This window comes from Perna viridis, chromosome 15 (assembly GCF_037379345.1).
Source record: "Perna viridis isolate PV_CMFRI_1.1 ecotype Kerala chromosome 15, ASM3737934v1, whole genome shotgun sequence".
Lineage (NCBI taxonomy): Eukaryota > Metazoa > Mollusca > Bivalvia > Mytilida > Mytilidae > Perna > Perna viridis.
The window spans coordinates 6,404,672-6,460,328 of record NC_142459.1 but is presented as its reverse complement, the minus strand read 5'-3'; the positions used below and the strand labels follow the sequence as shown (position 1 = coordinate 6,460,328).

The following is a 55,657-nucleotide window of genomic DNA, read 5'->3' as shown; positions in this document are numbered from 1 at the left end:
CAAATAGGCTTCTGGAACAGGGTTATGTTGCTACAAGATTGAAGTCATCACTACAGAAGTTTTATGGTCGTCATCATGAACTCGTGGATCGTTATGGTGTATCGATCTGCACCATGAAAACTGATTTATTCAACGGGTCATAGTTTTCCTTTCCTCGTTTGTCTACCCCGGAACTTGACTTTTTATGAGCAACTCGGCGGGTGTTTCTAGAAAAGTAGAGGACGCTTACCCTACCGGTGCACCTGGTCCATGCTCCCAGTTTTTAGTGGAGTCCGAGTTGCTCATTTACTTTTGTTACTTTGTATGTATGATTTTAGTTACTTTATGTTCTTTTTTGCCTATGTCTGTTTTCCATGTCTGGTCTTTGTCCCCGGATTACATTCTTTTGATTAGCGCTATAACCTTGGTTCCCTTGATTACTCTTTCTGAAACACGAATGGCTCAAAATCGTTCTGTCTGAAGTGAAATATAACGGAAATGACACGTGCAGTTAGGATGTGAGGTCTTTTTGTAAGACTTAATGCAGACGCAGAGACTGTTTTAAATAGCAAGTCTCGCATTCAAACTTTGGCCGAGATGTCAGAGGTATATACACGTAGGAAAAAATGACTACAAAATAGCACAAAAAATAATTTTTTAAAAAGAACTCTGATCAGTTCTTATATAGTTTAACATGCTAGGGAACTTAGAATGAACAATTTATTATAAATCATAAGTGTCTTTTCAGTGCCTCGTTATAAGAATAATGTTCTGTCCAAGGATATGGACTGTTGTTAACAACAATTAATTCATTAATCGTATATACCAATACTAAGCCTGAACTCACTTAACACTCACAGGACTATAGGTTCTAAGAGAGAAATAAAACAATATTTACGACCTGTTGTTGTTCCTTTCTAGATAGATTATTTAAAAAATATATATTTGCCTTAACATCGTTTCTTTATATTTCAATGCCTGTAAACTTTGAACTATGATTAAGGAAGTAAATCAACCTTAAGATACACAACTCTTATAAATCATTGGACAGTTTGTACTCAGCATTTTAATACCAATCTCAAGTAAGCATCAAAGTAACTGGGATTGTTTTAATTCTATTTTCGGTCAGGTTTTCCTTATAACCTTAAAACACCAGTATATAGCCTGCGAGTGATACAATATTTAACCATCTGGAGAACACAAAAAAGTTACTCTGTGGGCAGAGCGCCATTGCCCCGGATTAGTGTTGAGCGCTATTTAGTCGCCTTTTACGACAAGCTTAGCACTGTTGTAGGCCTATTCTTTTGACATCCGTGCCTGCACGAGGCTTTACAGTATTGACAAGATTTCTGTATCTGATCGGATTTTATTCAACATGTGAGTAGGCTTTAAAAAAATCCACCTACATTTGTGCTAATGTACTTAAAATCTAAGGCTTGTATCTGATTTAAGTATATGAATAAATCTTATTTTTACATCTACATATTGTCAAGTATTATAATATCAGTTTTGATAGATCAAACAATTGTTTAAAATGATGAAATAGTGTGTCATTATAACGATGTGCATCATGTTGGGCACCAATGTCTATTGTGATATTTTGTAAAACTATTAAAAAGCATACTTATTAATGCCAACAAATTACATTATTGAAAGAATGGTCGGCATGACATATTTTGTATTCGCTATATAGACCGTGTTATATCATTATTTTACTTTCATATTTTCAATTTTTCTTCTAAATTACGTTCAGTTAAGAACACTACAGACGAAAAGTATGTCTCACAACTTGAAATTAATCTAAAAATAGAAATAAAGAGGAAATATACATCATAATTGGGAAACACTTTTACCCAGAGTGGCCAGATTTAAAAGGGGAGGGTGTTATCACGCCACAGTACCTAAAGCCTGCTGCATTGTTTCCGTCTGTCCCAAGTTAAGAATTTGTGGCCTCTGTACATATTTTTTTTTGTTTTCTCTGTCAGTTTACTTTTATATTGCTGGAGTATATGGTAGGCAAGTATTTCGCTGTACATGTGTATACTGTTGTTTTGGGACTAGTTGCATCCTACTATGTAGTGGCAGGAGTTTCTCTTCATTCATCGAAGACCCATGGGTGGCCTTGACATTGTTTTTATATATTCCTATGGGGTTGTTGTCTCATGTTTATTCTACTGATATTACGTTCTACCGTCTTCACTTCTCCGTCCTCGTATATTATGTATTGTTCATTTTACATTTCCAGATATAGATAGAGCCCAATGGTTTTCATAAAAAGCTACCTGTAGGTTTTCTTGTAACTTGGAAATGATCGTCACCATGACGATACCAATGGATATGAAATGTCCAGTTATAAAACGTTCTTCTTATACTTGGATACAACTTCCAAATCCAGGGTTTGGGCATTCTTGAAAATAAAATGCTCTTCGGATTTCTGGGCCCCTAAATTCACTACCGAGTTTATATGGATATTCTTACTCTACGTTCTAATTGGTCAATGCATTTTAAAAGGAATAATTTGTGTATGGCTCTTTTTAAAATGTTTTTGACTCGATCTTTGGAATTTCTACCCATGGTTTGTGCAATCAAAGTAACATGTAAGCTATTAATGTACTTGTCTTCAAGTTGGAAATTTATCATATAACTTTTTTAATGATCACGACATTTATTTGTCATCATTATCAGTTCATCGAACAACAATATTGATCTTAACAATTGTAAAATTTGACTATTCGTGTATGCAATTAAGATATTAACAAAGGATAATCTGTAAGATTGTGTATCTGCAATAACAAAGGGACAAGCCTGTGACCTTTTATCGTTCAGCTTGTTTAGTTTATACATGTTTAACAAAATGTACTATTGATGGATTGTGTCCAAACTTAGTTATTTTTATCAACGCTCTGAATTCATGTTTCTCCATTTTATATAAACCAGTCCATACCAACAGGGCGTTTTCGTCGCTAATGTTCGAAGAAGTTAACTTCGTGCAAATGGGAATTCTCACCAGTAGAGAGTAAGATTTAGTTTTCCATTCAGCTTTTACTTCAGTTCATTGTACCATCTTCCTTTTTGCCCGTACTTTATTATTTCATGAGTGTTGATAAATATGTCAAGGGTCAAACTTTAAGACTAAGACTAAGACTAGTTTTTTGTGAAATATCAAAACAAAATGAGGTCTGCCACTCATGTACTGAATCATTATATCGATGGTTTTTACGCCTCAAATAATTGTCGTATTGCAAAAATATGGAATCAACGGAAAGTACGGGAATCGAATTCAGACGAATCTTAACATAAGCTTATTGTTATAAGTGGTTAATATTAAACTCATCGTTTTATTTTTTTTAAATTCACCAATCTGATTACGAAGGACATATGAAAACATTGTCTATGGAAAGTTTCATTTTTATTTGCCATCTCCCAGCTTCCGATGTCATGTAGCGGTAACCATAATACAAATATATGATACTGTGTATGATACGTCACGATGGTTTTGATGGTTATGCTACCCTTTTGTAACAAACATGGTCAAAAGATGAGCGGCAAATAAAAGCCTGAAATCCCTTTCTTTATAATGTTTCTTGACTGGAACCACTGCCCCTATTAAAACCCAAGGCCTGCATAAGACAGTTTTCCCAATTAGAACTCAGCATTCCTTTTCATTATAATTCCTATTCCATGATTGTAGACTATTCACAATCTTGCAGGGATTTCATTTCTAGCTAATCTAAACATCAAATGGTTTATTATGCGTTTAAAAATGAATAGGTAACTTGAATATATTCGTATGTTGTTCCTTTTTTACCTTTAAATGTGGCTATTGTTAACTTATTCATTATTCTTATGTACGTTTAACAGAGCCACTTCACAACGTATATTATTTTCAAATAGTTTTTCCTTTCTATTCAATACACATGTAATTGTTTTGACGGAGCGTCAGCGACCTATATACATCTTTGTAGAATGTAAGACCAGAACTATGAATGGCTAAAATATTCCGACGGAAGTAGACGATTGCGCAAGTGCTCCGTCCATCATTTGCATAGCCTAAAATCCTATTAATTATAATGACTATTGGGACATGTTTCAATTTCTGTATTAAGATAATGGATCTGGTTTTGTGGGTTCTGTTATATTTCTTTTTTTTTAATTTTGTTTTTCGTTTCGTTTGATGTTATATTGAGTTCGTCTCGGACTTTACAGGTACTTCTGTTACTTTGTATTATAATTGAACCAGTAAGCTGTAACACTAACTGCAACAAGTAGCAATCGTATCGTGACTCAATGTCACATTGTTTTGCAAACTATATCAAAATGTTTCATACAGAAATTTATAGTTAAAGTTTTCTAGAACTCAAAATTTGAAGCTAACGTTTGGCCTCGTTAATTAATGACAAGAGGTGTCAAGTAGGGACAAGAGAGGTCAAGAAGTCGAGTAAAGCGACAAAATTTATTTCAATTAAAGGCAAAATAAAGTGACATAAAAAAAAATGAGATAATTATTGGAAAAAATGAGTTCATTATTTTTATGAAAATTTAGAAAAAAAGGAAGTTAACTGAAACAAATTTAAGATTTAAAAGCCATTTTTTTCTCAATTTGACCAATGAATAGTTTGAACAAATAAGATACTACAATTCATAAAGAAACTATATCTAAATATATATTAGATTTGATTTGATGTGTTTTCAAATTAATAAAAATATGGAAATGTGTTTTATGTGAAATAACAAAAAAGAAATTATTTGGAAACCATATTCAGTGGTATGATTGAAAGAAAAGGTGATTATTGTCTTTCATTGAAGAAAATATAGCAAAATTTTCTTCATAATATATAATTAATGAAAGAAGAAATGAGGCAACATACATTGTTATAGAAGAATTTAGTTCAAAATATATTATAAAATGGGTTACTATCTAGAAAGATATGAAAACTTGAAAAATTTAATACCAAGATGAGCATATGCCTTATTCTAATAAAATGGGAAAATAATTACATATCATTGGAGTTTTTGGGTTGCTGTTTTTTGTTTTGTTTTGTTTTTGTTTTGTTTTTGTTTGTTTTTTTTGTCAAGCCACTGATACAAGGCATATCAGGCGCGGATCCAATGACTGCCGCAACAAGCGTACGCTCACCCCTAGCTAAATCGATAAGAAAAAAATTCACCACAAGTTTCACCCCATAATATTTTTTGCCTTGCTTTGCACGGCATTTAATTCAATTAACGCCCCCCCCCTAAACTCTAATCCTGGATCCGCCCCTGCATATAGTTGTAATAAGTTTTACCGGTAACTTGACATTGTGTTAAATTTCAGACAACTTTGCTTTTTAAATATTTGCTTGTTAACATGTTAGCACTTAAATTTACACAAATAATTCCCTGTCATTGTTATCTACATTATGTCGTATTTTTATAATCAGTGAATCTTAATAACATATTTTGATGTCAGTTTTCTTGTAACTCTATTGGTTTCTTTCTTTCTTTTTTTTTTATTATTTTTCTTTAATGAAAAATTCTTCTGGATGCTATTATCATTTTGAAAATATTTCAAACAACCTATTAATTTCACCTTTTTACCTGAAAAATATTCTTTCCCAGGTTTTTAAAAACAATGTTTTCTTATTTTGTTTCTTTTTGCTTTAAATCAAACACACAAATAAACAACTGCACGTCTCTGTTTCAATGAAAACAAAACTTTGTGCTATTCCACTAGTTGTTTCTTGTCGCTTTTTATCACCTCTTGTCGCTAATTAGTAAGACCCGTAGACAAACGTGATCATTGAAACAGAAACTGCGCCTGTCTGAAAGGTCCAGGAGGCTAGAAACCACTAATTCCACTCCCCATAGGCTTCTATGCTAATTTGACAATATTCAATGGCTTCTCTGGACTTTACCTTAACTTTAACCTGCAGAGGACTATATATCAGCATGATTCTACATATGTCAGCTCACAATCCTCAGAATAGCATGTGGGGTTAGCAGACTTGCAGTGCAGTATTGGTCACCGGAAGTGAAGGGTCTATAAATAGCATGGGAAATCCCAGTGTTTTCACAAGATAGGGGTATATTTAGAAACCATTTTGGAGATTAGGCTTCACATCACAAGACGCAAAATGCACCTATAAAATGTACAGAAATGTTTTTCCTTTCAAAAACTGTTTAAATTTTTTAAATAAGATGAGAACTTTTTTCACAGCATTATGAGGAACAGGGGTAATTTCTGCGTAGGACTATTTTTGCGTACGTTCCAAATGCTCATTGGTTGAATTGGTGGTCTGTAACCAGGACCACCGCTAATTTAATCCCCTGACTGTGTTGCATCATGTCTGTAAGTCATACGAACATTTGTTCTTCAATAATTTGTTTGGTTACAGACTTTATATACACATGGCGGTTGTGCCAAATCAAGACATGTCATGAAAGTACTGAGATTCCAGAGAGGTTAAACTTGTGTCCCGTGTATACTGGGGTACCCCCATTCCGTTGGTCGAAATAACATTCTTCCGATCGAGTTACCGATTTGACTAGACGATGCTAATATTATTTATAAAAATAAAATTCGGACATACTACTTTCCACTTTTGTAAATTATGTTATGTGCATGTCTCTAATTATTACACCAGTGACTGAAAAATGAAATGTCAATATTGTTGTTGTACTCCAATCCGTGCACTTCCGGTTCAGAGATTAAACAAGTTTAAACAAGCCATACGGGGTTCAATACATTTCAAGTAAATAAATAGAAATATGCTAGTATTGGATTTATTGAAAAAAAAGTACTGGATAAAAATAACTTTAAAGAATCTTTTTTTTAGTCTATTTAAAGACAAATATTTATATGTGAGAATTTAAACACTTCATTTTTTAAAGTTGGAAATACTTTATGTTTAGCTTAAAACTTGCAAATTACCTGGAATACCGGCAATCTGATTCTGATTTTTGTTGTTTTCATGAAACAGGCCGGGTTCAGTGTCGGCAACCTCAGACCTCTGACCCAATCTCGTGCAATCAGTTCTGTACAAAAAGGGATATAAATAATACATCGGAACTAGTTGTACATTGGAAAGAGGGTACAGCAATATAATCACAACTAAGGATTAGCTTTTGTAACGAAGATTAGGGCCAGGGGTTTGATATACATGTACGTAACCAAGGCAAGGTCTAGAGGCTTAGTATTTTGACTACCGGTATGGGTAACTAGATACGATAATCTAACCCCCGACACTATGCTCCGCGACTGGCGTGAGGGTCAACACACTATATGGAAAGTCCAAACTCATTCAAAAGTCATTAATAAATTAAATAAAATTGGTAACAAGATTCTCTTTAGGGATTCGGTACTGGAGAAATTTTTTTTCTGCATTAACCACCAATGTCAAAACAAAAAATATCCCCAGTGCCAAATCCCAAAAGGGATTAATATGGGGTAGGCATTGCCTAAATCAGCAAGCACCGTGAGCTTTACCATATGTGTACCATCGTAAAAATAATAAAGGACATTACATATAGGGGGGAGGTCAACCCGGATGAAAAATTTTGCTTCGCAAGAGCAATATTTTTATTAATATTTAAGCAGCAAGCAAAATCAATATTTCTATTTGAAAATCTGTCTTGTTTATTAATCGGGGAGTTTTTTTTTAATAAATGAATAACATTAAACTGAACAATTTTTTCCCAAAAATTCCAACCCCCTACCTCCTTTCCGCTCTCAAAATAGTCAATAACTTTATAGTACTTTACAATACTGTACATTTTTATCTCTTAAGGGCATCTCTAGCAATATCCATTTCTGTTTTGGCCTGTCAGATCAATCTGTACAGATACCAAAAATATTACAGTTCTCCATGGATGGAAGGAATATTTTACACATATCATGTGCAGTGTGGGAAACCACCGCTCGCCAGCTCGCCAAATACAAGTAGATGTGTATTTTGGAAAGTTTTCATTTGCTTACACTCGTCAATTTGGCGACCGTCATTTGATTGTCAAGTTCCAAGGAAAGTTAACCAGCCAACAGGTCATTTAGTAAAACATCCCTTAACATCATACATTAAAATGTTCCCTACATTTTAGGAAGTTTAGCTTGAATATGTCAAGTGAATTTTGGCATGATATGCACAATTTTATTGACTTTTAAAGCATTGTTTACGATCTGCCATTTTAATTTCCGGTGAACGGGATGCGCCAAAACCTAGGCGACGATCCTGATCTTGTATTAGTATTCAAACAAAATCTTGGTAATTTAAAATTTGTTACCTTGCAAATTAGTTGTTTATTGTCAGAATAAAAATGAACAAATGAGAAAATGATTTTCTGGTTTCATAATGATGAATCTGTTGAAATTTAATTTTATTTTTAAAATATGAGTTCAGGAATGGAGTACTTATTTTGTTACTGTAACGTACACGAAAAATTTAAATGGGAGGGAGTATTCGAAAATGGATAAGTTTTTGATAAATTCAAAAACAAATGAAAAGATAGATGCAGAAAGAAAAAGAAAGGCAGAAGATAGTCAAATCCACGAGAAAACAGATCATAGTACAGAAAAAAAACCAAAATGTGTCTAGTTGAATTTATATTTGGCTAGCAAGATCAATATTCCACTAGCCAGAATGGCAAGTTAGGGAAAAATGGTTTCTCACACTGCATGTGGCGTCAACAAAATGCAGATGACAGCTGCAAATTCCAAACAAAAAATGATTGCCTTTCCTGTCTTAGAAAAGCTATGCTTCGATTTTGATAATACAATGATAGTTATATTTTTTTCCAAGGTGGGTTAGGTTCTTGATAACAGCATTAGTGGAACAACAGAGATACACGTAGGTACACATCAAAGTGTTACCCGAAGTTTTTATAAATATAACATTCACATCTTTAAATACGTAAAAAAAAATAGAAAAAAACTATCAGAAAAGATGAATTTATTTTTATTGAAACATAATCTTAACCTGTATTTTTTTTATTTGTTTGATTGAAGGAAATGATGAATTTTCTCTGTAAGCACAGTCATTTCTTGTTACTTCCGGGACATTACTTTTTTCCCTTAGTATATTTGGGAACCTTAGGGGAAATTTAGAAATATTGGGGAACCTTAAGGGAAATTTAGAAAGTACATAACAGTAGAGCTCACACCGCTTTGCGGTGCTCGCTATAATATGAAGGTCTAGAGGCCAGGCTTAACATTTTGACCACCAGTATGGGGTTAAACTTGATACGATAATATAATTCTAATCATGAGATTCTTCATGCATATAGCCATTTTTGATTGGTCAAGAACGTCATTTCCAGAAAGTTCATACATGCATGAACACCAGTCAACTTGAAACCACTATGGCGGCCATGTAGTTCGAAAGAGTGTGGCAACGAACTGAACGGCACAATATAGCCGTAAGAATAGTTCATTACATGCACATTGATTTTACTGGTCCAGTTTGTTTACAGAGAGTAATTTTCAGCTCGGGGAAAGAAACTAATGACTGAGTCTGACTGAACCCTTGAAAACACCTTATTGTAATTTTTCTTCTTCCTTGTTGTAATTCCTTAATTATTTTATTCCTGTTGAACTGTTTTCATCTCGTATTTTGAATGCCAACTATCACTTTGTCCATACCACCTTCACTGTTGTTGTGCAGCCGATTATGTGGAAATATTCGTCCGCGCTCCCATACGTGTGCAAAGGAATGTGTGTGTATTAAAGCATAAACATAAACACAGTATGTCAATATAGTCGACTGAGGCTCTCAGAGAGTAACTTTGACTGTCGGATAGTATTATAAGGGTTGAAAAGCTATTTTTGGTCGTTCATGCATGTATGATTGACGGAAAATAGCTGTTAAATCCTATAGTAATCCCCCTTTACACTAGGCACCGTGAGGGTTAACGCACTGTATGAAAGCTCTAAACTCATTCAAAAGTCAATAAAAAAAAAAACGTTTGGTAACAAGATTAATCTGATCTGGGATTCGGTGCTGGAGATATTTTTTTTGGCTTTGACCACCACCGTCAAAACAAAAAAAAATATGACCAATGCCAAATCTCAAAAGTAGGGAGGTCTGTCAAAATATGAAGTATATAGAAAGTGTACAAGTTTTATTTTATTGGTGAAAAAATTTTAAAATTGGACAAGATGTTCAAAAGTTATTGCAATTTAAAGTTGAACATTTCGATCATGATTTTCTTGTGAAGGCGAAAAAGTCACATTTTGGGCATTTTTGGGGCCCAAATAAGTTTAACATATAAAGAAATGCAGACATTGTGTCTTAATCAATTAAATAAAGCCATTGCATACTTTGATTTAAAGCTGCATTAGCTGCCAAATTTGTTCAGTTTTCATTCTACTGAATTTTGCTGATAAAATGAAATAAGTTTGTAGTAATGCAATTGAAGCAATGAATGTCGATAATACCTTCAGAATGTTGTGAAAACAACATTTTTAAAATCAAAGATCGATAGCTCAGATCTAATTATTTTTCGCCATTACTTCCGAAGATTGCCGACAGGACATTAACCTGGGTAAGAAATACTTTTACCTTTGGAAAAAAATAACAACGGATACACAGGTCAGCACCTAGGCGGATTAAGGTCACCAGAAGTCGCATGCATACGGATTTATCTAGGTCGATTTTTTGTCTTGCAAGACAATAAATATATAGACACCTATTTCATGTATTAAATACATTTTATTTGTGGATATCAAATGAAATTATACAGGAAAAGTATAATTTAGTAGAATTTCTAAGAAATAATTCAAAGTTAAGGTTTATTTCAACAGAGACAAAAATTTACGAAAATGATAGCTAATTATGCAGCTTTAAGCCATTCAGGAAACTTGTATCTTAGAAACAAAGAAAATTACAATTTTTTAAAATTGGCAAAAAAAAAAAAAAAAAACACTTTCGACTTCGAGTTTTTTTAGCTATGTGTCAACAGCATCGTGGATTAAATTGCCACTTTTGGATAGACATATTTGGAAATTGGAAGGTAGTAGTAATCTGATACTTTGCAGTTCTTTCAAGACTAATCCATTTAACAGAAATAAATAAACAAATATTATGTCCAAACCTCTGAATTGTTTTTTTCATTGGAATCAAAATAACCGTGGCAGACCCCCCTTTTTTTTAAAATGCATTTTTTTCAACAAGAAATACATTTTTACCTCAGATGTCAAAAGGCCATGTGAGCAATTGCCATCACTTGGCGTCTGTCGTCGTCGTTAACAATTGTACAAAACTCTTCTCCCCTGAAATTATTTTACTGATTAGAACCAAATTTGATATAAATGTTCCTTGGGGTATCCTGCATAGAACTGATGTCGGGATTTTTGCTTCGTTGAAAAATATGGGCACCGTTACTAAGAATAGAACATAGGAGTCAGACAGTAGTTTTTCATATATATCTCCAAAACCGTTAGGTTTATCTAAATTCTGACGAGGTAAAAGTGTTCAGCATGATGAGATCTATCTCTTGTCAAATTTTGGTTTTAATCTGTTGAGCCATGTTGGAGTTATTGCCCGTTTTCAATGAATTTTTAATGTTATTTCTTTCAAAAGTCTTCTCCTCTGACGACACTATTTGACCAATTGAAACCAAACTTGGTATGAATGTTCCTTGTGATATCCTACATAGAACTAATGTGGAGAGTTTTGATCCATCAAAAAACATGGTCCCCATTACTAAAAATAGAACATAGGGGTCAGACAGTAGTTTTTCGAATATATCTCAAAACCAAACTTTAGCCAAACTCATTCAATTGCTGAAATGATCCTTATTACAAGGTCTTCAAAGGTCTTCAGGGATCAAAGTTGTCAGGCGACTCCTTGTTAGAGTTATTGCCCTAGAAAGATGATTTTTTGTTACAGTTTTTACAGCTTGCCAGCACTCCACAGTATTGTAGAACTGCCTAATTTTGGTCTTTTAATCTGATGCTTTATAACATTTATCACTTTAAAAAAATTGTCAAGCATCTGTAAATCTATATATCTAGAAATACTCAAGCCAAGGTCTTCAGGATGCAGGAAAAATTTTCTGGAAAAAAATTACCCACAGCATATAAGGTTATGATAGAAACCATGCAGAAATTTGCAAAAAAGTTCATAAAAGCAGGTTTAAAAATATCAAATTTCCTGCAAAATATCTTAATTTTTTATTTCATCCCCTGAAACTGTCCAAACTTTTTCCTTCGAAAACCCCATCCTCATATGGACATTGCTGGTTAGATTTTGAGCTATTTCACTTTGTAATCCACTTATTAAATTTAGCATGGTAAAAAATTGACTTAATTTCACTTTCACAATGAAGTCAAATTGTTATTGAAAAAAAGCCCCTTCAACATTGAAAATATATAAGACATTGCAAAATACTTTGAAAAGTCCCCTTTTTCAGAAAATGTTTTATCAACAACAGATTCTTCATTTTTAATCACTATAGCAACCACCAGCTTCCATTAATGTCATTTTTCATCCCTAGCCAAAAGTGCGAAACTAAACTAAACTGTGGAGTGCTGGCGTAGACCTAGGGTAAGGGAAACCACTCACAAAAATCATTGGAACGTTTGTATTCAGCATTTTACAGCAATCTTATGTAAGCAGCTAATTAACTTGAAGTCATTTTATTCTGCTTCAAACGGAAGCTTGGAAGGCTTTGGTGAAATTGAGTATGAAACAAACATACCCCCGACTTTATGAGTTATGTCCCTTACACTAGGTCTACCTTCTTTAGAAGTAAAAATTTAAATCCTATACATATAGTTCTCTATTTGTATTACAGAAAAATGACATCTGAAACCTGCACCCTCTGTCAGTTACTAGAAAAGACCAGCACCCCTGAAGTATGGTGTCCACAATGTGAGGATTACCTCTGTTCAGCATGTAGTGAGCTACACCGAGTACAAAAAGCAACAAGGGACCACAGCACCATATCTTATAAAAATTACGTAAAATTATCATCTTTTATCCACAGAATTCAACTTGACTGTGAAGAACACAAGCAAAAATATCAATTTTACTGTAGGTCGCACGAGTGTGTTGTCTTTTATAAGTGTTTATTGCAATCTCATAAGAAATGTGAAGACACTCTACCTATAGACAATGTGATCTGCAATGTAAAATCTTCAGCCATTTTCGAAGATGTTTGGATATCATTAGGAACGACTCATCAAACTTTTTTGACCGCGATCACTGAAAGAGAAGAAAATGTGAAAATACTGAAAACTAAGAAGGAAGAAATGTCAACAAGTGTAAAAAAGAGAACACAAAGTCTTATTGATCAAATGAAGAAACTAGAAAACAAAACACTATCAGAGTTAGAGTCAGTTGTAACTGAAAATGTAAATGAAATCAAAGCCACCACAAAAATCCTTGAATCAAATAAAAGAAAACTTGGTGAATTATTGGGACTGGAGGAACTCATTAAGAACCGTGTATCAAATTTCCAAACATTCATCGCAACAAAACAATTTAAAAGAGACGTTCAAGAATCAGAAGAAATCTTACACAAATTATCTGAAAAAGGAGCCATGGATAATATAGACATAGAAATCACAGCAGACGACACAATTTTTGGAATAAAAACTCTATGTGACATTAAAGTATCGAGAGAAAAAAAGACAAGATCCATAGACATAAACAAACCAAACACATGTCAGGCAGAGGTTAAGATAAGATTCCCCAGACAACTGTCACTTAAAGAACAGTTTACAGTAGATCAAGGTTTGTTTTGTGGTTGTTGTACGCTACATAATGGACTCCTGGTGTTGACTGATTATAACAATGGTGTAGTAAACATACTACACAGTAATGGTCAACAAAAATCATCAGTTAGAATTAATGGAGGAGCAGTACGTGATGTAACAGTCATCAATGAGAACCATGTTGCTGTTTCTAATCCTCGCCACAAAACAATCTCCATAGATGAAGACAGGAGGGAAGTCATTAAAACACTCAGATAAAGAGTGAAGTCACTGGAATTACACATAGTGATGGACATTTATATTTCTGTGTACTTGAGGTAGGAGTCCCAAAAATTAATATAGATACAGAAAAAATAGACAAACTACATGATGACCAGACTGTTTATTATAATTCATATATAGACACAGATGGCAACAGAATATGTTATGCATGTCCTGACACAGTTACTGTCCTAGATTCTGACCTCAGATTTATCTTCATATTCAAGGATCACAATACAATGTCACTGCCTTTTGGAATATCAATGGATGAAAGGAACAATTTATTTGTTATTTGTGTGTGATTATAGGAAACATAGTTTATTACTAATTTCAAGGGATGGAGATAAACATGAAGTTGTAGTCAGTGGAAATGATGGGTTGGATGATCCATGGTGTGTACATTATGATAAAGTGCCCCATCTTCTCACTGTTGTTGATGTGAAGAATGTGGTCAGGATATTTACTGTATATTGACATTTGATGGAGAATCAACACTGAGATAAACAAATAATTTATTACTGATTTCAAGAGATGGAGATAAACATGAAGTTGTAGTCAGTGGAGGTGATGGGTTGTTTGGCCCGTGGTGTGTACATTATGATAAAGTGACCCATCTCCTCACTATTGTTGATGTGAAGAATGTGGTCAGGATATTTACTGTATATTGACTTTTGATGGAGAACCAAAACTGAGATAAACAAATTATTGAGATTAATTCGATTTCAAGGTAAGAAAACATGTTTTATTTTTTTTACCTGTAGGCTTTGTTTATCTAAATAAATTTTAATAATATCAGACATTTCTATCTTTTTTCTTAATTGTCAGACATAAATAAACATACATTTGTTCATGTGATAATTACATATAATTTGATTAAAAGAAAAGATACATGTTTTAATTTTTAGGGCTTCATTTTATAGAAATCTTAACAATATCTGACAGAATTTCCTACTTTTATCCTGGTATAAGATTACAAAAATATGACCATTAATAACTTATTACATATGACATAAAATGTTTGTTTTCTGAATTTAGTTTTTAATGTGAAAGTTTTTTTTAAGTTAAAATTTTAGAAATCACATACATTGTACATGTACATAAGGAACTGTAAGTAATTATAGAATGCTTAGTTTTGTAAAAAAAAAATAACAAAACTGAAATACTGGTGAATTCTAATTCACTAGATATTACCATTTTCATGAATGTAAATTTTCAATTTGATGTTTTCAAGAGCAGAAATACACCTTCATGTATAATGTAAACAAATTGGCAAAAAATATGCTTTTCGTTTTATATATTCTATTTACAATGTAACTTTTTTCGTTCATGTATAGAAAGATTATACATGTATTTATGTATATGTATTTGTTTTGTTTTTCTTCTGTGGAGAGGGGGTATACACATGTAGGAATATGTCATATGTCAATATTACTTTTTTTTTATTTCAACACCACACCACAGTGCACTTGAAAAGGGGTATATACATGTACAAATGTACGTCACATATTTAGTTATCATGGTGTCCTTTCGTCAGTTCTATTTAACTCCCTTGAAACGTCTGAGTGGAATTTAATGGAACTTTCACAGATTTCACAGTGCATCTCCTTTTTTTTCCATCCGAATGCTTAAATCCTATCTGGGTATCCTAGATAGTTTCTGGGGAGAAGGGGGTACTACCAAGTGAGGTTTGCTCGGCAGGTTTTTTTTTTTTTTTTTTACAATGACATACATGTACATTGTACATTTTTCCTATTCAAGGCAGGGAATTCTCTTTATGAGCTTGCTTATATTATTTCTAGGTATACTGTATCTCTTTCTATTCAGAATTATGTAATGAATGTATTAAGTGTTAGTCTCTGTAAGAATCAGGCAGTAGTTTTGCAAGTGTAATTTGACTATTTGTACTGTCAGAATCAAAGAAAAAGTTAAAGAGTTTTCATGTTATTTTGGTAAGGTGAGTTATAATTTCACTAAAATGCACACAAAATTAACATTTCCTGGGCAGCTAATTCTGTCAAAAATTTCGTTTTCAAACATTCTCTTAAAAAATAATTCTGAACAAATCCATTGATGTAGAAATCAAAGCATAGTCTTTTCAAATAAAGAAAGTATCCTTGAGTAAAATTATATTTTCCAGATTATTTAAAAAACTTAGTTAATTATTTAGTTTATATAGAGATCCAGTCCAACAATATTAGTAATTCTCAAGTACATTGTATTACATTGTAGTTTTAAGGGACATAATCCATTTTGCTTCCATGTCAATGCTGTCCATCATTCATCAATAGTAGGATTATGTTTCAGTTTGAATCATCAAGATTTTTTTCATAGTAGGGACTTATGTTTTTTTTTTTTTTTTTTTTTTTTGTTGTTTTGTTTGTTTATTCTTTTTTGTAGACTTTATTACAATATTTTAGCCCCATTTACCACTTTAAATGTTTTGTATTTTTTGTAATGCTATAGAAGTTAAAGTTCTAATGTTACAAATGCAATAACTTAATAATACATGTATGTCAATTTTGATCATATGTCAATTAGATATGCTTTCAATTCAAAATTACTGTGAAACATTATCAAGCCATTGCAGTCCTCCATAATTAGTCTGATTTTATTTAACTTTAGAAGAGAAGAGTTATTGCTTTTGAATTTTTCATGTATCCAGAATTTTTTCATATATCCAGAATTTTACTTCTAATCCAAGCAAGTCTGATATTTTTTTTTTGTTTTTGTTTTTGTAAATTGTCTTGTAATCGTATTCAGACTGCTGATGTAAAAAAATAAAACATATTTTACGAAATCTCTTTTTGTTTGCCCTTAAGGGCTAGTTTTAATGTCCTTGCCTGTCTCTGGCCATTTTCTGAAGGTGTTCATATGAGGGTAAAATTTTGCACATTTCCAACACAATGGTATAACGCCATGTTATCTCTGCTTGGCTTTCACTCTAGTGTCCATGAAATGGCTGTTAAAGTGTGATTTCGTTGATGTTTTGTCAAGATGTGTCCAATTTATCGCTACCATCTGATGATGATATGTTTCATGTCTTCCTGATTGTATCTACATGTACTAAAGAGGTCATGTCTTCCTCATTGTATCTACTAAAGAGGTCCATGTTGGAGACCTTATTAAAGAGGGTTTCTTTCAATTTCACTAGTATAACAACATTTTACACTAGAAAAGTTTGAAACAGATAATTAACTGTGGTGGAATAATGGTATCATGCTGTCGTCGGTTCATTATTGTCGTCTGCCGTAGAATAATGGTATCATGCTATAGTCAGTTTCATCATTGTTGACTGCAGTGAAATAATGGTATCACGCTGTCGTCAGTTTCGTCATTGTCGTCTGTGGTGGAATTATGGTATCAAGCTGTCATCAGTTCGTCATCGTCGTCTGTGGTAGAATAATGGTATCATGATGTCGTCAGTTTCGTCATTGTCCTGTGCGGTGGAATAATGGTTTAAGCTGTAGTCAGTTTTGTCGTTGTCTGATGGAATAATGGTACCACACACTCATCAGTGTCGTCCGTTGTGGAATAATGATATCACACTGTCGTCAGTTCGTCATTGCTGTCTGTGGTGGAATTATGGTATCATGCTGTCGTCAGTTTCGTCATTGTTGTCTGCGGTGGATTAATGGAACCATGCTATATTCAATTTTGTCATTGTTGTCTGTGGTGGAATAATGGTACCATGCTGTGGTCTGTTTCGTCATTGTCGACTGTGGTGGAATAATGGTATCATGCTGTAATCAATTTCGTTATTGTCGTCTCTAGATAATTCATGCTTGAACAATAACTTGATTATACATTGAGTGTATGGATCTTCATTAAATTAAACCACTAAAGAAAGCCTGGGATTGATTTTGGGGATTTTAACTTGAACTAATAACCAATGAGGGATCAGAAACAAACATTTTCCTGTTTTGCAGATAATAGCTTGAGTAAAGATGAATGGATCTTATAAATGTACCTCAAGGTGACATACCCATCCTTAAAAGAAAGGCTTGGATTGATTGTGGGGATTGTGCTTATTGAGGAATAAAGGACAAAACAGGGACTTTGGTCAAGTTCTTTTCCTGTCTAATAGCTATTAAAATTGAGATCTGTATCAAGCTTGAAAAGCATGTAAAATTTTGGCCCAACTGTTCATGATTAGACCTCTGCATTCTAATCAAGCATTGCCCTGCAAAGCATTTTTTTTTCTTAATATGAAAGTAAGACAAATACCTTTTTTTAAAGGGGCTCGGATTTAATGTTGAGTTAATTTTTGCCCAGGCACAAAAAGTATTTCTTTTTTTCAGCAGCAGCCGTAGTTAAAAATTGTATTTGAATACCTACATTGTTAAGGGATGGTGGAAATATTAAACAATATTAATATTTTTTTTTCAATCAATGACTGAGTAAAATACTTTTGGCTAAAATTTGGAGTAATCTTTTCATAACAAACCAAGCCTCCCCGCCTCAGTACAAAATTGGTATGTGCCTAACAATTGGTACAAGGAACATGGACCTATAGCACGCGAGCTGAGATAACCCCCGAGCACCCCACCCTCACTAACCAACCAAACTACGATTTTCAGGTACTCATACCTCCCGTTTCCGGATCTTTTTGTCGCCAAGAAATAAACTGAAGCATTTTTGTATTTTTTGGCTGCTTATTATACCTCTGAGGCACAATTCAATTTTTCAAAGTTTTTCTTTTCTACGCACTTCTTCTTCCTTGTTTTATGCTGTATTGGTGATAAACAATAATCACCTGTCATAATAAAGAGTGATTCTGCTATTAACACAGAGAAAAGTCAAATGCAGTAAAAACATAAGAATTGACCACATTATTTATCTGCTAGTCTTTTATAATTTTCTGTCTAAAAAAGAAAAATTGATAAATAATCCAATACTGGTAAAAAAAAATGTATGTGATAATCAGTATATGTACAGCCATTTTAATATTGCCCTTGTTTTCAGAACTTGATATTATCTGACCCGCCGATATCAAGATCTCAGGTTGAAAAAAGGGCAATTAACAAGGCCATGTTTTAATATTTGCAAATTTTTATTTCAAAGTAATAGGGAAATATTTATTTATAATTCTTTTTTTCTGTCAATGCTTGAGAAAAAGAAAGAGAAAAAATGGCTAAAATTTTTTAAGTTACCTTTTTCCAAATTATTCGACCCCATCCCCTTTCCCTTTAGTATTAAAAAAGATTCAGTGCCTAACCTGGATACAGTGTTGGACTTATTTTTTCATTGGTATGTAAAAGAAGTTTTCAAACATAATCATTATTAATATTAAAAGTGAATTTGAGAGAAGCTAAAAATGGTCTAAGGGAGGTATTTCAAAAAAGTTTTGACTTCACATAAAAAAGTTCATTTGACACAAAACTAAAATGGTTTCATACACAGTAACACCTGCCTAAACCAAACACTTTTTTAAATATCTTTATATCAGTGTAAATGTACATTTTGGAAGAGTAATCAAGGGAACCAAGGTTATAGCGGTAATCAAAAGAATGTAATCCAGGGACAAAGACCAGACATGGAAAACAGACATATACAACAAAGAACATAAAGTAACTAAAATCATACATACAAAGTAACAAAAGTAAATGAGCAAATCGGACTCACTAAAAACTGGGAGCATGGACCAGGTGCATCGGTAGGGTAAGCATCTTCTGCTTTTCTAGAAACACCCGCCGAGTTGTTCATAAAAAGTCAAGTCCGGGGTAGACAAACAAGGAAAGGAAAACCATGACCCGTTAAATAAATCAGTTTTCATGGTGCTGATGGATACACCATAACGATCCACGAGTTCATGATAACGACCATGAAACTTCTGTAGTGATGACTTCAATCTTGTAGCAACATAACCCTGTTCCAGAAGCATATTTGTTTGAGTTCTAGCGCGATACAAAAAGTCTGTGTAGTCTCGGCAAGCTCTGGCATAACGTATGAGTTATGATATGAACACTCCATACGCAGGAGCCAAAGGGATGTTGCCACAGATGAAAGGAAAGTTGACAATTCTGAATGAAAAGTCATCACGTTTGTCGTAAAGTTTAGTCAATAGTTTTCCTTTACCATCGATTTCTAAGTGTAGGTCAAGATATGAGGCCGATTCACAGTGTCTGTAGTATCCTTTATCTCAAGTTTTTTTGGGTAGATGCGATGTATCAAATCCCAGAAATCATCTCTATAGCGGAAACTGAGATTGAAGGATCTAGCCAAACAATATTCTTAATGTTTTTAAGTCGAGATTTTAACGAGTATGGGGAATAGAAGTGTACAGTGTTGAAAAATCATAGGTTTTAATGCTATTATATTCAGATAATAGTCTTGAACTGATTGTCTCCAAAAGATCTTTCGAATTTTTCAGGATCCACATTGAATTAATACCACTACGGGAGTAACAAAAGTTGTGGTACGACTGCAGACCCTCTTTGACAGTTGTGAGTACAGAAGTTAAAAATTTTGAAAGAGGTTTGGTGGTACATTTTGCAGATCCAGCTATCAAACGTTGTTTGCATGGATTCTTGTGAAGTTTAGGAATCCAGTACATAGACGGTAAATCACAATCATCGTCCTTGGTAGAGAGACCAAAAGAGGATAGCACAGATTTATGGTTTTCCACAATCTCTTCTTTGGAGAGAGTGGTAGCAGTATATGTCTTATCACTGCTATTATTTTCTACGTCTACCTCTGATAATAAACATTGGATATAAAACGTTTTGCAAACAAAAACAATGTTGTTTTGGGCTTTGTCTGCTGGTACGACAACATATTTGTTATGTATAGTAGACACTATTTTTGCTACATCGGGATCTTTGAAAACTGATGTAGCCTTGGAACCTTAGAAAACTAACCACCTATACAATCTTTAATTTTAAATATATAGATTTCTCACTAAGTAATTTTAATAAAATAGTGCTCATAGGTAAATAAATATTGTGACATCCCTTCGTCAGTTCAGTTTGTGCCTTAAGCAGCTTGCCCAAAACCTGAAACTAGTAAAAACTGACTCGGGTTAGTGAAACATGTGAGAATTTCAGTTGCATTCTCAAGAAAAATTACTGAAATTGACTGTTCATTTAGTAGCTAATTGAATTAATGGCACAGATTGTTAGTTAGTAGCAATATTTTTTTGTAATATGTGAATTGTAATGTAAATTGTCATATCAAATGGCCTAAACCCTACAGATTTGGAAAGTCTTAATCACTTCTGAGTTTATTACACTAAAAAAATACATCAGAAATGTAACAAGATGATCCCCACTGGTTATACTTTAACAAAAAAAAGAGGGTTAGGCTTGTCTTAAAAAAAGAGTGTTAGGCTGGTCTTTAAAAAAAGAGTTAGGCTGGTCTAACATAAAAAGAAGGGTCTAAATACATTCTGGAATACTCAAGAGGTCAAGCTGATCTTACAATTGTCTTTAGAAAGGGATAGATGAAATCCATTCTGGAAGATTAAAGAGAAGAATTTCTATGGTAGGTCCTCAGTTGCTGAATCCATGGATGATGATGAAATGCCATCATTTCAAACAGTCCCATGCACATAGTACTGGAAGAATATATTTATACAGACAAGATGAACATGGAACAATTGAGATGAAAGCTGACAAATTCGTCAACGCCACTAGATATACAAATCTCCTGAAAAAGAAGAACAAGAATAAGAATGCTGTACTTCCATGCATAAAATCTGTAACAAGTGATTGAATGAACTTAATATCTAATACTAAACAGTAATCTGTTATCAGTGAACTAATGACCTTAATATCTAACACAGAACACTAATAAGTTACAGTGAAATTTTGATTCTTATATATTAAACAGAACACTTAAACCTGTATTAACTGAACCTGAATAACCTGTCTATAACGGACACTTTTTAATATAAAGAACCTTAGTGAGCGTGCTAATACACCCCACACATCCACAAATAAGACTCTCAAATTAAAAATATTTGAAAAAAAAAAGAAATCTCAACATAACATAAACTTGATCTGTAACTGATCATGATACATTGTAAACTCACATACCAAACATCAGCTCAATATCTGAGAGCGTTGAGAAAAAAAAGTCCTGAAAACTGTTGATTTAAAGGAAAGTGCTAATTCTAAGACTTGTAATTTCAGTAAAAATCAGTAGAGAAGAACAAAACCTATAGATACTTATCATGGTTGAGTTATATACCAAAAATCAGCTCGATATCTTTTAAGTGTTTAGAAAAAAAGGCCCAAAAACTTTTACATGTATTTTTGAAAATTTGCTCAGTCCAAGGCTATGTCCAAGGCTTGAATTTGTTCCTTTGCTTTCTTGCATTTAAAATTTCATAATTATACCAACCTGGTTGTTTCTCCCTTTTAACTCTCTTTGTTACAACTGGTGCATGTTTATTTAGAACAGAATTTAACATACCATAAAATAAATCGAGGCACACAGAAGGATCACTTTCTTGCTCAATAAGGTAAAAAGGTGTATTCATCATATCTGAAAGAAAAGACTCTTTATCAAAAAACTTAAAATTTCTGTATGTAATAGTTGAATGGGTCTTTTTTAATTCATGTCCTTTTTCTTTTCTAACTAACTTCACCGGGTAATGATCACTGATAGCAGAATTGCAAACAACAGAATCTAGGACTATGTTTAGATTGCTTACATAAATATGATCAATTAAAGTTCTTGTATTTTCTGTTACTCTGGTTGACTCAGTTATCAATTGGTGAAGATGAAACATATTATTGAAATCTAACCATTTTGGTGTAGGTTTAGACGGATGTAAAAATTTCATATTAAAATCACCCATAATAATAACATCAAAATTTATATTCATAGCTATACTCATTCCTTTTTCAAAATTATCTATCCATTCTGTTAATGACTTTGGTGGTCGGTACACATAACACAACAAAAAGGATCTTTTACAGAAAGGTTTGATCTCTAACCAAAAAGTCTAAATGCCACCTATTTCTAAATCAGGTCTTCTAGAAAATTTCAAATTATCATGAAGATAAACTAAAATACCACCACCATCATGTAGTTTCATCCTATCTTTTCTCTCAAGATTAAAACCTGGAATAATTAGTTCTCTATCTAGAGTATTTGGATTTAAAAAAGTTTCACAAAACCCAATTATATCTGGCTGATTCTTCTGAAATAATAAAGTGTTCTTAATTTCATCAAACTTGTTTTCCAGTCTATTAACATTATGTGAAGAAATTTTCAATCCTTTTGTTTTTCCAAAACCATATTATACATCTTATATAGATCAGTTGTCATTACTTCCTGTACATTCAGATAATAGAAACAAGATATCATAGATAAAGTAAACAAAATACATACATGGAACATTATATCAAACGATGGAAGGACCTCAGGAGGTGATATGGTACAATTAGTTACAGGCAATTCATTTACACTGTAAAACTTAAACTGATCTGTAACTAACATGTCTTTCATTCTATTAGTGTCTAAAGAATCTTAACATGCAGACAAATTCCTTCCTGTAGTGGATGACAAATATAACTGATTTATAGATTTATCCTTACTTTTATCATCATTAAAATATTTAACACTCCTTTGCAGAAAATCTTCTAACAATTTAGGACATGTGCAAGTAGTATTGTTACAATCTTGACACAATGAGAATAATGTAAAATAGTTATTGTTTTTTGTCAAATTTTCTATGGCTATTTCTTCTCTGCCAGATTCTTAATGATAAAAACTACAAAATTTCTCTTTGTGGCCATAATAATTACAGGAGTAACAGACAACTTTGTGACTGTGCTTGCAAGATCTACAATTATGGTTTGGTTCCCCACATTTAGTACAAAAATTCCCATTCTTCATATCATAACCTAGGATATTGACATCATTGTTTACTGATTGTAGGAAAACAGATGTTCCCTTTCTAGAAAAGTGTAACCCATCTTGGAACAGATAATGCAAAACTCTACAATTTTTGTCATGAAAGTGATCATAACGGTCAATGAATTGTATGTTCAGGTCACTACACATCTCCCATAACATTTGATTCAACGGGTCAACATTAATCTTTTTTCTTGGAGTAATGCTTGCTATCATTAAAACACAGTTTAGTCTACATACAGCCCTTAACAACTGCAGTAAACTTTCATAATTGTCTCTTATTGTCGAATAATTTTCTTCTCTTTCTAAGTCATTTCCTCCAATATGAATTATAATAAATTTATAAGATGACATATCCTTCTCCTGCACAGTTTTTATGAGTTGACTGATGTTGGCCCCTCTGTTAGTACTGATGTCTGTGACCCATAATCCTGATGGATTTATATCCTTTAGCATGAAGCTTCCAATAATAAGTGTTTCAGCTTTCTTAAGATCATGAAACATTTCTTTTTCATTTTGTTCAGTGCTGAAAAAATTTCTCTTTGATTGGGCCATTATTTGGACGGACTCCTGTATACCATAGATGTATAATAACCTAACGTGCAACAGACAGACACAAGATCATTATACATAGTTGACAAATTAACGAGAGCCAAAGAGGTATAATAACAGACAGACAAACAGACACGAGATCACTATACATAATAGACAAATTAATGAGAGCCATAGAGGTATAATAACCTAACGTGCAACAGACAGACAGACACGAGATCACTATACACAGTTGACAAATTAACAAGAGCCATAGAGGTATAATAACCTAACGTCAGACAGATACGAGATCACTATACATACTTGACAAAATAACAAGAGCCATAGAGGTATAATAACCTAACGTGCAACAGACAGACAGACACGAGATCACTATACACAGTTGACAAATTAACAAGAGCCATAGAGGTATAATAACCTAATGTGCTACAGTCAGACAGACAGACAGATACGAGATCACTATACATACTTGACAAATTAACAAGTCATAGAGGTATAATAACCTAACGTGTGACAGACAGACAGACATGAGACCACTGTACATAGTTGACAAATTAGCAGGAGCCATTGAGTAATAACCACCTAACGCGCGAAAGACAAACAGACACGAGATCAATATACATACCTGACAAATTAACAAGAGCCATAGAGGTATAATAACCTAACATGAGACAGACAGACAGACAGACTGACTGACCAGTGTGAAAAATCACCGCTCGCCAGCTCGCCAAATACGAGTAGATGTGTATTTTGGCGAGTTCTCATTTGCTTATACTCGTCAATTCGGCAAACGTCGTTTGATTGGCAAGTTCCAAGGAAACTTAACTGGCCAACAGTTTATTTAGTAAAACATCCCTTAACATCATACATTAAAAATATGTTCCCTACATTTTAAGAAGTTTAGCTTGAACATGTCAAGTGAATTTTGGCATGATCTGCACAATTTTATTGAGTTGTAAAGCATTGTTTACTATCTGCCATATTAATTTCCGGTAAATAGGACGTGCCAAAACCTAGGCGACGGTCCTGATCTCGTATTAGTATTCAAACGAAATTATCTTGGTAATTTAAGGTCTGTTAACTAAATTTTTGGTGGTGGTCGACAAAGAAAAGTGTGACTTGCCATCAACCAGACATAGTACGCCAAGAAACAGTACAAGTCGAATTATTTCCATAATCCTTGATTTCAGTCAATTTTTCACCTCCATGACAGGTTTTTTTTGTGTTAGATCACTTGACGTCAGTTTATTCTGATACACAGTAATACTATAAATCTACTTATAATTTCAGAAACAACACGACAAAACGGCCTATATGAAACAAATGTTATTTAAAAAAAGGGACGAAAACACATAGCTGACTTCGATTTTTGTACCTAAAAAGACACAGCTTTTATCTTTATCTCCTATAACTCTTGCCGTTTATTTTGTTGCTCTTCAGGATCCCTAAGGTTACGGATCACTTAATTATAATTCAAACAATGAGCTTTTAGTGCTACACAAGCTGCACTTGTGTTATGTTGCTGTGGAAAAAGTGCAGGTGTACTCGTGTTTGGCAGGGAATTATATTTCCTTTATTTCTACATAAATTGGTCACTAACTTACTGAATTAAATATTTTTATGTTCTGCATGAAGACCCCTTTTTGTGAAATGTTGGGGAATTTCCATTCTATTTTTAGCTCATTGTCTCCTAGGAGTCGGTGACGCACTGCAAGGCAGTAAACTCCACATAATATTTTCAGGGCCATTAGTGTACACATGCAGCTTTTAGGTGATATATAGTCTTCCTCAGACTAAAGTTAAACTTAAAGTAGAAGCTCCATAACTCATTGAACTTAGTGAAATTAGCATTGAAGCCTATGGGAAGTAAGATTAGTGGTTTGTAGCCTATACCCGGCATATACAATAATTCAATAGTTATGTGTTTTGTCATGATTGGGGTTTTAATGACCTTCATACCTATACAGGCCTCTCACGGTTGATGTTAGTGGTTAGTAGCTATACTAGCGGCTGGGCTGCTGTGTGGACGCTCTGGCCTACTCACTGACCCCACGTGGGTCTGGAGCGTTTCCCCAGTTGCAGGCATTTGACATACATGTATAAAATTTAAAACATATGTTCAAGTTATTTTGAACTTATGTTAAACGCAAATCAAAGGCTATACGATTGAGGTGTCTGATGCAAAACATATGTTTATCATATGTCTGACATGTGTTTAACATATGTCTGTGACTATATGGTATAGGCATCCATCGCAAGACATATGTTAACTGTATGTCTGACACATGTTTACCTTATGTTTTCTGACGCATGTCTGACATACACGGGACATACACATAGAAACGGGAGTCAGACGTATGGCAGTCGACATACATCTGACGTATGGTTGACATATATTTGACATGCGTCTGAATTTTGCCTGTGTAAGAGTTATTGCCTTTGAAAGGTGAAAAACGACATTTTTATTTAATTTTACAGTTTTCAGGCAATATCTTGAAAATTTTGATAGATCGAATGAAACTTTCAGTTGCTGAAATGATCCTTATGATATGTCCTAATAAAGTTTTCTTTGAGTCAAAATTGATGGACAACTCCTTGTTTGTAGTTTTTGCACTTGAATGTGAAAATTTAACCAGGTGAGCGATTCAGGCTACTGGGAACATTGTTTATTTAGTCCCATTACTCGAAGTCTTAAAGTCACAAATCTTCACAGAGCTTTCATCAACATTAAGAAACTATTCACTAAAGTTTCATTGGATTATAGAACAGGTTTGGAGACTACATGTAACAGAAAATCGCCCAATTTTCGAATGAATAAAGTCCCAATTAACTCAATAACCAGAAATTGGAAATTAATTAAAACCAGAAGGTCACATCAATCAAAAGAAACAATTCACCAAAGTTTCACAAAAATTGGTGAAAGCATTATTTACTGTTTGATCGAAGTGTGAACGACTGCCAAACGGACATTGGTACTTTGTACACCATAATACACCTGTTCTTCAAAGAGGAGCATATAAAAAGAGAAAAAGTTCTAAAAAAAATTATCAGCATTTGTGACATAACTTTCAATGTGAAACTTTACCAGACAGTTGGAAAAGAAAAAAAATGTTACATGTCAAAACTTTGTTGCAAGTAATTACTTAAAGCTTGAAGAAATTTACATGTACATGTACATTTTGTACCTTTAGTTTTCAAATGTACTATTCTATTAAAAAATGTTTAATGAACAGTTTAAGAAACAGCAGGAAACAAAAGATACAAGAAAAACCTGGAGTGAACTCTCCTCACCTCTGGATGGTTTCTGGTTCTTTAATACCAAGTGTCTTCAAACTCTGTGTTTTATTAAAATCCTGAATTTGGCTGAAAGGAGAAACAATTATCCACAAAGAATCAGGAACAAATACAGCTTTAAAATATAAGTTAATATTTATGGAGTGTGAAAAGACTTAAATGTAGTACTGCAAAGCGGTGTGAGCTCTACGGTTATTACGTGTACTTTCTAAATTTCCCTTAAGGGTTCCCAATATACTAACGAAAAAAAAAGTCATGTCCCGGAAGTAACAAAAAGTTACTGTAATTACGGAGAAAATTCATCACTTTCTTCAATCAAACAAATAAAAAAATATAGGTTAAGATTATGTTTCAGTAAAAGTAGATTCATCTTTTCTGATACAATGTAGTTTTCAAGTGTTTTTTTTTTTTTTTCTATTTTTTTCACTTATTCCAAGAAGTGAATGTTATGTTTTTAAAACTTCGCCTTCAGGAAACACGTGGATGTGTACGTACGTGTATCCCCAATGTTCCACTGTTGCTGTTGTCAAAAACCTAACCTGCCTTGGAAAAAAATATAACTATCATTGCATTATCATAATCGAAGCATAGCTTTTTTGAGATAGGAAAGGCAATCATTTTCTTGCTTGGAATTTGCAGCTGTCGTCTGCATTGTGTTTACGTCACATGATATGTGTAAAATATTCCCAAAATCAGTGGAGAAGTGTAACATTTCCGGTATCTATACAGATTGGTCTAACAGGCCAAAACTGAAATGGATATTGCTAGAGATGCCCTCAAGAAATAAAAAAAATGTACAGTATTGCGAAGTGTTATAAAGTTACTGACCATTTTGAAGGCGAGGGGAAAGGGGGGTTATGTTGTTGGAATTTTGGGGAAAAATTGTTCAAGTTATTCATTTAAAAAAAAAAAAAAAAACTCCCCTTGGTGCCCTTACACGCGCCTATCTGCCCTTACGACTTTTCTGATACGCCCTTGTGCCTTTTTTGCAACGGTAAGTTCCGAACAGGTGGTTTTTTGCATGATTGATCGATTTCCTGTCATAAATATTACAACTACAGTCATGACACGTATCTGAAATTTACCTAGAGAATACAATTATGTCATTAAAATCAATTAGTGTAGTTTAAACTTCACAGGTGTTAATTACCAGATATCAGTTACAATTTACCTTTTGTTTTGTGTAATTAATTAACATCATTAGTTTGAAGTAGGTGATGAAAACCTCAGCGCGTGCCCGCCACTTGGATGGTATGATTGATCTCAACAAGACTACTCTATGTCACAGCTGATAAATCTATATAAGTTTTGAGTCAGTTTTTAGTTATTCATAAACCACTATTCCTTCGCAGAAACGACGTTTAGCTCAACTTGCCACTGACAAGCAGAAAGTTGCATAGACGAACGCTTCTATCAGATTGTTCTTCAACACAGACTGAACTCGGTACCAGTCATTTTATATTTTTTTTAATAAAATATTTATGTGACCACGTACATGTACTGATGACATTAAATTTTCGAACAAAAGTTTTAAAAAATACATAATTTTAAAAGTTTGATTGCTTGTTTGAACCAGTGCGGCAGCTGACATGATTTTATCGTAATCTAGGACATGACTAAAAATAGATTTCTTAAAATAACTTATAAGAACTCGCTGCTCGTTAGATTTTAAAAGATTCAGTTACTATTTATTGGATTAAATATTCATGAAAAAGTTTCGAACGTTGTGCTAACAAAATTAATTACAAGATAGACAATGACGAATAACTTATACAGAGATCGGAAGCCAATTTGCAAATAATTTTACTTCTCCGTGGAATTTTCTCCATAATTAACATTTATAAAATTCATATCCGAATTTCATAGCCAAAAAACTAAAAGACAGCAACCCATCTTAAATCACAAACCACTGCAGAGACCATCGACTTGCACCAGCCTGTAGAGATAGTTTCAACTCCTTACCAGTCATGAAGAAAACTGATGAAACGTTAGAAAAAATCTACAAGTATTACAAGTATATTTGCGTCCATACAGCCAGTCTGAAAATGGTTCAAGCTGCCTTTAACCAAGCACCACTGAGCATTAAACAAGCCAAACACCACAGATGGTTATCCCATGACCAAGCAGTTTCCAGCATAGTTAGATCCTATAAAGCTATTGTTGTTGACCTAGGGACGTCAGGTATAAGCAGTGACCCAGTTGGTAATGGTATCCTGAAGAGTCTTAAAGACCCAACTACTCTTAGATCACTCTTGTTGCTGGGAGATACACTACCACACATATCTACTTTATCACTGGTATTCCAACGTAGAGATGTTAACCTCAGCATGGTCAAATCAACAGTAGACAAAACCATCAAGATGTTAGAAACCAGATAAACCCAAGATGGACCTTGGCAGCTGAAATACTCCCAGATGTCATCTGATCTACAATTGACAACTATTCCAAGTTCTGACTTCAACACAAAAGTCAAAGAACCATTCCTCACCGAACTGATTACCAATATCCAAGACAGGTTTGTTGACACAGACATCATTGACCAGCTTTCAGTCCTGGATCTTAGTGCATATAGTAACTATAAAAAAAATTTCATATAAACCATAAGAGGTGGGGTTCAGCAGCTACATGTAGTTATCAGAAAGAAGAATTCAAACAAAAAAAAAAACAAAGAAAATTACATACATAGGAAATGAAACTAACAACTTGACATGGTGAACATGCGAACCAAAAAAAGTACCCTTTTCCGACTACAAAGGTGCCCCTCTGCTCAACAGCACCCTGTCCCTTTCAATTTCTAGCTGGAGCACTGACATGTTATATGGGACTATTACCAAACTTGACTGCCCACGAAACAGATCCAGGGGGGTGCAAGAACAGGAGTTTGGCGCTCCTCCTTCTTATCAGAAAATTTTCATTTTCATGTGTAAAAGTGACAAAAAATGGTAAATAATGTCCAGGCATCCTAGCAAAATTGCAAAAATGGCAAAATCGATTAATTTTTGCCTAACCAGTAGGATCAAAATCTAATAAAGTATACATGTATGTAGCTGCGAAACGTAGCTGTAACTATTTTTTTGCATTTTCTTAACGTTAGATCGCAAAATCAAAAAGATCAAGAGCTACGATTTCGCAGCTAACATGTATGATCCCAAAGTGGGGGGGGGGGGGGGGGGGTTACAGCATATTTTTGTGTGTTGGTATTCTCTACAAGTTATTGGTTTGTATTATCTCAAATCTTGACCTTTAAATATTTAATATTCTTGTAATTGGCGATGTTTGTATGCTACATGTATCTGTCGGTAAACTATAACTCACACATGACTGATTTGAAGCTTATAAATTCTTTACAGAAGCAAAATACTTATCTAATTATATTACTGGAACCTTATTCAAATATCAGGAATGTATGTATCCAAGTAGATTCATTATCTTTTTTTTTTGTCACAAGCAAGGCGTCCGCATGTCTTCTGTTAAATTTACGATATGCTTGCATGCACTTGAAATTGACGATTCGGTCCCCCTGCTGTCGTCCATTTAAAGATAAAAAAAAAAATACACTGTATTCATATTTCACTTTCATTTGAAAATTTTAATTTTACACCGATGAACGCCCAGTCTAGGTAAATAGACGACGACTCTTTTTTTCAAATGGGGCGAAATGACCAACCGCTTCAAATGGGTCTCAATAATTGCCGACAAGAAGCGTCAAGAAGCGACAAGAAGCTTGAATTAGCTATAAGAAACTAAAACAATGCCGACAGGAAGAGATGGACTATATTTATTTGCTGTTTGAATAATACAAAGATGAAAAAAAAGAAAATTATCTTTTTTAAAATGAGAACTGAAAATGGAGAAGATTGTTTTTAGTTTTTAGTGGAGTCCGAGTTGCTCATTTACTTTTGTTACTTTGTATGTATGATTTTAGTTATTTTATGTTCTTTGTTGTGTATGTCTGTTTTCCATGTCTCGTCTTTGTCCCTGGATTACATTCTTTTGATTACCGCTATAACCTTGGTTCTCTTGATGACTCTTTGTAAGAAGTTATTATAGGATTGAACAGCTATTTTTGGTCGTCCATACAAGGGAGATAACTTTGAAGCGTGTATGAACGGATCTCGGAGCTCCCAAACTCGAAGGCCGTTCATGTAATGTTTGGGAGTGTAGAGATCCGTTCATACATGCATGAACGACCGAAAATAGCTGTTCAATCCTTTTAATTCTACCCGACAGTCAAAGTTACTTTCTGATAGTCTCTGTCGTTTATATTGATACACTGTGTTTATGTTTACGCTTCAATACACACGCATTCCCTTGCACACGTTTTTACACGTAATCGTCAGCACGACAGTGAAGGCGGCATGGACGAAGTGGTAGTTAGCATTGAAAAATACGAAATGTAAACAATTCAACATGAATATAATTATTTAGAAAATACAACAAGAACAACAAGGTTTTTTCAAGGGTTCAGTCAAACTCCGTTATAAATTTCTTTCCCCAAGCTGAAAATTACTCTCTGTAAACAAACTTGATGGTCTCAGTATCGTATTAATTTTCCCATAGACTTTTATAGTGAAGTGCATATTTTTAGGATTTTTTAAAAAAATATGTAAATTTATTCAATAAAACTTTCACTTATGTAGCATTTCTAAGGACATGTGAAAAAATAATTTCCCACAAAGAAAATAGGGTGAGTCCACGAAGACCGGACAGAAAAGTAGTCTTGGACTATAAGTAGCCATTTTCCCTACTTTCACTTTCGTTTTGCACTCGCCGAACCAACCTTTCCAGTGGAACATTTTTATGATATTATGTTAGATTTCGTACACCCGCTCAGGGATATGCAATACGATACTGGTACCTGATCGGTAAAATCAATGTGCATGTAATAAACTATTCTTACGGCTATATTATGCCGTTCAGTCGTCACCACCCTCTTTCTAACTACACGGTCGCCATATTGGTTTCAAGTTGACTGTATCGCTACTGACAGTACCTTTGACACAACTCAGTGAATTATGTACTGACAGAACCCTGTGTATTCTCTACTGACATAACTTTGTGTATTCTATATTGACAGAACTGCTGAAACAACTTTACCTTTCACTACTGACAGAATTACTGACACAACTCTGCGTATCCTATACTGACAGAACTACTGACATAACTCTGTATATTCTCTACTGACAAAACTACTGATATACCTCTGTGTTTTCTCACCTGACAGAACTACTGGCACAGCTCATTGTATTCTATACTACAAAAAAACACTGACACTTCTTTGTATTTTCTACTAACAGAACTCTATGTATTCTTTATTGACAAAACTACTGACATTTATTTTTGTTTCAATACTGACAGAACTACTGACACAAATATGTGTATTATCTACTGACACAACTCTGTGTATTCTTTACTGTCAGACCTACTGACACAACTACTGTCTTAACTGTACAGTCTCTACTGACAGAACCATTGACACAACTCATATATAGTCATATATTTAACAATTTAGGACTGAAAACAGTCCTAATTCAAAGATAAAACCACTGTTTCACTTTTATGCATGAATTGCCTTTTGCATAATTTTTATGGAGACTGTTACTTCATTATTCAGGTTATAGGAAAGAACATTCATAGTGATACTATGATATGGAAAACATCAAAGTTTGGATGGAAGAATTTGAAAAGAAATTCAAGTAAATATAGGTTAATTGGAAAATTTGATGTTTCATCGCTGTCTGTGAAATAAAAAAAATATATTAAATACAATTTACTCTGCCTAATTTAAATCAATGCATGCATACAAACATTTTCGGTAGATAACACATTCTACATACTCTTAGATTTAAACAGAAATATTGTGCTGAGAAATTGAATCAGTAACAACTGAAAAATGTAAAATTTTGGCCAAAATTGTGCAGATTATAGCTTGAAACCCGTTCGTGGTAACCTCTGAAGCCCGTCTTCTTTAAACACTCCTGTTCAGCCCCGAAGTTGTTTTTAAACAGAATCTGAATCGCTTTTTGGTGCATCTTAACACTGCGCAGGAGCCCTGGGTACTCACAGGACCAGATAAAAATTCTAGGTACCTGTATGCGACGTTCATCATTATACTAGAGAAAATTGTATACTAGTATTTACGCTATTCAGCCAATATACAATATACCGTGCAACTGGCCCTGGCGCGTGGCATTTATTACGATCATCGAAATCACAATACACATATTACTTTCATAAATTTTGAACGAAATTGTGCAGATTATAGCTTGAAAACCCTTTCGTAGTAATCTCTGAAGCCAGTCTTTTTCAAACACTCCTGTTCAGCCCCGAAGTTGTTTTTAAAAAGAATCTGAATCGCTATTCGGTGCATCTTAACACCCCTCACAAGTCCTGAGTACATACTGGACCAGATGAAAACGCTAGATACCTGTAGTGGGCAGGAGGAACTACTGACACAACTCTGTATATTCTCTACTGACAGAACTACTGACACACATCTGTATATTCTCTGCTGACAACACTACTGACCCAACACTGTGTATTCTCTACTGACAGATATGGAAACTTCAAAGCTTATATTGAACTGTCAGTAGTCTGACATCATACAACACACAATTGCAAACTGCAGGAAAATCATTAGTAAATGATGAAATATTTAGAAGTTAAACACTTGTTTTAAACTTGCCTACCTTAAAGGATTTGTAATACTAAGTGCCTTCTCACAAATTTAAGGGACTTACAATTTCTCTTTTTATTTGGGGAGGTATCCTCTGAAAAAAAAACAACAGTAGTTATGTATTTCTGAACCTCCAAAATTGAAATTCATTAAATAAAAAGCATTGATCATTCTTTCTCATTTCTTTAAATGACATCCTCTATAATTAATGGAAAGCTAATTGGTCACATACAGATATGTTTTTTTTTACATTGCATGCAATACTCATTAAACTAGAAATAATTTATAAAAAGTGTGACTTTGTAACAAAAACCAAACAAACCATAAGAAACACATAGAACTGAAAAGTCTCCTAACATGAAATTAAAGGTGCAATTGATCATATAAGACCCATCAGCAAATTAAGTTATGGTCTTTTTTTTAAACCCCTTTTTTATTCAACATATTTACACATAAAATATTTGAGCAATAAAAAGACCAACTCTTTAATTAAAAAAAAATTGAAACCTTTTTTTTATGGGGGGGGGGGGAATATGAAAATATTCATCCCGGCTCCTACGTCCTGCCCCCTCACCTAATTCAAATCTGATGAACAAAAAGGATTAAAGATGACTCATTTCAACATTCATTGAATACTCATTATAACTAGGAATTCGTCATGATTATATTGGCAAAGACCGGGAACTCAAGGGCGGATCGAAACACTTTGAAAAGGAGGGATGCCAGCCGAGGTGCCACAAAAAAAGGGAGATGAGTTAATTCATTATTCGCCATCTTTTGTCGATTTTACTCACGATTTTGACAAATTTTCAAATTAAAACGAGGGATGTCCACCCATCTGCACCCTCCCTCTGGATCCACCACTGGGACTTTATGTCAATTTGATATACACTTCCTGCACAAACTCATCAAAAATACGTGAATTCGGACCTTTTAAAACTGATTTTAGGTATGTATAATTGTGTAATATATTTTTTTTCACGGTTGCCATTGTAAAAAGATCCCGCCAAAGTACTTTAAATCACTTCCTATATACCAGTATATATATATATACAGGCGTGGTGCTGGAACGGGTCTGTTTTTTGGAGTTGGAAGTTATGATTGGGTCTATTTTTTTTTGTGCTTTCCTATGTGAATGGGTTGTAATTTCTGAGCTGTACTATATCAAGGGATCATATTTCTACAATTTAAATGTATAATTTATTGCTAAGATAAACTTTCCTATTATCCCAATTATTGAATTAATAAGTGTCTTCTCTTAATTCAAATTGATGTGGTAGAAGATATGATTGGGTATGTATTTTGCACTGCAAGTTATATGAATGGGGCAGATTTTCTTGCTAGACAAATATATTAATGTGAGTGTTTTTCCAGCTTCTGCACTCTCGTACCAAATTTTAACAAAAGTGACCACCCCGTGGCGTGGCTGAAATACCAAGTTAGATTAATATACGAAATGGACAGTGTGCTCGATTACGCTGTGTTATTCAGAATTTCACAATGTTTAAATATTAACACATATTTAACTGTTTGAAAAATACCACTTAAAGGTCAACCAATCGTGTGTAATCTGTGAAGTTCTACCAGGAAGTAAAAAGATAACATTCCATACCATAACAACAGGGCGTTTTCCTCGTTGACGTTCAAAGAAGTTAACTTCGTGCTAACTGGGAATACTGACCAATAAAGAGTAAGATTTACTTTCCATTCAGCTTTTACTTCAGTTCATTGTACAATCTTCCTATATTGTCCGTACTTAATTATTTCATAACTGTTGATAAATGTCAAGGGTCAAACTTTAAGACTGTACTAAGACTAGGATTTTTTTTGGGGGGGGGATATCAAAACAAAATAAGTTCTGCCACATACATTCGTCTATAAACAAGTATATTCAAGTACCAGTCCACATATAATTCAGACACTGCCTATCAATGGTATAGTTGATTCATGGTGTAGAATCAAAGTACTCATGTACTGATTCAATTTATATCGATCGTTTGTATGCCTCAAATAATCGTCGTATTGCAAACTTTGCAAGAGTTTTCGTTCTTGATTTGGCTTCATTTGGTTGATTTTAGTGGGAGATAAATGTTTGATTTTCTATAAAGTGCAAATCTGTATGCAGAAAAGGTTGTTGTGTAAAAATATAGGATATGTAGACTAGAAAAGCATCGTTTCTTTGCTGGTTTTTTCTTGACCATGAATCACTTTACCATTGGTAGTGTCTGAATTGTATGCGGACTGATACTTAATGGATGAAAAAATGTAGCAACATGCATTGTTATAGAAGAACTTAGTTCAAAATACTGAATACGTAATATAATCATTTATTAAGAAAAGCCTACGTATTAACTACTACTTGGCTTTTGGCAATGTGCATCGGTATGAGAAAGCGCATAAAGGTAGACCGAGACCAATCATAGCTCGATTTCTATACATGAAAGATCTAGAAACTGTCTTGTCAAATGCATATAGACTGAAAGGTACTCCCTTTGGAATTAACCGCCAATTTTCAGAAGAAATTAAACAGGCCAGGCGTAGTTTATACCCAATACTTAAAGAGAAGCGAAATCAAGGATGCCGAGTAAAACTTGTGCGTGACGTGTTATACGTAGACGGAGTAGTGTATGAGGATCAACCGTCGGGTGACTCAATGTGTACTAGACCAAAAACTCACGGGGATGCGACAAGATCCACGCCTGATACTCGCAACTCTAAGCGCCGACGCATTTCATCAACGCCAAGTCGGTATTAGGACACCCGAAGAAATTCAAATAATAACTGTGGAACCTCTTTGATTGATAAACATGCAAATATTAAAATATTAACTATAAATTGTGATGGCATATTGAAAAAAAGCTAACTATCCTGAATTTATAGATTTAGTAAACTGTTATGGTTTTATCAGCATTTTGGAATCTAAGACTGATGATTTAGATAAAATAAACATACCAAGGTATAATTTTGTTCTTAAAACAGAAAACCGTTTAATAGAGTTAAATCCGGAGGTATTACCTTTGAATATAAAACTGAATATGATAATTTTATTTAAGCTGTAGAATCTGAAAGTAAGCTTATCTCATGGTTTAAAGCCTCAAAAACTTTGTTAAATATAAACGATGGTGTTATTATTGGAAATGTTTATAGAACTCCTGAAAATTCTTTGTACAGGGCAGAAAATTCCTTTAATGAATTAGAACAAGAATTTTTGAAATTTTCTCAAAATTTTCTCCTAAATGGATATTTCAATGGAAGAACTGGTACAGATCGTGATTTTATGGAAGTTGTGAATGATAACCATAGTCCTTTTGATAATATAGTAAACTACGCTAACATGTTACCTCAGTATGATATTTGTTCATTCGAAATAGTATGGACTCTGTAAAAACAAATTATGAAAATCAATTGTTGGAGTTTTGCAAAAACAATAACTTATTTATTCTAAATGGTAGAGTTAATGGTGACAAAAACGAATTTTTTACTTGTAGACAATCAAGTGTTGTAGATTATTGTATTTGTTCTGTTGATTTTCTACCTTATGTTGGTACTGTACATGTACTAGATTTTTCATCATTGTACTCTGATGCCCATTGTCCCATTTCTTTAGCTCAATATTTTACACCTGCGTATGACCTTTACAAAGAGGTACTACAAGTGTTGACTGTAATTATAAGAAAATTTAAAAAATGGGATAATGATAAAGCAGAGGAATATAAAGCATGCATAGATGTGTCAAAAGTAAATACTATGATTCTGCATTTGAGTCGGGTTGATACAGTTGCTTTGACTCGAAATGACGTCAACGAATTAGTGTATGATATTAATAATATTTTGATTGAACCTGCAGAACATTTATTTGTTTCATACTATCCTCAACATTCTACTGATGAACGCGACAACCGCAAAGAAAGTAAGCCTTTGTTTAGTCAAGAGTGTTGGGAAAAGAGAAAAGCTTTCCTTGTAGCTAAGAGACGTCACAAGTGTAATAGATCTTCTTTACACATGCCTGATCTGAAGACAAAGGAAAAATAATACAAGTATAAAATAAACCAGGCAATGATTACACATCGACGTCAAATGAGAAAAAAAGCTTAAAGCACTCAGAAGTTGTAAGGAATATTAGGAATATATTAAACTCAAATCGCACCAGAAATGCTCCGGAAATTTCCATTGATTCCTTGTTTAACTTTTTCAAAGATTTAAATAGCGTCGATGACGACAAGGTTCAAACTCCGAATCCGCATAGCGATGATGTAGATTCAAATTCAGTTATCAGTGATGAGATGTCTGGAAATGAAATTTTAAAATGTGTTAAAAATTTAAAAAATGGTAAAGCCTGTGGCGATGATTTAATAATTATTGAGTATATTACAAATACTTGTCATATTCTTATGCCCCTATACATCATTTTTTTAATATTGTATTTAATTCTGGTATAGTACCAGAAAGTTGGCTAGATGGCAATATTATTCCATTTTATAAAAATAGGGGAGACAAATCAGATAAAAAACTATAGACCCATAACTATTTTTAAGGTGTATGGGAAAATTAGTCGCATCAATTTTGAATTTAGACTAAAAGCCTTTTTAGAAAATTATCTTTCACTTATTGAGAACCAATTTGGCTTCAGACATGGTTATTCAACTATTGACAACATTTTTACTTTACATTTGTTGAATGAATTGCTTCAAAAGACAAAAGAAGAAAAAACTCTGCCTTTATTGATTTTGCCAAGGCCTTTGACACGGTTTGGCGTCCTGGTTTATGGACACAACTGCTAAACTCATCAATTAATGGTAAGATATTTTATGTTATTGTTAACATGTATAGAAATGTAAAATCTCGTATTTTTAATAGTAGAGAACATTCAGATTATTTCCCTGTATTATAGGTGTTAGACAAGGAGAAAACTTGTCCCCTGCACTATTTTCATTATATGTAAATGACTTGGAAGATTTATGTATAGTAAAAACATTATTGGTCTGAAAAGTATATCAGTTGAAATAGAAATATTTAACGACTTCACATACTTAGGCTTTTTTTTCTCTAAATCTAGTATAGCTTTCTCAAAGCCAAAAAAATATAGTGCAGAGAAGGCCACCCGTGCAATGTATGACATTTTTCGTAAAGGGAGATTACATTACTTATCTATTGATTGTCAGCTAGATATGTATGATAAAGTTATTAAATCCATATTACTCTATGGTTGTGAGGTGTGGGGGCAGGGAATAATTCCGTGGTAGAGAGAGTTCACCTTAAATTTTGTAAACTTCTGCTAAATGCAAATAATTCGACGCCAGATTGCATGATTTATGGGTAGCTAGGGAAATACTCGCTTGATATATGCATTAAACTAAGAGTTGTCAAATATTGGGCGAAACTTATTAAAGGGAAGGAAAGTAAATTACATTTCATTTTATATAGACTTTGTCATAAGAATTTCAATAATAATTATATGTGGCTTAATTATGTGAAATCCATCGTAGATAATTGTGGTAAATCAAATGTATGGAATAACCAATATTTTACTAGAATATCCTGGTTAGTTATCTCATTAAAACTAACACTTATAGATCAATTTAAATAAAATTGACAATCTGACATTCAAGAGTCGCCGAAAGCTCTGAATTATAGACTTTATAAAAATAGTTTTGAGTTTGAGAATTATCTAATGATTTTACGAGATAGCAATTGTATCACTCTTTTTAGATTTCGAACCACAAACCATAAGCTGCCTATAGCATCTGGCAGATGGCGCCGCATTTCTGGAGAAAAGAGAAAATGCAATATATGCAACTCTCAAGAAATTGGTGAAGAATATCACTATATTTTACATGTACATTTCTTAATGAGGAGAGAAAACTTTATTTGAAATAAAAATCTAGAAAGATATGATAACTTGAAAAAAAATAATACGCTCCCGAAGGGAGCGTTTATGGTTTTATTATCAACTTGGTGCTGTATACTTATGGCAAGAAAAGGCATCAACATCCGGTTTGTACCTGCATTTTCAGGTGCTGAAAAACAGCATAATGGCAGCTTCATTTGCGTATACTTGTAAATGTCTGATTGAGAGCTGAACCAGTCTCGGAAAATATTTGCTAGTTTCGATAATTAAATACAAATCGAATCATAGATTTTCCAAGATATGGTTGGCATTATAGTCTGCAGTATGGCGTCCAGATGTTTACGAAAACTACGTAATCAATATTACCCATAATTCTCGGGTCATAAAAATTGCGAAACAAAAACGGACCAAAACGAAACGAAAATAATCGATAAAAGAAAGAATCGAAACGAATCAATTCAAAAATGAATCAAATCGTTATAAAAACATAATTTAACTAGACCAAATAGAACAGAATGAAGCGAAACTAAATGAAACAAAAGAAATCCTTGAAGACGTTTCGCAATTATAAGGACCATAATGTTAACCAGTTTCGGACAATTCGACCCAAAGACATTTCGGACCATGACAACCAATAATTCCTCATGAATGCCGGACATTTCGCCTAATAGACATATCAGACCACGACAATCAGTAAAATGCTTTAGGACAAATATATATCATTACAAAATTTGCCATACTTGAAGGTTATAAGTATAAAATATCAAATCAGAGTTTATAAAAATTATCAAAGTTGTTTTTAATTAATGTTTCTTCGGGAGCGTTAAAAGGTTTCACCTTCATCATATTACCAAGATAAGCAATATGCCTTATTCTAAAAAATTGGGAATATATATATATATATATATATATATATATATATATATATATATATATATATATATATATAACATTGGAGTTTTGGGGTTGTTGTTTTTGGGTTTTGTTTTTGTTTTTTTTGTTTTTTTGTTTTTTTTTTTTTGTCAAGCCACTGACACAAGGCGTATAGTTGTAATTAGTTTTACCGGTAACTCGATATTGTGTTAAATATCAAACAACCTTGCTTTTTAAATATTTTCTTGTTTACATGTTAGCATCTTAATTTACACAAACAATTCCCTGTCATTGTTATCTTCATTATGTCTTTTTTATATTCAATGAATCTTAATGACATATTTTGATGTCAGTTTTCTTGTAACTCTATTGATTTATTTCTTTCTGTTTAATTATTTTTCGTTAATGAAAAATGAAAATATTCTATACAACCTTTTATCTTCACATTATTGCCTGAAAAATTAAAGAATTGTATGTCTCTGTCTTTAAATAAAAACAATAATGTCTTGGCGCTATTCGACTAGTTTTTTTTTTGTCGTTTTTTGTTACGTCTTGTCGCAAATTATTGAGACCCGCAGGCATACGTCATCAATAGCGCGTCTCGCCTGTCTGATAGGTACGTATATACAGGACCACCGCTGATTTAAATCCCTTACTGTGCTGCATCATGTCTGTAAGTCATACGAACATTTGTTCTTCAATAACTTGTTGAGTTACAAACTTGATATACATGACGGTTGTGCCAAATCAAGACATGTCATGATAGTACTTAAATTTGAGATTCCCGAGAGTTTAAACCTGTGTCCCGTGTTATCACAACTAAGAATTAGTTTTTGTAACGTAGAACGCGACCAGGGGCTTGATATACATGTACATGTACGTAACTAAGGCAAGGTCTAGAGGCTTAGTATTTTGACCATCAGTATGGAGTAACTTGGCTGCGAAATTGTAGCTCTTGATCTTTTTTTTTTTATTTTGCGATCTAACGTTAAGAAAATACAAAAAAAAATAGTTAGAGCTACGTTTCGCAGCTAGGAGTAACTAGATACGCTAATGTAACCCCTACACTACACTCCGTGACTGGCGTGAGGCTTAACGCACTGTATGGAATGTCTAAACTCATTCAAAAGTAGGGATTCAGCGCAGGAAAAATTCTTTTGTTTTTTTGTTTTTTTTTTGTTTGACCACCAATGTCAACACAAAAAATATCCCCAGTGCCCAAATCCCAGAAGATATTATAATATAAAGGTCTAGAGGCTTAATATTTTGACCACCAGTATGGGCTTAAACTGGATACGATAATGTAACCCCCCCCCCCCCCCCCACCAATACACTACGCTCCGTGAGGGTTAACACACTATGAAAGGTCTGAACTCATTCAAAAGTCTATTAAGAGAAAAACATTTGGTAACAAGCTTAATCCATTCTGGGATTCGGCGCTGGTGTTTTTTTTTTTTGGCTTTGATCACCACCATCAAAACAAAAAAAAATTATAACCATTGCCAAATCCCAAAAGGGATTATAGTAAGCTATATGTAAAAATTTAAATCCTATACTTCTCTATTTACATTACAGTAAAATGGCATCTGAAAGCTGCAGCATCTGCCTGTTACTAGAAAAGACCAGCACTCCTGAAGTATGGTGTCCACAATGTGAGGATTCCCTCTGTTCAACATGTAGTGAGCAACACAGAGTACAAAAAACAACAAGGGACCACAGCACCATACCTTATGAAGATTACCTAAAATTACCATCTTTTATCCACAAAGTTCAACTTGACTGTGAAGAACACAAGCAAAAATATCAATATTACTGTAGGTCTCACGATTGCGTTGTCTGTTATAAATGTTTATTGCAATATCATAAAAAATGTGAGGACGCTCTACCCATAGACGATGTGATCCGCAATGTAAAATCTTCAGCCATTTTTGAAGATGTTTGGATATCATTAAAAACGACTCATCAAACTTTTTTGACCGCAATCATTGAAAGAGAAGAAAATGTGAAAATACTGAAAACAAAGAAGGAAGAATTATCAACAAATGTAAAAAAGAGAACACAAAGTCTTATCGATCAAATAAAGAAACTAGAAAACAAAACACTATCAGAGTTAGAGTCAGTTGTAAATGAAAATGTAAATGAAATCAAAGCCACCACAAAAATCCTGGAATCAAATAAAAGAAAACTTGGTGAATTATTGGGACAGGAGGAACTCATTAAGAACCACGCATCAAATTTCCAAACATTCATCACAACAAAACAAATGGAGAAAAAAGTTCAAGAATCAGAAGAAATCTTACATAAATTATCTGAAAAAGGAGCCATGGATAATACAGACATAGAAATGAATGAAAACATCACAGCAGACGGCACAATTTTTGGAATAAAAACTCTGTGTGACATTAAAGTATCAAAAGAAAAAAATACAACCTCCATAGATATAAACAAACCAAACAAAGGTCAGGCAGAGGTGAAGACAAGATTCCCCAGACAACTGACACTTAAACAACAGTTTACAGTAGATCAAGGTTTGTGTTATGGTTGTTGTATGCTGCCTAATGGACTCCTGGTGTTGACTGATTGGGACAGTGGTGTAGTAAACATACTACACAGTAATGGTCAACACCAATCATCAGTCAGATTTAATGGAGGACAAAGAGCAGTATGTGATGTAACAGTCATCAATGAGAACCATGTTGCTGTTTCTAATCCTCTCCATAAAACAATCTCCATCATAGATGTAGACAGGAGTAAAATCATTAAAACACTTCAGATAAAGAGTGAAGTCAATGGAATTACACATAGTGATGGACATTTATACTTCTGTGTACCTAAGGTAGGAATCCGGAAAATTAATATAGATACAGAAAAAATAGACAAACTCCAAGATGACCAGAATGTTGTTTATGATTCATATATAGACACAGATGGCAACAGAATATGTTATACCTGTCCTAACTACAGCACAGTTACTGTCCTGGATTCTGATCTCAGAGTTATCTTTACATTCAAGGATCACAATACAATGTCATGGCCTGTTGGAATATCAATGGATGAAATGGACAATTTATTTGTGTGTGATTTTAGCAAACATAATTTATTACTAATTTCAGGGGATGGAGATAAACATGAAGTTGTAGTCAGTGGAGGTGATGGGTTGTGTGGCCCTGTGTGTGTACATTATGATAAAGTGACCCATCTCCTCACTGTTGTTGATGAGAAGAAGGTGGTCAGGATATTTACTGTATACTGAGTACAGTGTTAAATGAATGATTTTTTAAAAAAATTATTTTACATTTTTTTATCAGTCAGTTTTGGTCTTCATCAAGATTGTCAAGTACATGTAAATTTATCTATACTCCAAGTCACCTCCGATTGTTTGCGTTTTTTTGCGTTTATTTTTGTAATTACTCGACGGTTCCTTTCAAAAAATTGCCATTGTATTCATGTCGTTCCCTTACAATTATTTTTTGTTCTTACCTCCGAGATTGAAAAAATTCAAAATTTATTTTTCCTACGAGAATTTTGCATTGAATGTATTGTTTATCCGCCATCTTGTTTCTATGGATATTTTGAAATGTTCCCTACTGTCTCACAATTAATGATTTATTCGTACCTAGTATTTAGGTCTTTATAAATTACTTTCTTTAAAAAGATAATAAAAAAGGTACAGTCATGTAATGTACATGTAACATTATTTTAGTCATGGTTTGAATTAATTTAATCGACATTTTTTGGCAACATGTGATCTCCTTATACATGTAAGTCTTCCTTGCTTCAACTAAAATGGATTTTCTTTTAAAAGATGGATTTATTTCTGAACTTTTATTATCTTTTTTCTTGAAATATGAATTACGTGTACATATATATTATTGAAAGATACTACTAAGGACATTGAATTACCCTCAACAGTGATAACATGTACTTGCAACTTCAATAATAAATAAAAATATCTTCAATTAATTGATTTAGGTATAAAGGTTGATATTTTTTTGTCAGTTGTTGTAAATGTATATGTATATGTATTTGATTTTATATATTTAGCACTAACAGGGGCAGATGGAGGGGCATATAAGGAAATGTTGAAAAGGGGGAGGGGTGCCACGTTATTATTTGCTCATTCAGATCCATAGATAGCAAAAAAAATTTAAATATTCAGGGGGTGGGGTTACACCCTGAACCCCTGGATCCGCCACTGTAATTATGTTAACACTTATACCTGTATTTTATAATTAGTTAAAATCTAATGAAATCTGACAATTTAATAGAAAAATCTTATGTTGAATGATGTGTGTGATGAACAATGCCAGTTTGTATTTTTATGACTAACAAGACTATAACACGTACATGTAGTTTGATTGGTGCATGTAGAATGATTTGGTTGTTTTTTTTTCTCTTGATGGACTAGGGCAATATTAATTAAACAAATTCAGTTTTAAAGGTAAATAAAACATGTCTAATTTATAATGATTTAATTTATCAGAAATCTTCATAACAATATCAGAAATTTTTCCCCCTTTTTTTTGTAAGAAGTATTTTCACAAAAATGTTTTAATTTACTGACTTAATTATCTTTAATGACTTTTTTACTATTTTATTTACATGTACATACATGTAATACATTTTGTAATGAACTTAATTAAGAATCTTTATAGTTTATTTAGTAAAGTGAATGATTTGTTTGAAATTATTTTATATTTCTTTATTAATAAGTGTTGGTTTTTCAAATACATGTACATGTATCTAGATGTGTCATCAGTGAAAATCTGTTCACTTCATTGTTTTTGTACATGTATATACATGTAGTTGTATTTATCATTTTCATGTTTCTAAATTGGATTTAGTCATACTCAAATGATGTAAAAAATATTTATTTTGTCATGAATATCATATATACATGTACATGTATATTCTTTTAAAAGACTATTTAAAACAATGAATATTATGAGTACATGTACATGTATGTATCCTTTTAATGACTCTATAAAAATGAAACTGTAAAAGAAGTAGTTATGTAAAAACTTGTACTATATTTTATTTTTATCTACATGTATGATTTGAATTGTTTTACAAGACATTTCATCTTCAACTTTTACAACTTGTGATATCCTACAAAATTTGTACATGCAAGTCAAATGTTATTTTTTTTAACTTTTTAAATACATTTCTTTATGTACTGTACATGTTTAAATACTTCTGAAGTTACATGAATATTCATATTTTTTTCTTCAAATTTCTTACTTAAACTGGAAATTATTTTCACTAATTGTAAATACTAGACTATTTGGTTTTTTTTTTTTTAAGATGGAATTATTTTCTCAGGTGAGAACTTCCGTTTATGTAGAACTAAGCTATCAAAGGTTTTTCATCTGTACATGTATTATATATTGTGTCTTGATTATTGTATGAACTTACACTTCAGAATGTTGAAGAGTGAAATTAATAACACTTTTAAAATACGTGTACATGTAGTATTCATTTGTAAATATTCAGTTTCCTGATTATTTTAAAAACTTACAGTTAATTATTTAGTTTAAATAGAGATCCAGTCCAATAATATTAATAATTCTATAGTACATTGTATTACATTGTAGTTCTAAGGGAAATAATCCATTTTGCTTCCATGTCAATGCTGTCCACCATTCAACAATAGTAGAATTTTGTTTCTGACAGTGAATTATCAAGATTTTTTTCATAGTTGGGACTTATCTTCTTTTTTTTTTGTTGGTTTGTTTTTGTTTTTGTTTGTTTATTCTTTTTTGTAGACTTTATTACAATATTTTAACAACATTTACCACTTAAATGTTTCGTAATTTTATTTAAAGCTATAGAAGTTAAAGTTCTAATGTTACAAATGCAATAACTTAATAATACATGTATGTCAATTTTGATCATGTGTATATTAGATATGCTTTCAATTCAAAATTACTGTGAAACATTATCAAGCCATTGCAGTCCTCCATAATTAGTCTGATTTTATTTAACTTTAGAAGAGAAGAGTTATTGCTCTTGAATTTTTCATGTATCCAGAATTTTACTTCTAATCCAAGCAAATCTGATATTTTTTTGTGTAAATTGTCTTGTCATAGTATTCAGACTACTGATGTAAAAAAAATAAAACATATTTTACGAAAATCTCTTTTTGTTTGCCCTTAGGGGCTAGTTTTAATGTCCTTGCTTGTCTCTGGCGATTTTCTGAAGATGTTCCCATGAGGGGTTAATTTTGCGCATTTCCAACACAATGGTATGACGCCACGTTATCTCTGCTTGGCTTTCACTCTAGTGTCCATGAAAGGGCTGTTAAAGTGTGATCTTAATGTTTTGTCTAGATGTGTCCAATTTATCGCTACCGTCTGATGATGATATGTTTCATGTCTTCCTGATTGTACCAACATGTAATACAGAGGTCCATGTTGGAGACCTTATTAAATTTCACTAGTATAACAACATTTTACACTAGAAAAGTTTGAAACAGACATTGTCGTCAGCTGTCGAGTAATTGTATCATGATGTTGTCAGTTTTGTCATTGTTGTCTGCGGTGAAATAATGGTATCATGCAGTCGTCAGTTTCATCATTGTCATCTGGTGGAATAATGGTATCACGCTGTCGTCTGTGGTGGAATAATGGTATCATGACGTCGTCAGTTTCGTCATTGTCCTTTGCGGTGGAATATTGGTTTAAGCTATAGTCCGTTTCTTCATTGTTGTCTGTGGTTGAATAATGGTACCACGCTCTCATCAGTTTCGTCATTGTCGTCTGCGGTGGAATAATGGTATCACACTGTCGTCAGTTCGTCATTGCCGTCTGTGGTGGAATAATGGTATCATGCTGTTGTCAGTTTCGTCATTGTTGTCTTCGGTGGAATAACGTTATCATGCTATAGTCAATTTCGACATTGTTGTCTGTGGTGGAATAATGGTATTATGATGTGGTCAGTTTCGTCATTGTTGACTGCGGTAGAATAATGGTATCATGCTGCTGTCATTGTCGTCTGCGGTGGAATAATGGTATCATGTGGTCACCAGTTTTGTTATTGTCGTCTGTAGATATTTCATGTTTGAACAATAACTTGAGTATACATTTAGTGTATGGATCTTCATGAAATTAAACCGCTAAAGAAAGGCTGGGATTGATTTTAAGGGTTTTAACTTGAACTGATTACGAATCAGAAACAAACAATGACTGAGTAAAATAAGTTTGGCTAAAATTTGGAGTATTCTTAACTTTTTCATAACAAACCAAGCCTCCCCCCTCAGTACAAAAATGGTATGTGCCTAACAATTGGTACAAGGAACATGGACCTATAGCATGTGACTGATATAACCCCTGTGCACCCCAACCCCCATTACTCAACCAAACCATGATTTTCAGGTACCCTTATACCTCCCATTTCCGAATCTTTTTGTCGCCAAGAAATAAACTGAAGCATTTTTGTATTTTTTGGCTGCTTTTTATACCTCGTTTAGGCAAAATTCAATTTTTCAAAGTTTTTTTTTTTATTTTACGCACTTCTTCTTTCTTCGTTTTATGCTGAATAGGTGATAAACAATAATCACCTGTCATAATGAAGAGTGATTCTGCTATAAACACAGAGAAAAGTCAAATGCAGTAAAAACATAGAATAGACCATATCATTTATCTGCTAGTCTTTTATAATTTTCTGTCCCAAAAAAAGAAAAATTGATAAATAATCTGTTACTGGTAAAAACATGCATGTGATAAACAGTATATGTACAGCCATTTTAATATTGCCCTTGTTATCAGCCCTTGATTGATACTGTCTGACCCACCAATATCAAGATCTCGGGTTGAAAAAAAAGGCAATTAACAAGGCCATGTTTTAATATTTGTAAATTTCCATTGTAAAGTAATAAGGAAATATTGATTCATATTTTTTTTTCTGTCAATGCTTGAGAAAAAATAGCTAAAATTTGAAAAATTACTTTTCTCCACAATATCCGACCCCACCCCCTTTCCTTTCAGTATTAAAAAAAGATTCAGTGCCTTACCTGGATACAGTGTTGGACTTAAGTTTTCCTTGGGTTGTATAAGAACTTTTCAAATATAATCATTATAAATATTAAAAGAGAATTTGAGAGAAGCTAAAAATGGTCTAAGGGAGGTAATTCAAGAAAGTTTTCACTTCACATTAAAAAAAAGTTTATTTGACACAAAACTAAGATGGTTTCATACACAGTGAAACCTGTCTAAACCAAACACTTTTTAAAGATCTTTATGTCAGTGTAAGTGTACATTTTGGAACCTTAGAAAACCAACCACCGATACAAGTCTTAACCAAGCCAATTTTAAATTTGAAATATATAGGTTTAGACAGATTTCTCACTATGTATTTTTGATAAAATAATGCTCATAATTAAAATAAATAAATATTGTGACATTCCTTCATCAGTTTAGTTTTAAAAAAGGGAGGATTAGGTTGATCTTAATAAGAGAGGGAAAGGCTGGTCTTAAAAAAAGCAGGGTTAGACTGGTCTTAAACAAAGGAGGGTAAGGCTGGTGTTAAAAAAAGCAGGGTTAGGCTGGTCTTAAAAAAAAAGGGTTAGGCTGGTCTTAAAAAAAGAGGGTTAGGCTGGTCTGAAAAAAAAGGTTAGGCTGGTCTTAAAAAAAGAGGGTTAGGCTGGTATAAAAAAGGAGGGTCTAAATATATTTTAGAATACTCAAGAGGTCAAGCTGGTGTAACATTTGTCTTTGGAAAGGGAGAGTTGAAATCCATTCTGGAAGATTGTAGAGAAGAAATTCTATGGTAGGTCCCCAGTTGCTGAATCTACTGATGATGATGAAATGCCATAATCTCAAACAGCCCCATGCACATAGTACTGGAAGAAGGTATATACACAGTCAAAATGAACATGGAACAATTGAGATGAAAGCAAACTTTGATTCCATTTGACAAATTCTTCAACGCCACTAGATACACAAATGTCCTGAAAAAGAAGAATAAGAACCTTAATGAGCGTGCTAATATACCCCACACATACACAAATATGACTCTCAAATTAAAAGTATTTGAAAAAAAAAGAAAGTTCAGGGGCCGTAGTTCATAGGAAATCTCAACATTACATAAACTTGATCTGTAACTGATCATGATACATTGTAAACTCCAACTTGTAAAACCAAAAGATTTAGCCTAATTTTCTAGAGGGAAAATTGATCAGCATGGGAAAACCCACCTATGCTAAAATTTTCATAAAGTTCTGTTGCTCAATGTTGGAGTTATTGCCCTTGAAGAGATTTATTTTACTTTATTTAAGGGTGGATAACTAAGATGCTGTGTATTGATTAAATTAGTCTTGTGACAATAGTGCAGTAAGGTCAAGAGTCTTGCTTTAGAAAACTATAAAGACTATTTTTGACCAGGTGAGCCATTCAGGCTCTTTAGAGCCTGTAGTTTTTTTTTTTTATTTTAAGTCCATACTGTTCAATGCCAAAATGATTAAACAGGCTCTTTTCAAGAGCTTCTGTAATTACCAATCTTAATCCATTCAATATTGATAATGTTGGTCATGAAACCAGACATACTACAAAAGGATACCCCCTATCCTGATAGACATACCAAATGTGTCAAAATTCAAAGTACAATTATCTCTCTTAGTCCTTAGATAATATTGGAGACCACTTATGTTCACCCGTGCACATCCTTTATGGAAAGCTTTAAAAAAATCCATGAAGTGATTAAGTAGAAGTTGCGCTAATGAGAAAGTCATTTTGAATGGAATGTATCAAAATTGTCAATCCAATCAACTCCCTTCAATAATAAATGTAATGGACATTAACTATATTCCTACATGCACATCTACATATGGTGTGATTCCTTTGTGCAAAGTTTCATCGAAATCTATGAAGCAGTTAAGGAGGAGATACACTTACACGAAATGTGGACAGACAGGGTGATTCTTATATACCCCTCAAATAAAAAAAATTCCTAATAAATTGCTGTAAATATTGGTTAGAGATTATTATTATTTCTTTTTTTTTGTAAGGGGGGGGGGTCTGATGATATCAAAATACTGATACTTTGCTAAATTAATCTGATTAATTATAACAGCTGTACATCAGTTACCTAGTGTTGTTCTAAGATCAGCAAGACCAGAAATTTTAGGAAATCCTGTTTCAATCAGTTTGTTTCGATCAACCATGATAGAATTTGTTTCACCTTCCATAGCAGCACTTTCGTCATCTATGTCAAGTTTTCTACCCTTTACAATAATGGATTGGATGTATCTAATAACACCAGTCGGGTCTGTCAAACCATTTTCCTTACAGAACTGGATACAAAGATTGGTTTGATCATCAATAGATACTGAGTCCTGTTCACTTTCATTGTCAGTTGTAGATTAAAGAACTTGCTCATTTATATCATAATTAATGCCATTCAGGATGTCATTGCTGGTTTCATTTGCATGTGTCTTTTCCTCCTGAGACTGCTCTCTGCTGCTGGTTTGAATGAAGACTGTATCATCATGATCCATGGTTGCATTTGCTTGTCTAGAACTGAATGTCAATTCAGGCAATTCATCATCATCAAGGCAACTCTCTACATGTTGTCTAAATTCAATCATATTAATAAACTTTAAGTATTTGCAGCACTGCTCCTTTTCCTCACATCTGCCAACTGATGTATTATTTTGATCAACAGGTAAGTTGTTCTGTATTAGTCTGATGTATATCTTTGATTGAATTCCAAAAGTTGTCTTTAGACTTTGTACATCCCAACTACATGATATAATGACTCATTTTCTGCAATTGCTCTGACAAGTCAGTAACTCAAAACCACCCCCAAGTATCAGCTTTTCAAAGCCTACTTCATTATTTGTAAGTTTAATCCTTACATCCCCACTGCCGTTTCTTTTTATTTATTTTTTTTTTTGTTATTAGCTCTGATATAAGATTGTGACCTCCTTGGTCAGAAGAGAGAAAAAGCTGTATTGGTTGATGTTCATGCTTGCTGATCTCGCAGAACTAAATTTCTTCTTTCAGAAGCCTTTCTTGCTGAAAACAATGGAAAAAATAAATGTACTTTATGCTTCATATAAGTCTTATTTCATACTGGGTGTACATATGGACGGACGTATTCACATCGGTATTACAAGAGTTTCATTTTTTTTTTGAAATGCAGTTACATTTGGTTTTGTAGTTTGTAGGAGGTACTTTTCATCATTTTGTTTCATAAAAATGCATGGAATGTCAAAATTCTGGAGGTACCTTTCAGTAGTTTAGAACGGTAAAAGTACCTGGTACTACCTCTTAATGAAAGGCCTGCGGTAAAACAATGCACTGCACCTGTAAAAAAAGAATTGTTTAGGGGAATGATAAAGGGTGCAAATCAAAGGTGCATGAAAAATTTAGGTTGTATACAACCTACTGTATCATATTAACAATGATATGTATTGTATGGTAAGGCAAGTGTATTATGTCGCCCCTATATACAAAACTACTGTATTTACCATCAAATATCAGTGTTTTTGCTGAACTTTGGTTTAGAGGGTAATTTCAGGAGAAAAATGGAGTAACTTAAGTTCTTTGGGTAACTGCGAAGGCACAGATGTGCAACCCTTAGTAGTCTACTTTTTTATGATTAGTGATATGGAAAAGGTAGGCATTTTATTTGCAGTGTGTGTGATTCAGGTTAAAATTTTCAAACAGCCTATTCCCGACTTGCGGACCAACATTTTGTCAACATTTATCTCCCTTTGCAGCAGGTGTCTATTCGGAACATGTAAGGTTTTCCATCCGATAACGACAATACTCTCCAAAGTCAAAAGGGAATTTCTCGTTCAACTGACCCTGCCATAAATTTTCTTTACCCGGGATACAAATGAAAATCATCCTTATGTAACCTACCAAAAAAATGAAACACCCTGTAAATTTAGAAACACTGTTGTGTTTGTCTGCTGGAGATTCCATTTTCATTCAAGTTACCTCTTTTTTCTGCACCCAAATATGAACATCGATTAGAGAGACTTTGAAATTAAACATGCTCTTACGGGAGGTAACTCTGCAAAAACAGGATAAAATATGGCTGCACCCCGAGCTCGGCAAGTAGGGAATATATTTACACATGGTTATTGATTTGACATCAGTTATATCATCCTTAAAACCATCAAAGTTAATAAAGATTAACACTTGACTGATAAGTATGCAGGGATACAATTAGCTCTGACATGATAATGATGTCTTCAGATACAATGTCATATGCTCCAATCAGCATCAATCCTTCTGTGATAAATGCCAATGCATATCTATGAATGGATTACATAAATGTATCACATATATATGAATGGGTGTCAATTTTCATTGTCAGAATATATGAATGGGGTGGGTAAACATTTTTGGGGGCGTTCACCCATACCCTCTTACCTGTTTTAAAAGTTACCCCCAGTGCTTTCAACCATTGTTGGACATTTGGTTCAATAAACTATGGGATTTCACTTGACCAAAGAACATTTTACTGGAAATTTCTATATGTTTCAATTTTAAATTCCATAATTTTTTACAGTCATACAGTCCACTTAATCAAGAGTTTTTACTGGGCAGCAGTGGCTACTCGTCCATGCATTCGTGGACAGGGAGTCTCTTCAGACTAATTGTCCAAAGAATTTTGACGGAAACGCTCAATTTGTTACAGAAATATCTTTGAACTTGTCCACTAAAATACGACTACCGGTATTAATGGGTTCACGTACTGTGATCAAATTTAACAAACTGAACAGTTTTCTATTCATGTTTTACTACTCATGTTTGAAAATGGACAGGTTTTACGTTGGCAGACACAGAACAAGTCACAGATGTTATGATGTCTGATGTCAAAGTTGATGCATCATCTTTACCATATGTTTCATAAATTTGTAATAATATCATGGATGGAAATGTCACTATGTGTATACGCCATTTGTTAAAATGTATATGTACTTTAGTGATGACATATCGGAAGTTCTTAAAATTTTAGTTTCTACAAAGGATCAGTGTGAATGGACATGTTTCACATGTAAGGAGAAATTGCCGGAACAAGACTCACTAGCTTGTGATTGCCGTCAGGAATGGCAGCACAAGTTAAAATGTACCAGACTAAATCATCTTCCAAAACAATCATTTTGGATGTGCACAGTTTTGGCTGACATTTTCATACTGGTAGGGATGTTATATGCCTTACCTATCTCATTATAATTATATTTGTTTAAAATTGTCTTCCAAGTTTGTTAAATGTCACATTTCTGTGTGGTATTGACTCAAACCGGATGTGTGAACAATTAGCCTATAGAGGTTCCACGAATGCATGCACGAGCATCCACTGCCTAACTTGACAAAGTCCAATTTTATTGATCTTTTGCCCATGTCTGACAGACGTTTGGCTTCCAAATTATAGGCAAATAACTGTACTTGCCTGATCGGACAATTTTGACATAAAGTTAACATAATAACCTGACAATATGACTATTAGTTATGCTTTTCTACTTAATTAATGTTACTGCCTGTCATGCTTCTTAGAAGGTAAATTTCTGCAGTAAGTTCGGTCAGGTACCAGTATCGTATTGCATATCCCTGAGCGGGTGTACGTCAAAACATGGATGCCATAAAAATATAGTGCATTTTCTTTTTGCCTCTCTACAAACTAATGTTTTGTCAAAAGACATGAACAATGACTTAAAAAATAGAGCAAACATCACACTGTAAGATGAAGAACTTTTTTAAAAGAAAATCTAACATAATATCATAAAAATGTTCCACTGAAAAGGTTGGTTTGGTGAGTGCAAAACGAAAGTGAAAGTAGGGAAAATGGCTATTTATAGTTCAAGACTACTTTTCTGTCCAATCTTCGTGGACTCACCCTATTTTCTTTGCGGGAAATTATTTTTTCACATGTCCTTAGAAATGCTACATAAGTGAAAGTTTTATTGAATCAATTTACATATTTTTTAAAAAATCCTAAAAATATGCACTTCACTATAGAAGTCTATGGGAAAATTAATACGATACTGAGACCGTCAGGGTATATCACGTCAGGGGATATCATTGGGAAAGGGGAAAGAAACAGAGAAATATGCCACAAGAAAATGGCGATTACTTCCTCTCGGAAAAGCTTTGGGTTCTTTAAAAATGCCCGATAAATATATAAAGTAACGCTGTGTTCTCGCTAACGAGATGTTCATTTCATTGGCTGCAAACTTAGCCGAAGCATAACGAATATTGTAATTAGCCACGTGCATAACAGCTTTGGTTTTTTAGGTTAAACCACTAGATTCGGCATCCTTCATATAATAATTTACAATTAATATTCAAACCGTAGACATTTATTTGAAAATTTAAACAAAGCAAGTACATCTATCCAGGGGGTCATATTTTTCTGTAAGTGGAAAAGGGGGGGGGGTCAGTTTTTTTTGTAACTTCAAAGAGGGGGGGGGGTCATTTTTTGCACATGAATTTCAAGGGGGATCCAAATTTTTAGTTAAGCAGAGCATTACACCAGTCAAATTACAACATATTTTACCACCATTAAACATTTCATTTCATTGTCACATGAATGATCTCTGGTAAAATCAAGTTCATACATCAACATAACCATCAGGACCTAAAACATTTACAGTTATTAAATTAAATTGGTC

The 55,657-nt window shown here is 33.4% G+C and overlaps 2 protein-coding genes and 1 long non-coding RNA gene across 5 annotated transcripts; 2 read left to right on the top strand and 1 right to left on the bottom strand.

Moving 5' to 3' along the window:
* Positions 1-19,849: 19,849 nt before the first annotated feature.
* On the bottom strand, positions 19,850-25,331 carry LOC148596721 (uncharacterized). Its single transcript, XR_015919221.1, has 3 exons — positions 25,232-25,331; positions 22,343-22,414; positions 19,850-21,574 (listed from the first exon to the last, which is right to left on the bottom strand). It is a non-coding gene; the product is annotated as an uncharacterized LOC148596721 (long non-coding RNA).
* A 4,214-nt stretch (positions 25,332-29,545) lies between these two features.
* Positions 29,546-30,119, top strand: LOC148596720 (uncharacterized). The gene has a single exon (XM_088564216.1). The coding sequence runs from the start codon at positions 29,605-29,607 to the stop codon at positions 30,013-30,015; it is 411 nt and encodes a 136-aa protein (XP_088420342.1). The 5' UTR covers positions 29,546-29,604; the 3' UTR covers positions 30,016-30,119.
* A 5,668-nt stretch (positions 30,120-35,787) lies between these two features.
* On the top strand, positions 35,788-47,169 carry LOC148596719 (uncharacterized). 3 transcript variants are annotated; one of them, XM_088563334.1, is made up of 3 exons: positions 35,788-36,003; positions 39,008-39,109; positions 42,610-47,169. In XM_088563334.1, the coding sequence occupies exon 3, from the start codon at positions 42,614-42,616 to the stop codon at positions 44,285-44,287; it is 1,674 nt and encodes a 557-aa protein (XP_088419460.1). In that variant the 5' UTR covers positions 35,788-36,003; positions 39,008-39,109; positions 42,610-42,613; the 3' UTR covers positions 44,288-47,169. The 3 variants fall into 3 exon arrangements, with proteins under 3 accessions (XP_088419460.1, XP_088419459.1, XP_088419461.1); XM_088563333.1 differs by lacking the exon at positions 39,008-39,109 and having other exon boundaries at positions 35,794-36,003; XM_088563335.1 differs by lacking the exons at positions 35,788-36,003; positions 39,008-39,109 and adding an exon at positions 41,605-41,707.
* The last annotated feature ends 8,488 nt before the right edge of the window (positions 47,170-55,657 follow it).

Bases quoted from the DNA above. Each gene is read 5' to 3' on its own strand.
- LOC148596720 (XM_088564216.1), top strand. From the start codon at position 29,605: ATGAAGAAAACTGATGAAACGTTAGAAAAAATCTACAAGTATTACAAG.
- LOC148596719 (XM_088563334.1), top strand. From the start codon at position 42,614: ATGGCATCTGAAAGCTGCAGCATCTGCCTGTTACTAGAAAAGACCAGC.